The sequence below is a fragment of the Lolium perenne genome, chromosome 3 (genome assembly GCF_019359855.2).
Source record: "Lolium perenne isolate Kyuss_39 chromosome 3, Kyuss_2.0, whole genome shotgun sequence".
NCBI classification, from domain to species: domain Eukaryota; kingdom Viridiplantae; phylum Streptophyta; class Magnoliopsida; order Poales; family Poaceae; genus Lolium; species Lolium perenne.
Window position 1 is genome coordinate 144842885 of NC_067246.2, and position 72089 is coordinate 144914973.

Here is a 72089-nt window from a genome sequence, read left to right on the forward strand (position 1 = left end):
TTACCTACAGAGAATTAGGCCCAGATTCGTGACAGCAAGAAATCTGTTTCTGCGCAGTAATCCAAATCTAGTATGAACCTTACTATCAAAGACTTTACTTGGCACAACAATGCAACAAAACTAAGATAAGGAGAGGTTGCTACAGTAGTAAAAACTTCCAAGACTCAAATATAAAAAAAAAATGCAGTAGTAAAATCATGGGTTGTCTCCCATAAGCGCTTTTCTTTAACGCCTTTCAGCTAGGCGCAGAAAGTGTGTATCAAGTATTATCAAGAGACGAAGCATCAACATCATAATTTGTTCTAATGATAGAATCAAAAGATAACTTCATTCTCTTTCTAGAGAAGTGTTCCATACCTTTCTTGAGAGGAAATTGATATTTAATATTACCTTCCTTCATATCAATAATAACACCAACAGTTCGAAGAAAAGGTCTTCCCAATATAATGGGACAAGATGCATTGCATTCAATATCCAAGACAAAAAAATCAACGGGGACAAGGTTATTGTTAACGGTAGTGCGAACATTATCAACTCTCCCCAAAGGTTTCTTTGTAGAACTATCAGCAAGATTAACATCCAAATAACAATTTTTCAATGGTGGCAAGTCAAGCATATTATAAATTTTCTTAGGCATAACGGAAATACTTGCACCAAGATCACATAAAGCATTACAATCAAAGTCATTGACCTTCATCTTAATGATGGGCTCCCAACCATCCTCTAGCTTCCTAGGAATAGAAGCTTCGCGTTCTAGTTTCTCTTCTCTAGCTTTTATGAGAGCATTTGTAATATGTTTCGTGAAAGCCAAATTTATAGCACTAGCATTAGGACTCTTAGCAAGTTTTTTTAAGAACTTTATAACTTCAGAGATGTGGCAATCATCAAAATCCAAACCATTATAATCTAAAGCAATGGGATCATTGTCCCCAAGGTTGGAAAAAATTTCAGCAGTTTTATCACAGGCAGTTTCAGCAGTTTTAGTAGTTTCAGGCAGTTTTTCACGCTTTGCATTAGAAGTGGAAACATTGCTAACACCAATTCTTTTGCCATTAATAGTAGGAGGTGCAGCAACATGTGGAGCATTAGCATTACTAGTGGTGGTAATAGTCCAAACTTTAGCTATATTATCTTCTTTAGCATTTTCTTCTTTCTCCCACCTAGCACGCAATTCGGCCATCAATCTTATATTCTCATTAATTCTAACTTGGATGGCATTTGCTGTAGTAAAAATCTTATTATTATTATTTTCATTAGGCATAACTTTCGATTTCAAAAGATCAACATCAGCAGCAAGACTATCGACTTTAGAAGCAAGTATATCGATTTTCCCAAGCTTTTCTTCAACAGATTTGTTAAAAGCAGTTTGTGTACTAATAAATTCTTTAAGCATGGATTCAAGTCCAGGGGGTGTGTTCCTATTATTGTTGTAATAATTCCCATAAGAATTACCATAGCCGTTGCCATTATTATAAGGATATGGCCTATAGTTGTTACTAGAATTGTTCCGGTAAGCATTGTTGTTGAAATTATTATTTTTAATGAAGTTCACATCAACATGTTTTTCTTGGGCAACCAATGAAGCTAACAGAACATTATTAGGATCAACATTTGTCCTACCATTCACAAGCATAGACATAATAGCATCAATCTTATCACTCAAGGAAGAGGTTTCTTCGACAGAATTTACCTTCTTACCTTGTGGAGATCTTTCCGTGTGCCATTCAGAGTAATTAATCATCATATTATCAAGAAGCTTTGTTGCATCGCCTAGAGTGATGGACATAAAGGTACCTTCAGCAGCTGAATCCAATAGGTTCCGCGAAGAAAAATTCAGTCCTGCATAAAAGGTTTGGATGATCATCCAAGTAGTCAGTCCATGGGTTGGGCAATTTTTAACCAAAGATTTCATTCTTTCCCATGCTTGTGCAATATGCTAATTATACAATTGTTTAAAATTCATTATGCTACTTCTCAGAGATATAATTTTAGCAGGAGGATAATATCTACCAATAAAAGCATCCTTGCATTTAGTCCATGAATCAATACTATTCTTAGGCAGAGATAGCAACCAATGTTTAGCTCTTCCTCTTAATGAGAAAGGAAACAATTTTAATTTTATAATGTCACCATCTACATCCTTATACTTTTGCATTTCACATAATTCAACAAAATTATTAAGATGGGCAGCAGCATCATCAGAACTAACACCAGAAAATTGCTCTCGCATAACAAGATTTAGTAAAGCAGGTTTAATTTCAAAGAATTCCGCTGTAGTAGCATGTGGAGCAATAGGTGTGCATAAGAAACCATTATTATTTGTGGTTGTGAAGTCACACAACTTAGTATTTTCAGGAGTACCCATTTTAGCAATAGTAAATAAAGCAAACTAGATAAAGTAAATGTAAGTAACTAATTTTTGTGTGTTTTTGATATGGCAAACAAGATAGCAAGTAAAGTAAAACTAGCAACTAATTTTTTTGTGTTTTGTTTTAGTGCAGCAAACAAAGTAGTAAATAAAATAAAGCAAGACAAAAACAAAGTAAAGAGATTGGAGGTGGAGACTCCCTTGCAGCGTGTCTTGATCTCCCCGGCAACGGCGCCAGAAATTTAGCTTGACACGCGTACATCACGCGACCGTTGGGAACCCCAAGTGGAAGGTGTGATGCGTACAGCAGTAAGTTTCCCTCAGTTAGAAACCAAGGTTTATCGAACCAGTAGGAGTCAAGAAGCACGTTGAAGGTTGATGGCGGCGAAGTGTAGTGCGGCGCAACACCAGGGATTCCGGCGCCAATGTGGAACCTGCACAACACAACCAAATTACTTTGCCCCAACGTGACAGTGAGGTTGTCAATCTCACCGGCTTGCTGTAACAAAGGATTAGATGTATAGTGTGGATGATGATTGTTTGCAGAAAACAGTAGAACAAGTATTGCAGTAGATTGTATTCGATTAAAAGAATGGACCGGGGTCCATAGTTCACTAGAGGCGTCTCTCCGATAAGAATAAGCATGTTGGGTGAACAAATTACAGTTGGGCAATTGACAAATAAAGAGGGCATGACCATGCACATACCTGATATGATGAGTATAGTGAGATTTAATTGGGCATTACGACAAAGTACATAGACCGCTATCCAACATGCATCTATGCCTAAAAAGTCCACCTTCAGGTTATCATCCGAACCCCTTCCAGTATTAAGTTGCAAACAACAGACAATTGCATTAAGTATGGTGCGTAATGTAATCAACAACTACATCCTTAGACATATCATCGATGTTTTATCCCTAGTGGCAACAACACATCCACAACCTTAGAACTTTCTGTCACTGTCCCAGATTTAATGGAGGCATGAACCCACTATCGAGCATAAATACTCCCTCTTGGAGTTAAGAGTAAAAACTTGGGCAGAGCCTCTACTAATAATGGAGAGCATGCAAGATCATAAACAACACATAGGTAATAGATTGGTAATCAACATAGCATAGTATTCTCTATTCATCGGATCCCAACAAACACAACATATAGCATTACAGATAGATGATCTTGATCATGTTAGGCAGCTCACAAGATCCAACAATGAAGCACAATTAGGAGAAGACGACCATCTAGCTACTGCTATGGACCCATAGTCCAGGGGTGAACTACTCACTCATCACTCCGGAGGCGACCATGGCGGTGAAGAGTCCTCCGGCAGATGATTCCCCTCTCCGGCAGGGTGCCGGAGGCGATCTCCTGAATCCCCCGAGATGGGATTGGCGGCGGCGGCGTTTCTGGAAGGTTTTCCGTATCGTGGCTCTCGGTACTGGGGGTTTCGCGACGAAGGCTTTAAGTAGGCGGAAGGGCAGGTCAAGAGGCGTCACGGGGGCCCCACACAGCAGGGCCGCGCGGGACCCCTGTAGGCCACGCTGCCCTACTGTGGCGGTGCCCCGTGGCCCCACTTCGTGACTCCTTCGGTCTTCTGGAAGCTTCGTGTGAAAATAGGCCCCTGGGCGTTGATTTCGTCCAATTCCGAGAATATTTCCTTACTAGGATTTCTGAAACCAAAAACAGCAGAAAACAACAACTGGCTCTTCGGCATCTCGTTAATAGGTTAGTGCCGGAAAATGCATAAATATGACATAAAGTATGCATAAAACATGTAGGTATCATCAATAAAGTGGCATGGAACATAAGAAATTATCGATACGTTGGAGACGTATCATACAACCCAAAGGTTTTGTTGATCCTGAAAATGCTGACAAGGTATGCAAACTTCAGCGTTCCATTTATGGACTGAAGCAAGCATCCCGGAGTTGGAACCTACGCTTTGATAGAGTGATCAAAGACTTCGGTTTTATACGGACTCATGGTGAGGCCTGTATTTACAAGAAAGTGAGTGGGAGCTCTGTAGCGTTCCTGATATTATATGTAGATGATATATTATTGATTGGGAATGATATAGAACTATTAAGCAATGTTAAAGGTTATTTGAATAAGTGTTTTTCAATGAAAGACCTTGGTGAAGCAGCAAACATTTTAGGCATCAAGATTTATAGAGATAGATCAAGACGCCTAATAGGCCTTTCACAGAGTACATACCTGGACAAGATTCTAAAGAAGTTTAGAATGGATGAAAGCAAGAAAGGTTTCTTGCCTATGTTGCCAGGTAAGGTCTTGAGTAAGACTCAAGGTCCAGCTACAGCAGATGAAAGAGAGAGGATGAGCAAGATCCCCTATGCTTCGGCAGTAGGCTCTCTCATGTATGCCATGCTGTGTACTAGACCGGATATCGCACATGCTGTTAGTTTGACCAGCAGATATCAAAGTGATCCAGGAATGAAACACTGGACAGCGGTCAAGAATATCCTGAAGTACTTGAAAAGGACTAAGGATATGTTTCTTTGTTATGGCGGTGACCAAGAGCTCGTTGTAACCAGTTACACCGATGCAAGTTGGAACACCGATCCTGATGACTCTAAGTCTCGATGCGGGGTACGTGTTTATATTGAATGGTGCGGCGATAAGTGGAGCGATTCCAAGCGGTGCACGGTGGCGAAATCTTCAACGAATCTGAATATATAGCGGCTTCAGAGGCTTCATCGGAAGCGGTATGGATGAAGAGGTTCATTGTTGAGCTTGGTGTGGTTCCTAGTGCATTGGACCCGTTAGTCATTTATTGTGACAACACGGGTGCCATCGCCAATGCAAAGGAACCAAGGTCACACAAGAAGCTGAAGCATATCAAGCTGCGTTTTCATTCGATTCGCGAGTACATCGAAGATGGTGAAGTAGAGATTTGCAAAGTACACACAGATCTGAATGTTGTAGATCCGTTGACTAAAGCTCTCCCTAGGGCAAAGCATGACCAACACCTGAATGCTATGGGTGTTAGGTACCTTACAATGTAATCTAGATTATTGACTCTAGTGCAAGTGGAAGACTATTGGAGATATGCCCAAGAGACAATAATAAAGTGGTTATTATAATATCTTTGTGTTTATGATAAATGTTTGCATACCATGCTATAATTGTATTAACCGAAACATTGATAAATGTGTGTTATGTAAACAACAAGGAGTCCCTAGTAAGCCTCTTGTATAACTAGCTTGTTGATTAATGGATGATCATGGTTTCGTGATCATGAACATTGGATGTTATTAATAACAAGGTTATGTCATTAGTTGAATGATATAATGGACACACAACCAAATGAGCGTAGCATAAGATCAAGTCATTAAGTTCAATTTGCTATAAGCTTTTGATACATAGTTGTCTTAGTCCTTCGACCATGAGATCATGTAAATCACTTACACCGGAAGGGTACTTTGATTACATCAAACGCCGTTGCGTAAATGGGTGGTTATAAAGATGGGATTAAGTATTTGGAAAGTGTGAGTTGAGGCATATGGATCAATAGTGGGATTTGTCCATCCTGATGACGGATAGATATACTCTGGGCCCTCTCGGTGGAATGTCGTCTGATTAGCTTGCAAGCATATGATTTGATCATAAGAGATGACATACCACAGTACGAGTAAAGAGTACTTGTCAGTAACGAGGTTGAACAAGGTATGGAGATACCGATGATCAAACCTCGGATAAGTAAAATATCGTGTGACAAAGGGAATTGACATCGTATGTAAATGGTTCAATCGATCACTAAGTCATCATTGAATATGTGGGAGCCATTATGGATCTCCAGATCCCGCTATTGGTTATTGCTCGGAGAGGAGTCTCGACCATGTCTGCATAGTTCGCGAACCGTAGGGTGACGCGCTTAAGGTTCGATGTCGCAAAAAGAGTAAGGAGAGACGTTTGCATCATTATGCAGTATTATGGCGTAGATTATAGGAAAAGAGTTCACATCTCACATAATATTTAGTATATATTTAATTAAAAATATTAATCGGGTGACCCGTGGGTAGCCCACGGGCACGTTCTCGTGCCCATACCCTACCCATGACTAATCGGGTCGCCCATGGGTATGGTATGGAGACGAAGTTTGTTCGGAGTCTCGGATGTGATCCAGGATGTCACGAGGAGGTCCGGAATAGTCCGGAGAATAAGATTCATATAAGGGAAGTTGATTTCTGGGTTTCGGAAAAGTTCGGGATTTTTCCGGTGATTGACTAGAAGGTTCTAGAAGGTTCCAGAGGGGTCCATCATGGGGCCCATGACCTAGGAGGCCTAGCATGGGCCGAGGAGATGCTCCCTGGCCTAATGGGCCAGGGGCACATGCCCCCCAAGGCCCAGGCCGGCCAACACCCTAGGGTTTCCCTGGGGGGGATCAACTTGGGGGAGGGGAAATCCCTCTCCCCCCTTTGGCCGCCGCCCCCCTAACCCTAGATGGGAAAGGGGGCCACCTTGGCCGGCTGGCCCCCTATATAAAGAGGGGAGGGGGTGGCCGGCCACCACCCCCCATCATTGCCTCCTCCTCTGGCCGCCTCTCCCTCCACCATACGCTGCTCCGGCTTAGGCGAAGCCCTGCAACTTTTCTTCCTCCACTACCACCACCACGCCGTCGTGCTGCTGGAATTTGGAGGAGATCTACCACACCTCCGCTGCCCGCTGGAACGGGAAAGGAAGGAGTTTCATCGACACCGTACGCGCGACCGAGTACGGAAGTGCTGTCGGATTGCAGCACCGGGGACGATCGTCTACACCAACAACGAGATTAATCTCGTAGGCTTTGGAATCTTCGAGGGTTAGTCTCATCTCCATCTCGTTGCTTTGATCTTGTAGATTAGATCTTGGGTGTTCCATAGATTAGATCTTGGATTTATTCGTCTTTGCGGTAGGAAATTTTTTGTTTTCTATGCTACGAACCCCATCATCGAGCAACCACACCTCAAGGTGAGCCTCTTGTGGCGTTCGGTGGCACTAAGCCACCGCACCTCTCCAACGGAGATTAGCACTCGCAAGAGTGTGAACTTCGGGATAAATCTTCGTCTCCCGCGTGCCTCGGTTATCTCTATACCCGAGCTCTTTACTTATGCACTTTACTTTGTGATAACCATCGTGCTTGAAGTCATATATCTTGCTATCACCTAGTTTCTTATATTGCTTAGCATAAGTTGTTGGTGCACATAGCTGAACCATAGTATATAGGCTTTGGGCTTGACAAAGTAAACGTTAGTTTTATTCCGCATTTGTTAAGCCCATCTCGTAAAAGTTTAAATCACCTATTCACTCCCACACCCCTCTAGGCGACATCTGTGTCCTTTAGCGACGTCTAAGCAAAAAATCATGACTTCACCCCATCAGCGCTCGGGGCCTCGGGTATTTCTTCATCAACAATTTGGCGGCATTCACTTTTGTTCTTTGGTTGTTTCTACTTTGGATCGACTTTTTCGCTGCACTCGACGACTTCATCGACTCAGCTGCACGACCTACTTTCGTCGACTCCGTCATACCCAATAAGCTAAGTGTTTTTTTACGCAAAAGTTGATTATCATTTAATTTTGCCGCACCCGATACTCGGGGGTTGCGCTGTGCGAATTCATTCTACATCTCAGGAAGGCAAAAGAAGAACTGCGCCAAGGAAAAACTACATCAACAAAGAACTCGGTAAAAAAATCTCCAAGGAAGTCGACAAAAATTTCTTTAAGAGAGAACCCGATGAAATTTTCCTCAAGGAGGAACCCGACGAAATTCTCTTCAAGGAGGACCCGATGAAATTTTCCTCAAACAGGAACCCGAACAAATTTTCTTCAAGGAGGACCCGATGAAATTTTCCTCAAGGAGGAACCCGACGAAATATTCTTCAAGGAGGACCCGAAGAAATTTTCTTCAAGGAGGACCCGATGAAATTCTCTTCAAAGAGGAACCCGACAAAATTTCCTTCAAAGAGGAACCTCCCAAAAAACGAGAAAAGAAGAGGTGGAAAAATCTCACGGTCCATTGACTGGTCATTTATTCCGATCGAGAGCACCGACGGTGTATTCAACGATAATATAGAAGAACCCAATACATTTGGCTATCTCATCACGCCCGAGAAAAATATAGAAGAACCCGCAAAATGGATCATTACATCATCCGAACAAGGCGCTAGACAATATATTCTCGGAGCGCGTCTGCCGCGGTAAAAACTCCGAATGCTGTGACTCGTAAAAAGGTCACGAAGGTAAGACCCCAGGATCTGTCATGTGTGGCATGGCATCGCACCCGAATGTGCTTTGCCACTTTATCCACATCAACATATGTAAAGAAAAATCCCGGTGGACGCGTTGTGGACCCGATAATTTTGCTGGAATTCAATTTCGGTAAAGTCCTAAAGCGACACGTTCTGAATTACGACAGTATCCCGAATTCATGTCCGGGGACGCGAGTTTGAAGTAGGTTTATCTAGATTTGCCACTAGAGCAATTAGCTTGTACCTGATCCGTCAGATGTACAATATATTTGATGAAGAAAATAGTGTCTCTTTGGTCTCGAAGAATTTGAAAAGGACAAAGCATGGAAATTTCATTCGATTATGTAAATATATAAAGGTTTGTAGACTCAACTCGACTCTGCGACTCGAGTGGAGCCTACTTTCATCGGGAGCACCTGGATTTCATTAAGTCCTCCAACAGGAGTCGATAAAAAGAGGGGCTGCGCCCAGAAATATAGAAGTTCTTCATCGAGTAGTACAACTTGAGTCTATGCCCAAGTGCAAGCACTTGCCGATAGATTCGGGGCTACTCCCATCGGGAGTGCTGGCCGCGCACCCGATAGAAAAATAACTTCGAGAATCATCGACATCATCTACGCTAGACATGATCTATGACATTGACCTGATATATTTCCGGATTAATGGCCTCACCTTGTATTTCTTCGACTTGGGGGATGATTATGATTGGAGTCTCTACGCAAGTCTTCGACTTTCCTAGACACTCGAGGGCTACTGTCATGGGCGTACCCTTCGGGTACCCATTATTAGTATACCTGGCTCCGCCCAATATGGAGAAGACCTAAGAAGGCAACCCGAAGAAGTAGTCGACTAGAACTCTTGTAAAACCCTAGGCTGGTTGCATATATAAAGCTAGCCAGGGCACCCGAAAGAGAGGGACAACAAATAGACAACATAGCTCCGCCTTCGGGCGACCCTTGTAAAGATACTTGTGATCATATACTAAACTGCTAGCAGCACGTAGGGATCCTCCGCAGAGGGGACCCGGAGCTGGGTATATCGTGTGCCCAATCCCGCTCCCGGAATCTCCATCGTCGCTCTCTCCTGAAACCCAAGTCTACAATACGGAGGCATCGACAAGTTAAACCCTCGTCATCCAGAGAAGTGCAACATTGAAACAACTTACTTGTACAACATACAGACAAGTGCATATCAGATTTCAAAGAAGTGCATGTCAAAAGATTTCTGCTTGGTATAATATAGAAAAGTGTCAATCATAATTATCTACCTAATAATCCCTAAATCATCTGTGCAGACATCACATACAACAACAACAACAACAACAACAACAACAACAACAAAAATCGCTAAATTGCCAATGTAACCTAAATTGATATTAGGAAATGGAGATGATACCTAGCAGGCCGGCGGTAGCACCACACGCCCTAGTGTACGCCAACTTCAGCACCTCGCCCTTCAACGCGGATGGTAGTGGCCCTCCATTGGAGCATCCGCTGTGACCGCGAGTTCCTGGAGGATGGGCGGCGCCCTTCACAAGAGCATACGGAATAGAGGTGGGGGAGGCGGAGAGGAGGCCGGAGGTGGGCGAACGTGAAGACAACAAGCTTGAGACGGCGGCAAGTCTGGGAGGAGAGGGAGGCGGCGGGGACGGTGGGTCGGGGAGTAGAGGCAGGCGGCGGCTCAGGAGATTTCAGTCGACTTGTTACAGCGCGGGCTGGTAACCCTATATGCCGACCATGGCGCCTTTGTCCCCGGCGACATACATACGACTTGTGGGCCTACCCGCGCCTTAGGCCGAATGCATAGCGCCGAGTACCATGGCGTCGTTAACCTCGGATGCAGGCCCGGGTCGTCCACGTAAGAAAATATCACAACACCGAGGTACCTGGAGCCGTGCTATCAAACCACGACGTCGGGCAGTTGGGCGCCATGCTAAAGAGTTAGACCATCGAAATAGTTTCGTCGAATTTCATTTTGTGAATTACTTAACAAAAAGGGTCAATTCTGTCGAAATCACCCCTATTCAGTGTGTTTTGCGTCGCTAAGCAGGTCAATGCTTGAAGGAGCCTCCGATTGGTTCCCCCGCCGCCAGCCACAACCACTTGCTTCCACCTCCCGCAGCCGGTGGCAATGGTGCGGGAGCTTCACCGCACCCTGCTCGAGCCACGGCCACCGCCGCCCCAACCTCCCCTCTAAATCCCCCTATCTTCTCCAGCTCCAGCAAAAGTCTTGTGCTGGTTTGAAAAGCTTGCCCAGATTGCTCTCGTTGTAGAGCCTTTGTCTACCTTTGAGGGGCTGGAGCTGGAGAGAATGTACTGCTGCTTCATTCTTCAGAATCAGTGTGCTACCCTGCTAGAATATCTTCACATTATGGTATGCAGACTAGGTATAACATGATGCTACAGTACATTGTGTACCTATTATTTTCAGCTACCAGGAAAATTCGAACTGGAATCTCTACAGTAAAACTGCTTTTTTCAACTCTCTGAACTTGCAGAATTTCCGGAGTACTACATTTTTCATTCCAGCAATGCTTGCTTATAGGACCCAGCATGGTTTGATTCACTGGTTGCGAGACAATGAACCAAATAAGGCATCTCATACAATTAGTCGACCGCTCATGATCAGAACATCTGCAACATCACACCGGGTAGCAAATGAACCGTGTTTCGCTATTCATCATCACAACATATACAGTATCACATTTCTACACCACTCAACGCAAAGGCAATAGCCTTGAGGCAAGCAAGCTACAGTTTCAACAAGAAAAGAGGTTCTGAAGATGACCCATCCCTGCACTGTGCAGACTTGACTATATAGAACCCCTGGTGAGAGCATAGAGCATGCCAACAGAGCAAACTCTGCAAGGGCATCCTAACCAAGATCCCTTTGTGACTGCTCTTCATACCATGCCAGCCAAACTCTAATTGGAAGCACTTCAAGCAGAAATGCCCAGTCCACAATATCTATTGGCATACCGAAGTGCACAAAGTTCGAGCATACCTGAATCAGTCTTTGTAGGTCGTCACTGCATTGGACAATGGAGTTCCAATGGGAACCCACAATTTGTGGCAGATAAGATCAAATCCGTTTTGATGATGGGCAAGCACAATGTACAGAACAGACTAGTGAAACCATAAGTTTAACTTTCACATACATAAAACTTGAATATAAATTATTCCTACAGAATGAGAGGTTACCTCCCTAAAAGGCTTTCCCCACACAATCAGAGATTGAAGGTCATCACAGAAAACAGACCAAGTTCAATAACCAGCACAGCCAAAAATTCAATCAACTCTAGAGGCAACAGCAGAAAACTACTTCACACCATCAAACAAGTCAACAAAGTACAGTTTGTACAAGATGACAAACAAAGTCACATTACCAATCCAAGAAACCAATGCGTCTTGTGGAAGTTTGGCAACAAAGTTCAACAAAAAGATAAACCAATATGAATGCAGCCAATAACAGTTTACTATGCATAACCAAGTAACTAAAAAATCACAGACATGACTTGTGGATTTAATCCAAACATGAGTCAGTTCCAAAAAGACGGACTGACAATGTTATGCTAACTAGCAAACCAATCAACTCCTTAACCTTGGAACTGAATGTTATCTAATGAACAAGAGAATAGTCAGATTTACAATTCAACCATATCACACGACATTGTACTGCATTACAGAACAGGTGCATATTTGCTACGCTTTGAAACTGAACTACACAACTTATTTCGCAATGCCAAAAACAAACAAATTTATCTCGCCACCAAAGATGGATGAAGGACAATCACCTTGCATGCTAGTAAGGATCATATATGACATCACCAAGTAGAACAGTCATTTCAAACATTGCAATCAAATTGGCCGATAATAATGACAATGGAATAAATAAATTACTCAGATGACAGGATCATATCATTATAGAACAGGACGAAACTCAAACATAATACAAATTCAACAGAACAAAAGATGCTTGAACAGCAACAACATTACATGCTCGTAAGCATCATGTAGGACAACACCCAGTAAAACAACTTATCTTAACCATTTCAGAGCATAGTGCCCCCAAATATGAAAATAGAGTAGATAAATTTCTCAGATGCCAGGATCACATCAACATAAGTATAGAGCAGGACGAATAACTCAAACATAATTCGAATTCAACAGCACTTGATAATATCCATGACGACACGACATAAAACGAAAAGTAGGCACACCAATAAAGGTGCAGGTGTTCTGTTCCAAAATTCTACTTCAATATGACAAGACAGACATAAATTGACAGCTAACGAGAACCTTCTTCTTTTTTCTTCTTCTCCGTACAAGAGTAGAGCGAAGCAGCCTACGCCTTCTGGTTGTAGACGTAGGTGAGGCCGCACTTACCGCAGTAGTGGCGGTCGAAGTGGTTGGCCATGAAGGTGCCAGCGCCGCACTCAGCGTTGGGGCACTCCTTGCGGAGGCGGGTTACCTTGCCGGTGGAGTCGTCAACCTTGTAGAACTGCAGCAGGGCGAGCTTGACCTTCTTGTGCTTGTGCTTTTGCTTCTTGGGCTTGGTGTAGGTCTTCTTCTTGCGCTTCTTGGCGCCTCCGCGCAGACGGAGCACCAGGTGCAGCGTCGACTCCTTCTGGATGTTGTAGTCGGCGAGGGTGCGGCCGTCCTCCAGCTGCTTACCGGCGAAGATGAGGCGCTGCTGGTCCGGGGGAATGCCCTCCTTGTCCTGGATCTTGGCCTTCACGTTGTCGATGGTGTCCGAGGACTCCACCTCCAAGGTGATGGTCTTCCCCGTCAGGGTCTTCACGAAGATCTGCATCTTGGCCGGCGGCCGCGGCAGCGGCGGCCTACCTACCTGGGGCGACGGTGGTGGTTCGCGGCGGCGGCGGGGTGGAGGCGGGTAGGGTTTAGGAGATGGAGAGAGAGATATGATAGTTATATAGGTGTGGTGAGGTGGCTAGCGCCGTTCGATTTCGTTGGGTTTGATCGGATGGGCTGGCTGGGCCTGGGAGTCATTATTGGGCCTTAGAGGCGTTTAAAATTGGGCCGGTTGTAATTAAGTCCCCCAATTCGAGTTTTCCTTGGTGTCCTCTGTTCTCTCTCGTTGCGCCGACGCGTTCCTCCGGTTCCGCCGCCGAGCCGAAGCCAGCGCCAACTACCGCCGCCGCAGCGCCGGCGAGGTATCTTGAGACCACGCTGAGGATGGCTTCGAGCAGTTCCGCCGGAGAAGTGGGCGGTTCAGGTACGGATTTCCAGCCGAATCTGGGGCAGCGTGTAGCGCTTCTCTTCCTTAGAGGGCGATTGAAATCAGTAACAGAGAATAGGCGTCGGCTTGTGAGATTTGTGTGCTTCCTGTCCACCCTTCTTGTTTTGGATCTAGATTGTTGCCACTGCGTATGGCTTTTCGTCTGCAGTTCGAAAGAAACTATTCATTCATGCTGGATTCTCAAGTCCCAGATACTAGCACATTACTGTACATCCCAATTTGGCAATTTCCTACTGCTAATCTTACTTTTAGTACTTGAACTAGGATGCGTATAGAGTAATGGTGGTACGGTTGGGTTGCAGTTTTGCAAAGTCGATATGGAAATTGATTTTTATTATTGAACTGACTGCCCAGTGAGAGGATAGCTTAATATAATCCTAGTAATATCTAGAGCTTTTGAATAATTTGGAGGCGTACAACATTATCTGTTCTCCTCAACCTCCCGTCGCTTCCCCTCTCCGTAGTCTAGCACTATCCCAGCGGGTCAGCCCCTTCCCTCTCCCATGAACTACCAGTAAGGGCATGTACATTGCCAAGCGCTTACAAAGGTGCTTAAAAAGTCAAATCCCGGCCATGCTGAAGCGTCGGTAGCTAGGCCCAAGTTTTTCGTACGATTTTGCCAAGCGCCCGCCTCCATTCCTTGCATCGACGCTGAAAAAAGGGTTGGGATTTCCCTTGTAACTGTAGAAACTGTTGGGATTTATTCCCTAGCGCCTCGTATTAAACGCTGTGTTGTACATGCTCTAAGTCTGCCACCACAGGCGCCATCCCTGACCGCCTCCACCTCCAATACTTCATACCCGTCCACCTCCGAACCATCATTCCCAACCACGGCTGCTGTTGATTACAACCACGTCACGGCTGCTGGCTGCAACCAGATTGGCAACACAGCTGCTTTAGATATCCTCTAATGCTCCTTTGTTTAATTGAGGAGCACTTTAAATGTGTTGATTTTATTTCTGAACAATGATTGTACTTTTGTCATAGTTCAAACCAAATGCGTTTATGGTTATAGGAACTACTCTGAATCTAGCGTACATGCTATTTGAATTCAAAGCATGGTGCAAAGGTTGAATAAAAAAGAAAGTAAAACTTCCGTTAAAATATTCAACATTTCACAAATAGCTAAAGCCATATCAGCAGTTATGTGCTCGAGTAATTCTCATCTTGCTTATGTTAATTCCAGGGTCCAAACTTGTGGTTGGAGATGAAATACTGCCAACTTCTGGAAATGCTAGTAACTCAGAGCAACAGCTTCATGATACTGGTGCGTATTGTTAATTCATCTCCATGCTTGATTGTCTCTTCTCTGAGTTGATTATGCACACATTTATCAGGGTCCGTTCCTTCAGATTCGAGAATAGGAAATTTTTATGTGTATGATTATATGCTTCATAGTCCGATGGAGTTGTTGTCCATGTTGTTTCCTTTTGGTTATATTTGTCTTTTTTTACTTATATTACACAATAAGTACTAACCACTAACCGTTTGGGACTTTTGAATTTTCCTCGTCTTGTACTCCCTTCGTACTTGACATGGACATGGTATCCGACATGCAACTTTGACCATTATTTCTCATATGAATATACTAGCAAAAGTTTATGACTGTCATATTACGAAAACAAATTGATAAAAAATCTGATTGTATTGATTTAACATGACCAAAAAAAAATATATATATATATATAATATGAGGAAAAGCTAGAGAAATTTTCAGCATTCTAGGATGTCATCTATTTTTGGATGGATGCATGGGTGGATCCAGCATCTCTCCAGCCTGGGCTTGCCAGCGGCACTGTATTAAATCCAGTGTTTTTTCATGTCGATTAGAACAAAATTTAGCATCCTAGCACTTCTAATTTGTAGTTTGCTCAGACTTCGAAATTATTGTGTGCCATTAGACAGGTGTAAAATTTTCATAATAATTATTGGATCCTTAATTTGTTATCTGACAAGTAGGGCATGGATAGGAGAACGTCAAAGAGATATTTGTGGAAATACTGTTTGTCTGTGAACATGAACTTCTGTAGGCCACCTGCTTCTCAGAATTATACTTGCGGTATGCTGAATGAAGTTCTCTGCTGCATGGTCCATGTTGAGCTTTTGACAGCATAGTGTAATTAGTGTAATAACATCTCATGCCTGTTTGGTCCTTATGCATAGTTTGTTATTTTTATTCGACAAATGCTTCTGTAGATGTAAGCACATGGCGTGAAGCTTCATTTTTTGGCAGACACAAAATCACGTGTGGAGGATGTTTGGAAGAAAATGAACAGCGGTTTGCCTGTGAAGATGCCCAAACCTGCGATGAATAAACTCAATACAGGAGCAAAAGAAAAGAAAAGTAAGGCGACAAATGTGAGTAATCTTTATGGTATAACCGTGCTGTCAAGCTGATGCTCAAAATGTTTTGTATTATATTACAATTTTCGGTAGCCTTATACTTGATTGTTTTATTTTTTAGCTAATTTTCTTTCTTTGTTTGATTTTTTTTTTTTTGTAGAATTGGATGAGCGTTCTAGGCATTGCACCAAGTAAGGCATCTACAGTAAATCAAGTCCCAAAAAATGGGCAACAACCGACACAGCATGAGACAAGTGAGGATGCCAAAAAGCTTGCGGCAAATGCTCTTGCAGCTGTCAGAGATGCAGCTGCTGCTTCTGGAAAAGGGAAAGTGGAGGTAAAGCCATACTGTCAGCATCATGCCATTATTTTTTATTATTATTGACCAATGTTTATCTAAATATTTGTGCCGGCAGATCGCAAATATGTAGCTTTTTTTTTTCTTACATTGTTGCTTATTACTCTATCTTCATTCTTGTAGAGTAGTTTAAGTACAACTGGCATAAAAGTCTGGAACAGCACAGATAGTTGCGGATAGGGATGACAAACTTTGTATGATTTGTGCATCTGACAAAAAAATCATGTGACATTGCTAATATTATAGTTTGTCTGACCCAACAGATAACTGAGGTAAGGGACTTTGCTGGCAAGGATATTGAGATCAAGAAACTTGTAGATGCCGATTCAAAGGAAGCGGTTGAGAAGGCCAAGGCAGCGGGTGCATCCCCGTCTGCCGTCGACAATATCCTGGAGCAGATAAGGAAGAAACAGAAGCTTAGTGTCCTGGACAAGACGAAGAAAGACTGGGGAGAGTATAAGGTAGAGAACAAGGTGGAGGAGGAGCTGGGCGCTTACAAGAAGAGCTCGAACCAGTACCTTGATAGGCAGTCGTTCTTACAGAGAGCTGATTATAGAGAGTTCGAGCGCGAGAGAGACGCTCGATTGTCATTGATGGCGAAGCGGAAGAGCGAGGGTATGCAGGATGATGATGTGTAGGCTTGGTTAAAATATGCATCATCTTTGCCTTCGGATGTACTTGTAGTGACATTCTTTCGAGATAATGGTACTATGTTGCGCAAAGTGAATGAACAAGACACCTATACATTTGACAAATTCATTGTTTTTTACATGAATCCACAACAGGATCGATCAGGTCCTATCAGAGTTCAGAAGTTTCAGAACAAGTATTTCCGTATACTCCGTAACTGGTTTTGAAAAAAAATTGATACCATGAATTTTTCTGCATGAAGACTTGCAAATATAAATGTGATTAGAACAACAAAAAGAAATTAAGAAGAAGATGAGTCCTCTTTCGATTTTCCTTTTAAACTCGACAATTTGGAAACGATGTGCTGTGATCTGACTCGGACAGTACGATCCGCTACTGAAAGCTCAGCCTGAGCAACGGCAACACAGCACGTCAGCACGCTAGTGTGGAAACGGAAAAGCTTTCCTGTGGTCACCAAAAAAACACAGCAGTTACAGAACCATACATCGAACCAGACACACCGTCACGGGCAAGGAGCGGCCATGGCTACGGGAGCTTCCTGCTACTACCACCCCGCCGCGGCTAGGGGCAACCCCTCCTCGCCATCTCTGGGCCTCAGGCCATCACAGAGCAAGGTGGTCTTCACCAGCGGCGGCGGCGGCGGCAGCAGGTGGTGGATGAGAAGGAGGAGAGGGGAAGGGATGACGAGCCGTGGCAGCATCAGCAGGGCAAGAGCGAGGCCTGCCTTGTTCTCCCCTGTGGCCATGGAGTGGCAGGAGTGCAGGTATCCCTACCTTGCTAGACAGGGATTCGATGTTGCCTTTTGAATTGCTATTACCAATTGGGGGAATTACTTAGCTGGGATTTTAGCTCATGATTGTGTTAGCCTATTGCTGGTGCCTGATTGGATAGGACCTATTCAGTATTTGCTGAGTCGTGGTGTAAGGAGAGGCCAAGTTCACTTCTAAGTGGAGTTATAATCTTTCAACGCTAAATGAATCTAATGTGGATAGGCTACTGGGACATGCTCCTACCTAACCATGCATATAAAGCCTGGCCTCCATTTCAAACAACCTTGATTGCACTCAAGACATCAGCTTGCCCTTCTTTTTGTATGTGATATTCTGAATCATGGTAGTCATTTCAAACAACCTTCATTGCGCTCCATAAGTTGGTGACTGCATTTTTGTGAACTTTCTTGCTCTTCGGGAAAACAAGTACCATCGCACGAGCCAGCTTGCTGAAAGTTCGATTCTTATCTGCAATGCATATTTTCTTTCATCTGCTCTCTCCTCCTTGTGACTGAATGTTGTCTTCATACAGCGCGGAGATCGAAGTTGATGTTCCATGTTCAGTGGCCTATCAATGTTACTCGGAAAGAGAGACTATTCCTCAATGGATGCCATTCATATCAACGGTCCAGGTACTTGTTAAGCTCTTCTTCTAGGGCATTTTTATTTATTTTTATAGTCCCATGCTTGGAGGCCGAATTTTCATACCTTGACTGGATAGGAGTATGCGTTTTACCAATTAATGCAGAGGAATAAACGATGATAGTCTCTCTTTTTCGGACTCATGAATAAAGCATAGAAATAATGCAGAAAACTAGGATAACCAAGCACACATAAGCTTTCGTTCGCAAAACCAAAACAAACAGGTACATCTCATGCTTTTCCAATGATAATCTCTCTTTTTCTGACTCATGAATAAAGCATAGAAATAATGCAGAAAAGTAGGATAACCAAGCACACATAATCTTTCATTCGCAAAACCAAAACAAACAGGTACATCTCATGCTTTTCACAATTCACTTTGTCTGTGACCCGCTTTTGGGGTCATGAACTACTTCCCCATTTTGTTTAACATGGTATGAGCTTACAACCAATAATTTTCCCTCTTAATACTAACCTACATTCCGGTGTAGTCGTGTAGATGAGTGTCATCTACATTCCCTGATTTATATGGATATTCCAGTCTTTTGGATCTTTTTGCTTATTCATGGCTCACACTGACATTTAAACAAGTACACCAAGTAAGCAATACCCTTTCTCATAAGAAGGGAACTTTGCGGTGACATATCTCGAGTAGAGCACTTTTAAGTCATATATATCTGCGTTCCCATTGGTGTGTAGTCGTGTAGAAGCTGCTCTGGCCATATTATGTGGCTTCTACAGATCCCTTTTTGTTTTCCCTCTTCCTATGTATTCATCATCACCCACTAGCATTCACCATATCTAGAACCCTAGTGATGTTAATTATATGTGAATAACTGATATGGCTCTGTTGTGTTGTTTTCCATTCATTAGCTTGGTTTTCTATAAACTGAGCTTTGTTTTTCCGTTTCAGCACACATGACTATGCATATGATAATTTACAGATCCTTGAAGATAAACCAGATCTTTCACGTTGGACCTTGAAGTATGCGATACTCGGTCAGGATGTAGAATTTTCTTGGCTTGCCCGAAACATGACAGTAAGTATATGCTATGACAAAGCTGCTACCATTCTGAGAGTGAATATTCAGTAATAAGAAAATCTTCTGTAACAGCCTACTAAAGATCAAAAGATCCATTGGCGATCTCTTGAAGGTCTTCCTAACAGGTGATTATTCCACAAATCCAAACTTACATACATAAAGAAATATCCTAATTCTGTTATTTCAATTTATAGTGCTTCACCCACTTGGTTAGGTTAAGTACAACAATTTAGTGTTCACTCTATGGAGCAAGCTACCTTTTGATTTATTTGGATAAGCGCAACGAATTTCTCTTATTGCAGGGGTGCTGTCCGATTCTTCCCAAAGAGTCCATCGTCTTGTAGAGTACAGGTGAGCATTCCGCCCTATGAATTTGACAGTTCTTGCTGTAACTGTAATGAGTTTTAGTTCTTCAAAATTTGAGCTTCCATCATCACTGTGTGCAGCTAACAGTGGCCTACGAAGTTCCTGAAATTCTGAACCCAGTAGCATCGGTAAGTCACCCCTATATTTATGTATTTTGCAGTGCTCCTGTGTTTTAAGATTACGTTGTTGCGAACCCGTGAATTGAGTAATCCAATTATGCTTCAGGCACTAAAACCATTTCTAGAAGGGTTACTCTTCAATGGGCTGGAACGTTTCGTGGCTTATGCAAAGCAGCAGTATAGCAAGACCCTTCAGTCTTGACGAGATCTGTACTCAGCAATAAGAATTTCAGTTCCATCCACAATTGATGTAAAATTTGCATATCACTAATTGTGTCGGGTCAAGAACCTGAAGAGAAATACAAGATAGCAAATAAAATGTTGCAAGTTTGATTCTGACTGTCAGTACGTGTCTTGTTTGATGATTAGCCTGGTACTAGCATGTGCAAGTCAAAATGCATATTATCCATGATTTTGACCAGTAGATAAAATCTCAGCAAAAGCTGGTCTTGTATTCATCATTTTGGACCGGAATGCTTATTGTAACCCTGATGCTGGACAGTTCCGCAGAAGCAAATGCAGTAGTGGAGGATTGACAGAGGAGTAAACGACATAACCAAATGTACATCTACAGACTGCAGAAAAGACCAAAAAGATTGCATGCCTCTTCAGTCTATCACACAATTGCCCACAATTTGACCAGAAACGCATCCAGTACTAGTTTATGGACACTCACTGACTCACACACCGATGTAGCTGCAAGATATTATTGGAAACAGATGTAGGTCCTAAGCAGACAAAATTCATTGGCATGTTCCCAGCAAGAAAAAAAAAAATCAGTGGCAGTGGAATCGTTGCACCGGCAATTGTCAATTTACAGTATTCGTTGACAAGGCAAAATGACAAGTAGCCTTTTTGTTCCCAATACATCCAAAATTATTAGAAAACTTTGGAACTTGCAGGGGCAGGCAATTTGGACGATTTATAATACAAAAAGGAAAAAAAAATCATATGTGGATGGCCTTGGAGAAGGTTTGCAAGCAAGCCTCCTTGAGAGCTTCGCTCACAGTGGGATGGGCATGGCATGTTCGGGCAACATCTTCGCTCGATGCTCCATACTGCATGGCAAGGACAGCTTCGTGGATGATTTCTCCAGCGTTCTGCGCCATTATGTGCACACCAAGAATCTTGTCAGTTTCTTTATCAGCCACGACCTTAACCAACCCCTCAGCATCATCAATAGCCTTTGCACGGCTGTTTGCCAACAGGGGGAATTTGCCAACCCGGTAGGCAATTCCTGAGGCCTTCACCTGCTCCTCTGTCTTCCCAACAGATGCAACCTCTGGGTGTGTGTACACCACACCAGGCACTAAATCATAGTCAACGTGGCCTTCCTTGCCAGCAAGGAACTCAACACATGCCACACCATCCTCTTCAGCTTTGTGGGCAAGCATGGGCCCAGGGATGGCATCACCAATTGCATACACTCCATTCACATTGGTCTTGAAGCGCTTATCAACAAGGATCCTGCCAGCCTTGTCTGTCTCAACCCCAAGAGCCTCCAACCCAAGGCCAGAAGTATATGGGTTTCTCCCAGCAGAGACAAGAACAATATCTGCTTCGAGGATGCTCTGCTCACCTCCAGCTGCAGGCTCAAGTGTTAGCTTTACACCATCTCCACTGGTATCAACTCCAACTACCTTTGTCTTGAGCATAAACTTCATTTTCTGCTTCTCCAACATGCGTTGGAACTGCTTCCGAATTTCACCATCCATTGACGGGACTATGTCTGGCGCAAATTCAACAACAGTGACCTGTGATCCAAGACGGTTCCAGACTGAACCCATTTCCAGGCCAATGTAACCAGCTCCAATAACAACCATTTTCTTCGGGATACCTGACAAGGACAGGGCACCAGTAGATGAGACAATCTTCTTCTCATCAATTGTGATTCCAGGGAGTGATTTGACGTCCGATCCAGTGGCAATGATTATGTTTTTCCCTTTGATAACAGTGCTACCACCATCAACCAAATCAACCGATACTTCTGAGGGGGAAGCCAGTTTCCCGAAGCCTTTCACATAGGTCACTTTGTTCTTCTTAAAGAGGCCTTCGATTCCTTTTGTTAATCCTGCCACAGCCTTGTCTTTCTGCGCCATCATAGCAGGAAGATCCACTTCCAGATTAGAGACTTTTACGCCATGGTGTGCAAAGGAAGTCCTTGCTTCATGGTACATATGAGAAGAGTGCAACAGAGCCTGGATAACAGAAGCACAGAAAGAAGTTAGACATGTTCCCAGTAAAAACACATCTGCAAGGATATATCACTGAAGTGAATAATTCTCTAGTTGCATTAGATCACATAACAGAGTTACATCAACATGCTTTAGATCCTAGATACAGATGCTCATCTTATACTAAGAGTCGTAAGCTACAGCATAACCTTATGTTCAAGCTATACCAGGGATATGCCTGTGAGGAAAGATGTTTATTGCAAAAAGAAGTTTAGCTTGTATATCCAAACATAGAGCATGCCTCTGTATGATCCAATAGAATCATATATTGTAGCTACAGGAAGAGTTGAAATGTAGATGCTTAGCTCCCACATAGAAGATGAGACTTATTGCTTTAAAATTAACAGTATTATGGTCAACTGGTGGAGAAAAAACTGCAGTAAGTCCTTTGCTCATTTTACCATCATTGTTACCAAGAACTACATCCATTTAACCTCAGTAGTGAATGCATAATTTATAGGAGAACAATGCATAATATTACATATATGATAAATGAAGGATCAAGACATGATGCTCTGAATAAACTACAAAAGGAAGAAAAAAAAATACAAGTAGCACAACTCATGGGATATTGTCACATAACATCACAGAGAGCAATCAAGAATAGAGTATCCAAGGAAAATATTTTTAATTATTAACTGGAAATTACCATGAGCCAAGCAGAAAAATATAGCACGACAATGACACTTGATTTCAAACAAACTACAGTCCAACAAAAGTACAAGTCTCAAAATGTTGCCAAGCAGTTTTTTTTTTTGTTTTTTTACAGCAAATTCTTCCAACAAGACGAATTCACACACATTGAAAACTAATAATGTACTCAATATAGAAACTAAATATATGATGCTGGTCATAAATCTCGCTTTCTTCAGAAATATAACAAACCACTATATCCCATAGATAAATAAATAGCAACAAAGCAAACAAAAAAAAATTACTCAGATGATGCTTAAAAGTTGGCATAATACTGGGCACTAAATTAAAGGTTTGCTGTCCACGCAAATGATAGCCAACCAAATCTCTAGGTGGAAGAAATTTTACAAACGGTTCGTATAACTGGTATTCCGTGTAATTTAAAATTGGGCAACAAAGACAATGCAGAGGACCTCTAATCCTTCTGGCTAACCGTGCCAACAAGAATTCAATAAACAGCCTGAAAAACCGCAACCCAAACCCTGACTGCATGGTCCAAAATGCTATACGGAAGATCAGCCTAGCCGCTGCAAGCGAGGCCGGAGTTCCATGAAACACAATCGCGCGCATCGCGTGAAGAAAAGAAACAACACACGGACCAAACCGAGAAGAACCTATAATATGAAAGCCGTAACAGATCTAACGCTCGGCGTAATGGCGCCGCGAACGGAAGGAATCGAGAGGGCGCGTCACCTTGGAGGGGATGCACCCGACGTTGAGGCAGGTCCCGCCGAGGGTGCCCCGCTTCTCGATGCAGGTGGTCTTGAGCCCCAGCTGCGCCGCCTTGATCGCCGCCACGTACCCTCCGGGCCCGCCGCCAACCACCACGACGTCGCTCTCCTCCCCCGCCGCCGCGGCCGCCGCGTACGCCCTCCCCGCGGACAGCGCCGCCGCCCCGGGGGCGTGCGGGCGCCGCAGCACGGCCTCCGCCGCCCTCCGCCTCGCCAGGATCGCCAGCGCCATGTCTCCTCCCGCTTCGCTTCGGCGTTCACAGAAGAGGAGAGATTGGGAGGGAGAGAAGAGACGGGGGCAGGGCAAATGGGAAGCGCCTATTGCGGCTGCGTGTGGGACCCGACCAGAGATAGGGCGCCCCCTCGCTGGGTCGCTCCTGGCCCTACGATGCCACCAAAACATGCTTCCAGCTAACCTAATCAAACCTAGAGCTAACCTAATCATATTTTTCTCTGCGGGAGAATAATAAGAATGTGTTCTACGACTTTACGAAACCTCGACTTGAAAATACCTTATATTTTATGGTTAACAAAAATGATAAAATCTGACAGAATTTGGAGGTTTAAAATTTCGCATTGTTCACTACTTTACATTCAAAAAAATAAAAATTATGCAGCCAAAAATACTGGGTATTTCAATATTTTTCTTTTTAGTGGAGTTCATTATTTCCTACATCTAGATTTTCTCCTTTAAACTTTTTGAAACGTTAAAACGCTGTTTTTGAACCGTTCAAAAAAGGGGCCCGTGTAGCTCAGGATCCAAACATCGGTGCTCCCTCCGTCTTAATAAAAAAATATGTTACTTGTAGTGATATTTATCTAAAAATATTATCATTTTGCTTTTGGAAGACATATTTACTCACTATATCATAGAATAAAACCAGTCTTTCTGTAAAACTAACATCTCCTCCTCGATATCATTTGTCATTTGTTGTGAAAGGCGATATCCTACCTTTAAGAGTCTCTTCATATGTAGAGACTCTTAAAGATAGATAGTTATAGTTCTTCCAAATCTAGAGAGAGATTTAAACTTTTAGTCGTGTGTAGTTAAGAAAAAAAAGACATGATGCGCTAAACTCAAATATTAATAGAAATTTAGAGCTAAACATGATCACCGAATAAATTTTGTTAACACGATAACTACTAATCTTGCAAGATTGGCCTTGACTTTTGATTAAAAAACCGGATTATCTGGTTTTAAACCTTCGTATTATCCTAATTAAATTTTGGATTTTCCATATCCACATGATATTTGATATACTGTATCCGGAGCACCACTTCAAAATCGGATATTCTTATCCACCGGATTATTTAAAATCGGATATGGATACCTTAAAATGGATCTAGTGCCGGTTTCGGTGCGATTGTGCGAAAATTATCCTATCTTTTTACACCCCTACATGCAACCGTCACTACCTAATACAAAATCATTGCAGGCCGTTGGTGGATCAAAAACTTTGGTTGCATAGAAGTTTCCTTTTGCTTGTACTCTCTCCGTCTTATTACGAAAGTTGTTTAAGATTTATCTAAATTTAAATGTGTCTAAACACTAAATAGCATCTAGATACATCCATGTTTTGATAAATTTTAGACATATTTTATGAGGTGGAGGAAATATAACATCCTAGTTTACCTTGCTTCTTTTCGGTTCCAACCGGTGTTTGATGCACCAATCTTTTGTAAGTGTATGTTGCAGTCAAAAAGCTTTTGCAACAAAACCTCTGACGCAAAAAGCGTGATGTTTGCAGGCACGCAGGTTATATTGTGAGCAATGAAAGGCGCAATATTCGTTAATAGGAGGCAACCATTCTATCGATAACGAGGTGTATGTGATGACTTCGTCAATGAAAACTTGTCAAATTATTTCTTGAATTTAGTCTCTCAAAGGTGTTCATAAGGTAGGGTGTGCGTGCGTCGGTGCATGCATTCATAGAGGTGAGCATGTGTACGATTTATAAGCGTCGTACTTTCGGGGAAAAAAAGATGGGTGTAGGTTTGATCTAAAAACAAAGTATTATGAATTAAAATAGTACACCTTGGGTAGATCATTGAGTACCTCTAGATTAGTTTTTATTTTTACAGTTTTAAACGTGTACATGATTTTTGGCATCAGACGACTAAACTTGATTCTCAGTCAAGTGATGCCATCCCACAATTTTGTAGTATGAATATTTTTTGTTGTGTGCATATATTTTTGGCACAAAATGAACCATTTTTAAGTTACAACTCACTTGCAATTTAAAAATCTCAGTTATAACCTAAATCCACTCGTGACTCATACAATGCAACTTTGGACTTGATTAAGCGCTAAGTTAATTCTCAGCAAGCTCGGGTACCCAGAAATCCCGACTGCTATGTCATTTACTCGAGAGAAATTGTTCTCTATCGGACGTGGCAGGAACGTATGTCCTAGCCTTTTCTGCCGTTGAACTGGGGACGAGAGTGAAGTTGCTGGCTCACAGTTAACACCCAATCCTGCATAGGATATGCCACTGCTTGCCAGTCCTTGTAGACCACTGGGATCCTGGGGAGATTCTGCCCTCAGAAGTCACTTTTGCTATCTGTACTTCTCTTTCAGGACCACTAAAATCCACAATATGCTTCTCATTCAATCTTCTATTTCAAGCATAACTGGGAAAAGATGGAAAACTGGATCCAATTTGCAACACAAGTTCATCTTTAAATGACATCAATATGCATGGATCAACGTTTTCTTCTGTGAAACTGAAACCATTGATCAGAACAAATGAATGATGAACACCTAATATGTTACAACTTACAACTATTACAGCAGAGCCCGAACAAACATAAAATTCGTGGTAATAAATTGTACAACAACAAGACTAATCTATCACATACTTGGTAGTCCTGATGCATCAGTTATTGACAGCATACTGGTTGAGATTCCATCTGAAGCTTCTCCCACAGGCACATCATAAGCCTCGGGGTCTGATAGTGGGCAAGGACATAATCAGTATCACATCCTTCGTTGTAGAAGCGCTCATCGTTTGCATAGTTCACTTTCTGACCGCTGTCTTCGTATTGCTGGATCCATATGCCCATAGCCACATCTTCGAGTTTGAATAGCTGAGGAGGCAACAAGATCAATCAAGAGCTACGTCAATGCGTAGAGAGATTATACAGAAGAAGTTTGCGAGTGTATTGCGAGTTCTTTTCAACCTGAAGTATTCGTTCTTCATGACCTCGAACGACAAATTTTGCAATGTCCCTTGATATTACATATCCGGGACCATGAGCCCATGGCGGGTATATTTCGACAGGCCATTCCTGTGTTTCTCAAGGGTAAGAAAAGCAGCCTACATGAATGAAGCATCCGTGCATGTAATCGGAAACATCCAGTACCTTTGGACTGATAAACCATTTGCTATCCTTGTTTCTGTGTGGTGAAGACTGGTAAGAAATAAGACCATACAAAAGCCCATGGGGGTCCCTCTTCTTCAGGCTAGAGATGACCTCATCAATCCTAACAAAAGCATCATCATCTGTTTTCATGATGTACTTTGCAGGCATAATTTTAGTCTGTAAATTGAGAGCAGAATATAAGTTTATGTCAGCAGGATGTACATATATTGCTATAGGCTATAGCCCATATTTTGTATTAGAAAAGGCACTACATCAATGGAGAATAACATACTCCCTCCGATCCATAATAAGTGTCGTGGTTTCATTTTAATTTTAACTAAAACCACAACACTTATTACAGATCGGAGGGAGTATATAGCAAGCAAACCATGACAAAAGAAACTTAAATAGCACGGGGCAATGCTTTGTGCCTCAACTTTCTCAGCTTCATACTTTCAGTCTCAAGCTTTGCCAATATATGTAATGACAAAACAGAAGGTGCTTACAAGTTAATAGTTTGACTATGACTTTCATAGCTTTACATAGCTATGCTACAACTATGGTTCAATCTAAAATAACACAATTTGAAGACAAAATATCTTGCAATAATATTTTAATCTAGTCATGATATAGTGCACTTCTTGTGTGACACTTATTCCAGCATCACAATTGGACTTACTCAACAGACCTAACGAATGAAGCTTATTGCCAGATGAGCCGAGGAATCTACGAAATGCATGTATACGGAAAATGGAAAATACACTGTGTACAAACAAATGCAACATAGTATAATATAAGTAAAATGAGGAGCAACAAAGTATTAAATCACTAATTTAATGTTTTTAACAACCTGCTCCTTAGTCATACAGCACTGAGAATTGATACACTGATATTGCATATCCGCTCTAAGATTACATTATTCAAGAGAACAGAGAAGCATTCCACCAACTTTTCTTCATCTGAATCATTCTCAAGTCGGACAACCCAGAGCAGGCAAGGTGACAAAACAAAGTGGCACAGCGTCAGAATGACAGGCCAATCATTATGTTGTAATCATGTTAAAAACACTCTCTTGCTTTCAAGATACTACAAAGCACTGTTTATGACTATAACTTGACATTCTACTTATGGTCTACAGAGATCAAGGAAAACATAGCTCTTATAAGCTGCAAAACTAAAAGAGAATACATACCCCAAACATGCAAATTGCAATGGTCTTTAGAGTGATCAAAGTATAGTAGTCAACAAATGGCATAAGCTGGATATCACCATACAGCTGAGCTTCTCTCCATAGTTCCATATTGACTTGCTCATTCTTATGCTGCATTTTAGGCAGAAGATTTGATGATCACATTGGATGAAGCTAGAATAATGCACATCTAAATAAATGAATATGGAAAGCAAATTAGACATAAGTCTCAGGTTCTATGTAAGGAGAGAAGAGTTGCATTTAAAAGAAATGAATGTGTGAGCTCCAATCATTCAATCGAAGTACTAAACAATCTTAAAACTTGCAAACTATTGTTGCAAAGCACAAAAATATAAATAATATGGCAATATTGATGAAAGAGAATGCTGCAACTATGCACATTAGCATTTGTCATGCACCTAAATGGGCTCACATATCTGGGTACTAGATTATAGTGAATACTGGAGCAGCTTATTTGTTATGGATGAAATATGCAGCTTAAAAAGACCTGCTCCTTCAATTTATCCTTGATATGTTATTCTTTGCAGAAATGTCACCTTGGTAATCAAGGAAAACAAAGGAAAAAATGATAGCTATAGTGTCAGAACATAGCTGGATGTAGTTCTCTTTTGGCATTTTAAATTTTATCTGTAACTACTGAACAAGAGGCTGCTTTGAGTATTAAGGCTATATAAGCCTACTCAGAATGTATGAGGGAGGAAACAATGGAATTTTGGACTTGACTCAACATAGGAAGTGGTAAAATATAAATTTCCTGATTTTCCCATCAGTGTTAGTACAATAAAAAGTCGTTATTCTAATAAGATGCACAAGGGTCTATTTGCATCTTAGGCCCAAAATGTTCCTATAACAGATTGATGGCAAAAATCCTACATTGTCCTATCCTCTTCCCCTTCCTTTCAACTTTCTTTCTGATAGTAATTTTTTTTTTTTTGCAAAGATAGTAATCAGCTTTGAAGTAACTATGTAAGTAACTATGTGACAACCCATCTGTCGAAGCGCGTGGATGTAGTAACAAAATGTCCCTCAATCCAAAAAAAAAACAAAAAATAGGAAGTTAACAACACACTGTGATGTTGTTTCATATAATATTTATATGATGAAGAAACATGGCCAGTCTCTGCCAGAATGGTGCCCTCTTGAATGGAGTTTAGGTTCATGTCCTACTATGTAGAAGCTAGTCTGTGAAGATATAACTACCGCTGTAAGAAACTGGAAAAGTAATTAGGATAGCAAAGATGCAAGAAATGGCTAAGTGGAACTCAATCCAATAAGCAGTCACAACTGAACAGAAATATTGATGTGAAAGAAAGAACATGAAACGTTGTAACTGCACTCAAGGCGAATGAAGTAAGCTTATTGATATGAAAGAAACAACATGAAACATTGTAACTGCACTCAAGGCGAATGAAGTAAGCTTACAAGGCCAGTGAAAAACCGCACAGCTACTTCGCCTGAGCGGACAGACTCATATTGCATCCATGTTCGCCTCATAGCCATCCGGCGCTTGAAGTTGTTTCCAGTAGAGAAAACGCCAACAAGAAGAAAAATCCGCTTCTTTGGAAGAGGTGGGGCCTTTAGAAGCTCAACACTTGCCATGTCTACATCTTCTGAAACTGGCAATCCATTAGCCAAGATTGATAGGAGCTCCAAATCCCCAGAGACCTTGACTTCTGCTACTGACCATGGCTCCAACCTCTATCAAAAACCTAGCAGCTTTCATAATTATCCAATACTCACAAACATTTATGATTACAGTCGTAGCACTTAGTGCAAGCTCACCTCTCTGTATGTAAACGATGTCTCGTGCCTCCCATTTACTGTCATATGGAACCCTTCAGCACCAGCCCATAGTGTTGCTGTAAAAGGCTCTCCTTCGACAATTGAGAAGCTACCACTGAAATGTGCACGTCCTTTTGGTCTCTTCTCATCTTCAGGCTGGTTCAAAGTAACATTCTGTGTGGTATTATTACTCCCCTGGATGACATTTGTACCCACTTGCTGATTGCAACGAACAAGGCCATCGACCGGACTGCTTGCAGCAAAATAAATTTTGTTTTATCATAACCACCAGAAACTTTAAGAACAAGAGATTGTAATTCAAATACTTATATACAAATCGTTTTTGACAATAATACACATCTGAGTCATAAAAGACGCTGAAACAAAACTAGAATGTAAATTAGGCATCAAATGATTACTGCACCTTTTGGTCATCATTGATAACCATTGCAACTACTCAATAGCACATCAAACTCTAAGGGGAATTAACAATTTATTTTCACAGAAATTCTCAGATCTAGAAATACTCGGTCTATATTGTCAAAGATTTGTCCATCCATTTAGAGGCTGGCAGCAGAATACTGTGACCTACTGGCTGTTCACATGACAGTCAACTACCATTAAAGGCTGCCCCTGATAAATTTGCTGAGGACAGAACGTGGTATGTAATCGATCTACTATGCAAAGGATGCAATGGAACCAAATCGTTAGTTGCTCAAATTGCTAGCATACTAATTTACTGTTTATTATCATGATCTACATAATGTCAACTTAGTGATCCTAAATGTAGTTATCCTATAAAACTAAGAAGATCATCCCCACTAACTTTATTTCTCTCAACATGCAAGCTATACACCTCAGCAAGCCTCTAATTGGTCCACGTCATTACTCCTTTTAAGCCATGTCATCAGTAAACCATGTCATTAGCTAGAAAAAACCAAGACTAGCTGGCCGGCCGATTGACATGAACGTTTGGTTTCTCCACCAAATTATTTCTATTGGTAACAGAAATCCCCACTAGCTAATAGCCTAACAAGGGTGCTGGTGTTTATTATATACACCACCATTCATATTCTCACCCCCACTAGCTAACATAATTGCTATTTTTCTGATCTCACAATGAGCCACTTCATCAGAATTGTTGTAGCCCATTGGATTCGGTAGCCTGGTATGTCAACAGCATAGGTTTTAAGACGTCCGCCTTAGGACGCTTAAGTGACGCTTAGACGATAGAGCACCCCCCAGCGCCTCTCAACAGTCATTTGATCAGGACATGGAGAGTCTGTCCACCACGCAACATGCAATGTTAGTAGGTTTTAAATCCCATCACATTTAACTGGACCATGTTTAACTTTAATACTATCAAGAGTTTTCTTTTGTGCCCACTAACTTATTTCTCATCTCTCGTGCCACATCACCTTTTTCTTCTGGCACAGTCTGCTATTCATCGCCAGCTAGTTAATTTGTGTACACAATGAGTATTCCACGTTATCTCCTTAAGGTACTCATTAGCCGCCTCAAATCCATTTGATTTATATTAACGCACTTGTCCACTCCTCTCCCACAGGTTCATTATTAATTATCCCGTTTCCTTTGAGAGATTCCACCTTTGGTCTCCATCCCATCTCTGAGTATATATCAAGACGTACGCCTCCTCCTCATTCCCTGCAGGCGGTGTACACCAGCCACAAGCAGTGGCCGGCAGCTGACATTTGTCTGCGGCGGCAGCAATCCGTGGACAATTAGATCGCATACATGTGCGGGAGATTCAAGGCACTGCCCACTAATCTTTGATCTTCGTCGTTATAGAATTTGGATCTGATCTGTGGTTGTTATCATTATTTCTTTTTTGCATGTTGGATGATCAGCGTGACATTAGACAAGGTGTGGACATGTTGTCTTGAGGACATGGCTGATTATCGGAGCTTTCAATGAGAATAATTAGCCGGGCAAGGTGCAGACTTTGTTATTCGTAAGATTAATTTCTCCTTCTCTGCCGTTTGTTGGTTTCTTCAACCTTTCCCTGACTCTATCAATGTATTTCCTTTCTCATTCTCTTCTAGGTACTAGAGATTTGGTCTGCTGGCGTGATATTCATTTGATCGACACTGCATTGGTTTTAAGCCTCACGGTTGTTCACAACCTATAAACCCAAATTTTTTGCTGGACAAGATGTTTCTTGACAATATAGACTTTTTTTTTCAGTCAGTGTTCTAAGTAAGTTTTTACAAGCTACAGGGGTGCGTCCAAAATGTAACTGTGTAAGAGAAACTCAGCATTGATGCGTTTGGCAGAGCTGGAGTCATCTTCAGAGTTTAGGTCATACTGTCAAGAACGTACCTAACTACTTGATACCTTTAGATTGGAAATGGAAGTATATATTGATATAATTGCACCATACAATATAGACCATATTAGCCATATCAAACACGACTTTGTTAAAGTTTGTGTGTTTCAGCATTTCTCCACACAAAACAGTATCGTTTATCGTTTCAATTCTCGTGACAGTATAAGAGAGGCCATGCAGATATTAGACGCCATCAACAAACAAACAAACAGCTTGATAATATATAACAGGTTTCAAGGGTTGTAAGTTGCAGATGACAAAAAGTATCACCTCAGTTGCCAACTGGTATTGCTGCCAATGTCACCAAGCGGCGGGCACCGCTCCCACCCACCCCACCCGCCCTCAGGCGTCCAAGAACTCTGCTTCACCACCATCCCAGCAGCCCCCAGGCTGACATTGAAGCACGCCACCACCTCGCCGCCTCCTCCCACCATCTCCACCCGGAACCCGGCCGCTCCTTGCTTGGGCACCCCCACCACCGTCACCGCGGCGCCCTCCGTGAGTCCGCACGGGATCTTGACCCCACGAGTGCGCAGATCCCCATCCACGGAGGCCCGGCAGTTCGCGTCGAGCGCCTCTGGATTGCTGCGAGTTGCTGCTGCCGCTGCCGCCACCGCAACGGCGACGGTGAGGTTGCGCCAGGCGTGGGCGGCCTCGAGTACCCCCGCGGCAGTGCCGGGGATCGCATCAGAGCGTGAAAGGATGGGACGGAGGAGGCGCCAGGAGAGGTGTGAGGTGGAGTTGGTGGGGGGTGGGTAAAGACCCGAGAGACCCGGGACGGAGGGGAGGATGTAGGCGATTGGGCCGGCGGCGGTGGTGGCGGGATGGTGGGTGGCCAAGGGAGACGGCGAGAGGAGGAAGAGCAGAGCGGCGAGCGAGATGATGAAGATCACGCCGGAACACTTCCTCATCGGAGTTTGGACCCAGTAGTCCACCAGGTCAGGGGAGACAGACCTCAAGACTATAGAGAATTTGAGCTCGCCTCGGCACTAGTAGTGGACCGTGGACGAAAGAGGTTTTACCAATTACCATGAACCCACATTTCATAAAAAAAAATCTCGCAAAAACGAAAGAAATTTCATAAATATTCCTGCTACGGCAACTCAAGTTTATTTTTTTCTAACACACGTAAACAGAAGGAACACAAAAAATCATTTATGTAGAAAAGATAGACAACAGTAGTTTAGTCAAGAACATACGGTACGGCAGCACCCCTCCCACACCCCTCCCAAACCCTAACGCGCCTCCCACCGCTACCGCTGGTGGCGCCACCGGGCAAAGCCCACGGGGTGTGGCGGCGCCCTTTCCTCGTTGTCGCGCTGGGGACGGCGGCCAAGTTTCCTCACCGGTCATGGATGGTGGTTGATGATCCACAAGTATAGGGCATCGCAACAGTTTTCGAGGGAAGTAAAACCCAAATTTATTGATTCGACACAAGGGAAGCCAAAGAATATTTATAAGTTTTAACAGATGAATTGTCAATTCACCTGCACCTGAAAATAGACTTGCTCGCAACAGTTTATCAGTAGTAACAGTTTTATAGCAGTGATACTATTGAAGTAACAGCAGTAGCGAAATAAAAACATTAGTACCGACGATTGCAGTAGACAGCAGGATTAAAATACTGTAGACATAGGGATAGATGAACGGGCGTTGCATGAATGGGAGAGTCCATATAATAGCAAGATATAGGCATTGCAGATAATAATGATATAAGCATCCTACCATAATATAACCATAGGCGTGTGTTCATATTTAGTCGTGCGTGCTCGCAATGAGAAACTTGCACGACATCTTTTATCCTACTAGTCCGTTGCAGCGGGGCCTCAAGGGAAACTACTGTAAGGTACTCCTTTTAATAGAGTACCGGAGCAAAGCATTAATACTCCGTGAGCACACGTGCTCCTCACATCATAGCCATCCTCTCCGGTTATCCCAATTATTGTCACTTTGGGGTCTCGGGTTCCGGATAACAATATGTGTATACAACTTGCAGATATGATCAAAAACAATAATTGTCATCATGATTCAATAACATGTTCATATATGAGATCATGACACTCGGGCCCAAAGTGACAAGCATTAAGCATAGCAAGTTGCAATAATGTCAAAAATACTAACAACGGATACTAGCACTATGCACATAACAATTTTATAGCTATTACATGACCATTATCATCCAATCCCTACCATCCCCTACAACCTACAGCGGGGAATTACTCACACATGAATGGGGGAATCATGGGTGGTTGATGGAGCGGCATCGGTGATGGTGATGGTGATGATCTCCTCCAAATCCCCTTCCCGACAGGGTGCCAGAACGGAGTTTCTGGTCCCCGGATTGGGGTTTCTGGTGGCGGCGGAGCACCGGAACTCTTTCTGGAAAAACGTCGAACCACCCTCGGTTTTCAGGTCAGGGGCTTCTTATAGTGTGAAGGAGAGGTCTAGGGGGTGGCCGAGGCGGCCAGACCACCCCTAGGCACGGCCAAGGCTTGGCCCACGCCTAGGGTAGGTGTGGGCCCCTCGTGGCCCGCCTCCGTCTCGTCTTCTGGCTCCGTGAGTCTTCAGGTGAAATATGAGTTTTTTATATTTTCCGGGAATTTTTCTGAAAGTTGGATTTCTGCAAAAAAAACGAGACACCAGAACAATTCTGCTGAAAACAGCGTTAGTCCGCGTTAGTTGTATTCACAGCACACAAGATAGAGGGCAAACAACAGCAAAAGTGTTTGGGAAAGTAGATACGTTTTGGACGTATCAAATCCCCCCAAGCTTAGCTTATTGCTTGTCCTCAACCAATTTAGTGATAACTGAGTGCGATAAAAGAAACGTTCACGAACCTATTTGCTTCATATGATGTATATATTCTCGCTACATGATCAAATGCTCAGGAAATTTCATAATAAGAAGCATGCAACTAAGGATACTCAATAGTTATGCAAATCATGAAAGGATACCAACAATAGTAGTGTTGAAGGCAATAGTAGTGTTGAAAATATATTTTGAGAAGTACAACTCATGTCAACAGTAGTGATAAATAATATGGCTCATGCATAAAACTTCCTATAAGTTTGTTTGCCTCATGCATAATATACTAATAGTGCTCACACCTTGTCCTAATTAGCTTGGATTTTCATGGATTTTTATCACATACATATGTTTCAACCAAATGTCACAAGGGGTACCTCCTTGCCTCCTGTACAAAGGTCCTAGGAGACAAATCTCATTTGATTTCTCAATTTTGATGAATATCAACTTTTTGGACATCCATACCGGGAAAACAAGGACAACAGATATTTGGACTTTTGTCCAGCTGAAACTTCCACCATGTGAACATGACTTTAGTTGGCGGTCCAATGTTCCTCTATAACAATATGCATACTCCAATCTTTTCAACTCATGGTAAATCTCCATTACTTCAAACAAGATGAGCATGCATAGTAATTCACATGATATTCAACAAGGACATATTGATGGTGTTCCCCATGACTATGGTTATCACACAACAAGCAACTTATAAGAACTAATAATGCATAAGTAACATAATTCTTACCATAATAGTTTTCTAGACTACTTTCCCATGAGCTATAAATTACACAAAACAAGTGATTTTTTTCAAGGTTTAAAGGTAGCACACAAGCAACTCACTTTGGAGTAGCATCGAAATACCACATATAGGTATGTATGGTGGACACAATTGGCACTTTGGCTCTTAGTAGTTGGATGCACGAGTAGAGATCAATGCAAGCGAAGGCTAACAATAGGCTAGGAAGCGACAATCAAGAAAGCAATAGCTGTCATAATCATGCTTGTGATGGATAATTAATGGAAGCATAAAAGTAATACAAGAACTCCGAGGCAAGATAAATCATCGAGGCTTAAATGAATTTTTTTAGTATTATGTATGCTTGAGCATGTGTCAAGTCGATTCAAATAAAGCATTCAGAGGAGGATACCACAATGCCATACCGTTATATGAATAGAGCAATGCAAGCAAACTCTATCTAACATGTTACCTACTATTAGTAAATTGGAACTAATCATGAGAGAGCATAAACAGCTGAGCATCATTAAGTAGAATACACCTTACACAAACAAATTAAGCATGTCCACATAAATGAGTATATGTACAAAAATGAAAACAAATAGAGTTCATACAGCCTCTCACCACAACTCGAATTGTCGTGACCATCATTATTGCTCTCCACTTGTGTGGCTTGAGTAATATGAAATGATAACCAAGCTACAATGAAGTCACGGAAGACCGTTGAACCCCGCAGAACCTTACAAAACCAAAGAGGAAGAACGCACATTTTTGGGTATTCAATTTTTAATCAACACACAAAGCAAAATCTTTTTGGATTTTCGCATAGCAAATCATAATGAGAAGATGAAGCAAACTAAGAAGCAAATGAAGGTAAACAACAGAAATATTTTTGGTCTTTTTGTGTTTTCGAAAGTAGAAACAAAAGCAAGAACAAAAAAAGAAATAAAACTAACATAAACACGCAAATGCAACTAGTGGCAGAAATCTGCTAACCCAGAACAGCAGGCAAAGATTGATTTTTATGAAAATGTTTTGTAGCTCATCTCGAAAAGTGCTCAATTAGCGAAAGTTAGATAATAACCTGGGGCATATGTTCAAAATTCCATTTTGGCTATTTATACGAATTTTTATGGTGATAGCACAGAATCTATTTTTAGACAACAACTCCCTAAATTCTTACCTCCTTCCTATTAGAGGCTATCCTTGGTATAAAAACGATATAAATAAGCTAAGGAGAGGTTATTACATTAGTAACAACTTCCAAGATTCAAATAAAGAGAAATTACAGAAATAAATTAACAAGAACTAAAAGAAAGTGAAACATGGATATACAAAGTTCCGACGGAATATGATATGTAGATGAGCGAGATGTCGGTATACCTCCCGCCAAGCTTAGGATTTTGGCCTAAGTGGAGATCAACCCCATGGTGAGTAGTAGCTTCGGGATGGTGGGTCACTCATCCCTAGCATGATCATACCCCGACCCTCGTGAGGAAGAAGAAGCTAAAGGCCCATAGTCATAGTCAGGTTGCTGATATGGAAACCCAGCAGTGTTAGAGGGTTGGACAAAGTTATCTTCCGCCACCCCTCCAGCGTCCTGTACATGTCGCCCCTGCTCCTCTATGTATGTGTCAAGCTCTTTTTCCGTGAGTGACCATCCTTCCCTGGCATCAAGGTTAAGCAAAAGGGGCGCATGCAAATTGACTAGACGATCGGTCTTAGTTACCCACCGAGATAATGATTTTCTCTTGAAAAAAGTAATTTCATAAGGTAGGTAGCCAATGTTAGCTTGGTAAGAAACAAGTTGATATTGAATCATTGAATTAAGATCAAGCCTCTCTAATGGAAATTGAAAGTCCAAAGCATGTGGAACTAGACCGTGAAAGGCTAATAAACGAGAGGCAATGAGGCCTCCACAAACTCCCCCTTTCTCACGATTAATAGTAAGACGGGAGGCTATCAAAGCATCCAGATTATATTCTCTATCTTGTTTCAAGGCAGCAGCTAGGAAGGCTAAGTCATGAGAGGATAATTTACTCACAACCTTTCTAGCTAGAACGCACTTAGTATAAAATAAGCAAAATACTGAATAGAGGGAAGTTGAATGCTTCGGATTTTACCATCCTCCTCTGAGAATCTCCTCCCATGACAAATTTCTTGTAGAGTTCCAGCAATGGTTTGGGTCGCTCCTTGATTTTTGTGCATGATCCCCATTGTGGCACTCTGATAGCTGCACATAAATCATCGAGAGGCAAATCGACAGTTATATTATATATTTTGTAATGAACCATGGGGTTAGGAAATTTCCAACTAAATATGAAGTCCTGCACCACATACATAGTTAGCTTAACATGTTGGTATGATTCACCATCAACAAAACTTTCCAACCCTGCATTGGGAACCGAAGTCCAGAAATCCTGCAGAATTACTGCAGCACTCATGAATTCCACACATGGATAAAGAGAAGGAAAAACTCCTTCCTCCCAGTGAACCTTCATGACTTCATTCAACTCCAATTCATGTTGATTGTGTTGGTATGCATTGCCTTCCATCTCTGATTTTTTTAACATACCTCATAAAAATGATTTTAAGACACACAAATGAAGGAGAACGCTATGGAGACTTATAAGAGGACTAAACATGCATCAAAACAACTTATCCCATCGTAATACAACCATGATAGCTCACTTAACATGTCATCTGCAGTAGAAAAATATTCAAGATATACTCCACCAATCAAAATTCTATTTGGATAATCGAAGGAGTCACATACCAGAGAGCAAATGCTTCAAATTTCAGCAAGAAATATGGGCTGAGGAAGGAGATCAAAAATTTGCGATGAAGAGCATCAAGAACATGGGTTTGAGCAATGGTGGGGTGTTTTTTCGGGATAGAGAAGAGAATGGAAGAGGAGGGAGCAAGTGGAGGGCCAGGGGCCCACACCTGCCCTTGGCGCGGCCAAGGGGGCAGCTGCGCCACCACATGGTGTGGTTGGCTGGTGGGTCCCCCTGCGCTGCCCCAGGTGCCTCTCTGGCCCTTTTCATGCGTAAAAATTTTCTACATATTTTTTGCAAATTTTCGAGAAACTTTATTTTTGGGAAAATTTCAAAATTTGAATAATGATTCTATCGCAGGAAAACAATTATGGAATGATGAAAAACCAAATCAAAACCAAATCTACAACAACTCAAAGACATTCTAATATAAAGTCAATCAATAGTACATAGGTGAAAACATAGTTTCATTCATTCAAAATTACTTTGTTAACAAGGTTGATCAAGTCTTGTTATCAAAACAATTTTATATGAATCAAAACTTTGCATTTCACAATATGATTATGTTACCACAAACTTGATAGGCATAGTCCCAATCATGACAATATCATTCTCTTTCTTTGGCTTGGGCAAAGGAAAATGAAATTTCCCAATTTGGATGGTATCAACATTAATAATTGAGCTTAGACCATAGTTCCCATCAATCTTCTTGGGAAAATAAACCATATGCTCTTTCTCATCATCATTGAATGTTACTTTTCCTTGGTTGCAATCAATAACAGCCCCTGCAGTGTTAAGAAAATGTCTCCCAAGAATAATAGACATATTATCATCTTCAGGCATTTCTAGCACAACAAAGTCAGTTAATATCATACAATGATGAGCAACTTGAACAGGAACATCCTCACATATACCAACAGGAATAGTAGTAGACTTATTAGCCATTTGCAAGGATATATCAGTTGGTATTAATTTTTCTAGATCAAGTCTTCTATAGAGGGAAAAATGCATAACACTCACTGCTGCTCTCAAATCACATAAAGCAGTTCTAACATAATTATTTTTGATGGAGCATGGAATAGTGGGTATACCTAGATCTCTAAGCTTCTTTGGAACCTTACCATTAAAAGAGTAATTAGCAAGCATAGTGGAGATTTCCTCATTTAGAATCTTCCTTTTATTAGAGACAATATATTTCATATACTTTGAATAAGGAGGCAATTTAATAGCATCAGTCAAAGGGATTTGCAAAAACAAAGGTTTCATCCATTCACATAACTTATTATAATGTTCTTCCTCCTTTGATTTATGTTTTTTATCAGGAAAAGGCATTGGTTTTTGCACCCAAGGTTCTCTCTCACTACCATGTTTAGTAGCAATGAAATCTTCCTTAATGTATTTTGTATTCTTAGTATGCTTTTCAGTTTCTTCTTAAATTTCTTCTTTATCGGAAGCATCATTTTTTATCATTACCACTTTCAGTTTCAACATCAGAAATAGATACACTATTAGGATCCTTAGCAGGTTTAGAGGATTCTACAACAGTTTTATGTTTCCTCTTCTTTTTCTTAGACTTAGTCCTAGTATCATTAACTTGTTGAGAGTCTTGTTCAATTCTCTTTGGATGTCCTTCTGGATATAGAGGATCCTGAGTAGAAACACCACTTCTTAAGCATGTTTTTCCCTAGAAGCATTGACTAGCAAATCTTTTTGCACTTTAGTAAGCTGATAAATTTGAGTTTGAACCATATGGAAATGTTTAACAAGCATTTTAACATCATTAGAGGTTCTTTCCACAATATCATGCAGATTATTGATAGCTCTAGAATTTTCCATTAGGTGATGTTCCACTCTCTTATTAAAATTATCTTGTTTAACAATATAATTATCAAATTCATCTAAGCATTGATCAGGAGGTTTGGAGTAGGGAATATCTCTATTATCAAAGCGTTGGAGAGAGTGTACCTCTGTTGACGCGTAAAGCACACGCCCGTTGGGAACCCCAAGAGGAAGGTGTGATGCGTACAGCAGCAAGCTGAAACTGAAACCTGCGATGTCTAATCCAACTCGGCACCTAACCAGCTTGTTAGTCCCTCAGTAAGAAACCAAGGTTTATCGAACCAGTAGGAGTCAAGGAGCACGTGAAGGTTGTTGGTGACGGAGTGTAGTGCGGCGCAACACCAGGGAGTCCGACGCCAACGTGGAACCTGCACAACACAATCCAAATACTTTGCCCCAACTTAACAGTGAGGTTGTCAATCTCACCGACTTGCTGTAAAAAAGGATTAAATGTATGGTGTGGAAAATGATGTTTGTATGCGAAGAACAGTAAAGAACAATGTTTGCAGTAGATTGTATTCAGATGTAAAAGAATGGACCGGGGTCCACAGTTCACTAGTGGTGTCTCTCCAATAAGAAATAGCATGTTGGGTGAACAAATTACAGTTGGGCAATTGACAAATAAAGAGGGCATAACAATGCACATACATATCATGATGAGTAGTATGAGATTTAATCGGGCATTACGACAAAGTACATAGACCGCTATCCAGCATGCATCTATGCCTAAAAAGTCCACCTTCGGGTTAGCATCCGCACCCCTTCCAGTATTAAGTTGCAAACAACAGACAATTGCATTAAGTATGGTGCGTAATGTAATCAACACAAATATCCTTAGACAAAGCATTGATGTTTTATCCCTAGTATCAACAGAACATCCACAACCTTAGAACTTTCTGTCACTGTCCCAGATTCAGTGGAGGTATGAACCCACTATCGAGCATAAATACTCCCTCTTGGAGTTACAAGTATCAACTTGGTCAGAGCCTATACTAGCAACGGAGAGCATGCAAGATCATAAGCAACACATATATGATAGATTGATAATCAACTTGACATAATATTCCATATTCATCGGATCCCAACAAACACAACATGTAGCATTACAAATAGATGATCTTGATCATGATAGGCAGCTCACAAGATCGAACATGATAGCACATGAGGAGAAGACAACCATCTAGCTACTGCTATGGACCCATAGTCCAGGGGTGAACTACTCACACATCAATCCGGAGGCGATCATGGTGATGAAGAGTCCTCCGGGAGATGATTCCCCTCTCCGGCAGGGTGCCGGAGGCGATCTCCTGAATCCCCGAGATGGGATTGGCGGCGGCGGCATCTCTGGAAGGTTTTCCGTATCGTGGCTCTCGGTAAAAGGGTTTTCGCGACGGAGGGAATAAATAGGTGGAAGGGCAGCGTCGGTGGAGGCACGAGGGCCCCACACCATAGGGCGGCGTGGCCCCCACCCAGGCCGCGCGGCCCTGTGGTCTGGGCGCCTCGTCGCCCCACTTCGTACCCCCTTCGGTTTTCTGGAAGCTCCGTGGAAAAATAAGACCCTGGGCGTTGATTTCGTGCAATTCCGAGAATATTTCCTTTGTAGGATATCTGAAACCAAAAACAGCAGAAAATAGCAACTGGCTCTTCGGCATCTTGTCAATAGGTTAGTGCCGGAAAATGCATAATAATGACATAAAGTGTGTATAAAACATGTGAGTATCATCATAAAAGTAGCATGGAACATAAGAAATTATAGATACGTTTGAGACGTATCAAGCATCCCCAAGCTTAGTTCCTACTCGCCCTCGAGTAGGTAAACGATAACAAGGATAATTTCTGAAGTGACATGCTATCATAATCTTCATCAATACTATTGTAAAGCATATGAGATGAATGAAGTGATTCGAAGCAATGGTAAAGACAATGATTAAACAACTGAATCATATAGCAAAGACTTTTCATGAATAGTACTTTCAACACAAGCATCAATAAGACTTGCATAGGAGTTAACTCATAAAGCAATAAATTCTTAGTAGAAAGTTTTGAAGGAACACAAAGGAAGATATAAGTTTCAGCAGTTGCTTTCAACTTCAACATGTTTATCTCATGGATAATTGTCAACACAAAGTAATATGATGAATGCAAATAAGCAAGTATGTAGGAATCAATGCACACAGTTGACACAAGTGTTTGCTTCTAAGACAGAAAGAAGTAGGTAAACTGACTCAACATAAAAGTAAAAGAATGGCCCTTCGCAGAGGGAAGCATGGATTGCTATATTTGTGCTAGAGCTTTTATTTTGAAAACATAGAAACAATTTTGTCAACGGTAGTAATAATTCATATGTGTTATGTATAAGATATCCTATAAGTTGCAAGCCTCATGCATAGTATACCAATAGTGCCCGCACCTTGTCCTAATTAGCTTGGATTTACATGGATTATCATTGCATAACATATGTTTCAACCAAGTGTCACAAAGGGGTACCTCTATGCCGCCTGTACAAAGGTCTAAGGAGAAAGTTCGCATTGGATTTCTCGCTTTTGATTATTCTCAACTTAGACATCCATACCGGGACAACATAGAAAACAGATAATGGACTCCTCTTTAATGCATAAGCATTCAACAACAGATAATATTCTCATAAGAGATTGAGGATTGTTGTCCAAACTGAAACTTCCACCATGGATCATGGCTTTAGTTGGCGGCCCAATGTTCTTCTCTAACAATATGCATACTCAAACCATTTGATCTTGATAAATCACCCTTACTTCAGACAAGACGAACATGCATAGCAACTCACATGATATTCAACAAAGGTGTAGTTGATGGTGTCCCCAGGAACATGGTTACCGCTCAACAAGCAACTTATAAGAAATAAGATACATAAGCGACATATTCTTCATCACAATAGTTTTTAAGCTATTTTTCCCATGAGCTATATATTGCAAAGACAAAGGAATGGAATTTTAAAGGTAGCACTCAAGCAATTTACTTTGGAATGGCAGAGAAATACCATGTAGTAGGTAGGTATGGTGGACACAAATGGCATAGTTTTTGGCTCAAGGATTTGGATGCACGAGAAGTATTCCCTCTCAATACAAGGCTTAGGGTAGCAAGGTTGTTTGAAGCAAACACAAGTATGAACCGGCACAACAAAAATTACATAAGAACATATTGCAAGCATTATAAGACTCTACACTGTCTTCCTTGTTGTTCAAACCCTCACCAGAAAATATCTAGACTTTAGAGAGACCAATCATGCAAACCAAATTTCAACAAGCTCTACGGTATTTCTTCATTAATAGGTGCAAAGTACATGATGCAAGAGCTTAAACATGATCTATTTGAGCACAACAATTGGCAAGTATCAAATTATTCAAGACATTATACCAATTACCACATGAAGCATTTTCTGTTTCCAACCAAATAACAATGAATGAAGCAGTTTCAACCTTCGCCATGAACATTAAGAGTAAAGCTAAGAACACATGTGTTCATATGCAACTGCGGAGCGTGTCTCTCTCACACACAAAGAATGCTAGGATCCGATTTTATTCAAACAAAAACAAAAATAAAAACATACAGACGCTCCAAGTAAAGCACATAAGATGTGATGGAATAAAAATATAGTTTCACTAGAGGTGACCTGATAAGTTGTCGATGAAGAAGGGGATGCCTTGGGCATCCCCAAGCTTAGATGCTTGAGTCTTCTTGAAATATGCAGGGATGAACCACGGGGGCATCCCCAAGCTTAGAGTTTTCACTCTTCTTGATCCTATTGTATCATCCTCCTCTCTTGATCCTTAAAAACTTCCTCCACACCAAACTCAAAACAAACTCATTAGAGGGCTAGTGCATAATCAAAAATTCACATATTCAGAGGTGACATAATCATTCTTAACACTTCTGGACATTGCACAAAGCTACTGAAAGTTAATGGAACAAAGAAATCCATCAAACATAGCAAAACAGGCAATGCGAAATAAAAGGCAGAATCTGTCAAAACAGAACAGTCCGTAAAGACGAATTTTTATGGGGCACTTAACTTGCTCAGATGAAAATTCTCAAATTGAATAAAAGTTGAGTACATATCTAAGGATCACGCACGTAAATTGGCAGAATTTTCGGAGTTACCTACAGAAGGGGCGGCTTAATTTCGTGATAGTAAGAAATATGTTTATGCGCAGTAATCCAAATCTAGTATCATCTTTACTATTAAAGACTTTACTTGGCACAACAATGCGATAAAATAAAGATAAGGAGAGGTTGCTACAGTAGTAACAACTTCCAAAACTCAAATATAAAACAAAAGTGCAGAATTAAAATAATGGGTTGTCTCCCATAAGCGCTTTTCTTTAACGCCTTTCAGCTAGGCGCAGAAAGTGTGAATCAAGTATTATCAAGAGATGAAGCATCAACATTCTTACTAGGGGCGTTGTGCCTTCCCTTCTTACTCTTATTCTTACTCTTTGGTTTAGGGAATATATGACCGCATCCGGGCGTAGAGGCAAAATTTAGAGTGCCTTTCCCCACATCTATGATTGCTCCCACGAGTTTCAGCAGGGATCTTCCAAGTGTGATTTGTCCTATCCCTACACATCCAACAACGAGATAATCAGTGGATACCATCCTTCCAAGAAAGGTTGTGAACACACCTTCAGCTATTCCCTTAGGAATTATAACAGAGTTATCAGTAAGAGTTATTCCTTCTCCTCCTTCAGTAAGTTCCCAAAGTGTCAAAGATTCATAAATATTTTTAGGCATAAGGCAAAACTCATACATAATATCACAACGAGCATGAAAAGTTTCACCACAAATAGCAACTTTAATGGTAGGCACCCACATTGAAGGTTCAAAGCTTAATGGAACATAATCATAATATTCGCGAATCTGGTTGTACCCTTCTTTTAAACATGATATATTTGTTTCGAGAGTGTTTAATCTATTATGAATGCTAGCAAGAAATGAATCAAAATTATTAGCGGAGCTAGATGATGTAACCAATTTTTTATCGCATTAAAAGCTTGATCCTCATCACAATGAAGGAAATGTCCTCCCACTACAGCATCTAAGGCATATCTATAGTGAAGAATAAGCCCAAAATAAAAGTTACTAAGAAGCAAACTTAGAGTCATTTTAGGTTCAGTTTTACTATAAGAATCAAAAATTCTAGACCAGGCTTCTTTAAAACTCTCCTCACCCTCTTGTTTAAAAGTAAAGATCGATTCCTCAGGTGACAGAGTAACAGCTACGGGACTAGTCATGATAACAAAATAAGGTAAATGCAAGTAACTAAATTTTTTTTGTGTTTTTAATATAGAGAACGCAAACAAGACAGTAAATAAAGTAAATGCAAGTAACTAATTTTTTTGTATTTTGATATAAGAAAGCAAACAAAGCAGTAAATAAAATAAAGTAAAGCAAGACAAAAACAAAGTAAAGAGATTGGAAGTGGGAGACTCCCCTTGCAGCGTGTCTTGATCTCCCTGGCAACGGCGCCAGAAAAAGAGCTTGTTGACGCGTAAAACACACGCCCGTTGGGAACCCCAAGAGGAAGGTGTGATGCGTACAGCAGCAAGTTTTCCCTCAGTAAGAAATCAAAGTTTATCAAACCAGTAGGAGTCAAGGAGCACGTGAAGGTTGTTGGTGACGGAGTGTAGTGCGGCGCAACATCAGGGATTCCGGCACCAACGTGGAACCTGCACAACACAATCCAAATACTTTGCCCCAACTTAACAGTGAGGTTGTCAATATCACCGGCTTGCTGTAAACAAAGGATTAAATGTATGGTGTGGAAAATGATGTTTGTATGCGAAGAACAGTAAAGAACAATGTTTGCAGTAGATTGTATTCAGATGTAAAAGAATGGACCGGGGTCCACAGTTCACTAGTGGTGTCTCTCCAATAAGAAATAGCATGTTAGGTGAACAAATTACAGTTGGGAAATTGACAAATAAAGAGGGCATAACAATGCACATACATACCATGATGAGTAGTGTGAGATTTAATCGGGCATTACGACAAAGTACATAGACCGCTATCCAGCATGCATCTATGCCTAAAAAGTCCACCTTCGGGTTAGCATCAGCACCCCTTCCAGTATTAAGTTGCAAACAACAGACAATTGCATTAAGTATGGTGCGTAATGTAATCAACACAAATATCCTTAGACAAAGCATTGATGTTTTATCCCTAGTAGCAACAGCACATCCACAACCTTAGAACTTTATGTCACTGTCCCAGATTCGATGGAGGCATGAACCCACTATCGAGCATAAATACTCTCTCTTTGAGTTACAAGTATCAACTTGGCCAGAGCCTCTACTAGCAACGGAGAGCATGCAAGATCATAAACAACACATATATGATAGATTGATAATCAACTTGACATAGTATTCCATATTCATCGGATCCCAACAAACACAACATGTAGCATTACAAATAGATGATCTTGATCATGATAGGCAGCTCACAAGATCGAACATGATAGCACATGAGGAGAAGACAACCATCTAGCTACTGCTATGGACCCATAGTCCAGGGGTGAACTACTCACACATCAATCCGAAGGCGATCATGGTGATGAAGAGTCCTCTGGGAGATGATTCCCCTCTCCGGCAGGGTGCCGGAGGCGATCTCCTGAATCCCCTGAGATGGGATTGGCGGCGGCGGCGTCTCTGGAAGGTTTTCCGTATCGTGGCTCTCGGTAAAAGGGTTTTCGCGATGGAGGGAATAAATAGGCAGAAGGGCAGCGTCGGTGGAGGCACGAGGGCCCCACACCATAGGGCGGGGCGGGCCCCACCCAGGCCACACGGCCCTGTGGTCTGGGCGCCTCGTCGCCCCACTTCGTATCCCCTTCAGTCTTTTGGAAGCTCCATGGAAAATTAAGACCTTGGGCGTTGATTTCGTCCAATTCCGAGAATATTTCCTTTGTAGGATTTCTGAAACCAAAAACAGCAGAAAACAACAACTGGCTCTTCGGCATCTTGTCAATAGGTTAGTGCCGGAAAATGCATAATAATGACATAAAGTGTGTATAAAACATGTGAGTATCATCATAAAAGTAGCATGGAACATAAGAAATTATAGATACGTTTGAGACGTATCAACCTCAATAGTGGAAGAGCGAGGGATTGGCTTACATGATTCTTCTATAGGTGGTAGATTCTTCACATCTTCAGATTTAATACCCTTCTCCTTAAGAGATTTCTTGGCTTCCCTCATCACTTCATCATTTAATTCAATCATTCCCCTTTTATTCCGCGTTGGTATTGGCTCCGATGTAGTCCAATCATCATAATTCTTGCTTATTTTAGCTAATAATTCCTCAGCTTTAGACACGGTTCTTTTCCTGAAAACACAACCAACACAACTATCCAGGTATGTCCTAGATTCAACGGTTAGTCCATTATAAAATATATCGAGGAGTTCATTTTTAGCTAATGGATGTTTAGGTAGTGCTCTAATTAAAACAAAATCTTGCCCAAGATTCAGGCAATTTATCTCCTTCTATCTGCACAAAGTCAAAGATTTTCTCAAAGCAGCATGTTGAACACTAGCAGGGAAATATTTCTGAAAGAAAGCATTAACCAAACCAATAGGACTATCAATAGATCCAGGAGATAAAATATCATACCAAATTTTAGCTGCTCCTTTAAGAGAGAAAGGAAAAAATTTAGTGACAAAGTAAGTGCGTATCTTAATATCATCGGAGAATAAATTACTCAAAGTAGAGAGTTCATTCATATGTTTCATAGAACTTTCATTTTTAGTACCACAGAAAGGTTCTTTCTCAACAACAAATATGTAAGATAAATCCAGAGAGAAATCATAATCCTTATCTCTAATATTTATGGGAGATGTGGCAAACTTACCATTAGGAGACAAAATATATCTAGCAGCTCGTCTTGCAAGAAGACTTTTCATAGCACTTGCATCTCTAGTAGCATGACATTCTTCAATGAAGTCATCATCAAGTTCAATATAAGTTTCATCAAGATCATCACTAGGATTCCCCCTAGCTTGAGGTGAACTAACATGTGTAATAGTATTTTCAACATTTTCAATTTGTTTAGCTCTAGCAATTGTAGTATCTAGGAAAGGACCTGACGAACCACTCTTATCAAGCACAGCAGAAGCATCATCAAAATCATCAAGAGAATTATCAGATTCAGCAGAAGTAGCAGCATGTGGTGGAGTAAGAAGCTTACTCATAACAGATGGAGAATCAAGAGCAAGATAGGTGTTCAGAGTTGTACCTCTTCTTGTAGTGGATGGCAATATAGGGAACTGTGATTCAGGAGATTTCCCCATAATGAATAAATTGTAGCGAACAATATCACCTTGAAGTGGGCTTGTAAATAAAGCTATGCTCCCCGACAACGGCGCCAGAAAATAGTCTTGATGACCCACAAGTATAGGGGATCGCAACAGTCTTCGAGGGAAGTAAAACCCAAATTTATTGATTCGACACAAGGGGAGCCAAATAATACTTATAAACTTTAACAAATGAGTTGTCAATTCACCTACACCTGAAAATAGACTAACTCGCAACAGTTTATTAGTAGTAACAATTGTATGGCAGTGGTAGTACTGAAGTAACAGAAGTAGCGAAATAAAAACAGCAATAGCGATGATTGCAGTAGACATCAGGATTAAAATACTGTAGGCACAGGGATGGATGAACGAGCGTTGCATGAATGAGAAAGTCCATATAATAGCAAGATATGGGCATTGCAAGTAATAATTATATAAGCATCCTAGCATAATATAACCATAGGCGTGTGTTCATATTTAGTCGTACGTGCTCGCAATGAGAAACTTGCATGACATCTTTTGTCCTACCAGCCCGTTGGAGCGGGGCCTCAAGGCAAACTACGGGTAATTAAGGTAATCCTTTTAATAGAGTACCGGAGCAAAGCATTAACACTCCGTGAACACACGTGATCCTCACATCATAGCCATCTCCTCCGGTTATCCCAATTATTGTCACTTTGGGGCCTCGGGTTCCGGATAACAATATGTGTACACAACTTGCAGATATGTGATACGTCTCAAACGTATCTATAATTTCTTATGTTCCATGCTAGTTTTATGACAATACTCACATGTTTTATATACACTTTATATCATTTTTAAGCATTTACCAGCACTAACCTATTAACAAGATGCCGAAGCGCCAGTTCCTGTTTTCTGCTATTTTTGGTTTCAGAAATCCTACACAGGAAATATTCTCGGAATTGGACGAAACAAAAGCCCACGGTCTTATTTTCCACTGAGTCTTCCAGAACACCGAAGAGGAGACGAAGAGGGGCCACGAGGCGGCCACACCATAGGGGGCGCGGCCCCACCCCTGGCCGCGCCGCCATATGGGGTGGGCCCCTCGGGCGTCCCCCAACGCTGCCTCTTCGCCTATATATTATCCCAGATGCAAAAACCCTAGTACCATCAGTCATATTCCACGAAGAATTCCGCAGCGCCGCCGCCATCGATGACAAGTTTCGGGGGACAGAATCTCTGTTCCGGCACGCCATCGGGACGGGGAATTGCCCCCGGAGTCATCTCCATCTACACCACCGCCATCTTCATCGCCGTTGCTGACTCACATGATGAGGAGGGAGTAGTTCTCCCCCGAGGCTGAGGGCTCTACCGGTAGCTATGTGGTTCATCTCTCTCTCCCATGGTGTGATCTTTATGTGATCATGAGCTTTGTAATCTAGTTGAATATGTAGATGTTGCTCTTGTCTATTATGCACTCTAGAGGTTACTTTAGTATGAACTCCGGAGTTACTCTCCATGGTGTGATGGTGACAGTGTGCGCATCGTGTGTGATTCCTTTATGACGTTGTGGAGCTTGTTTACTCCGGCTTGAGGTGCGCTTTTGCAGCCCTACACAATGAATGGTGTTTGTTATCCAACAAGAGAGTGTTTGAGAGTAGCATTTATTTATTCAGTTATGTGATCATTGTTGAGAGTGTGCACTAGTGAAAGTATGATCCCTAGGCCTTGTTTCTAAGCATTGAAACACCGTTTCCCACAAGTTCTGCTACATGTTCGCTTGCTGCCATTTTTATTTCAGATTGCAATTACGACTTATAATCATCCATATTACTTGTATTTCACTATGTCTTTGCCGAACTAGTGCACCTATACATCTGACAAGTGTATTAGGTGTGTTGGGGACACAAGAGACTTCGTGTATCTTAATTGCAGGGTTGCTTGAGAGGGATATCTTTGACCTCTACCTCCCTGAGTTCGATAAACCTTGGGTGATTCACTTAAGGGAAACTTGCTGCTGTTCTACAAACCTCTGCTCTTGGAGGCCCAACACTGTCTACAGGAATAGAAGCGTGCGTAGACATCAAGCTATTTTCTGGCGCCGTTGCCTAGGAGGTAAGGTAAAAGGTATTCACATCCTCCGACTACTAAGCTATTTCCTAGCATTGTTGCCGGTGTGTGAGTGCTCGAAGCTATTTCCTTTAGATTCTGCAATTATATCTTTTTGTTTCTTGTTTTTATTTCACTAGTTAGACTTAATGGAAAACAACAAAAATATTAGAGATATTTATAGTATTTATCTTGAGTTAGGACATGAGGTGTTTGAAGAGAAAATTAAAAAACCTATGGAACTTTATATGCATGCTAATGGCAATGTTATTAGTATGAATGCTTTGAACACCATTGATGATAATGCTATGGAAAATTCTAAGCTTGGGGAAGCTGGTTTTGATGAGCATGATATTTTTAGTCCCCCAAGCATGGAGGAGAAAATTTACTTTGATGATACTTTACCTCCTATATAAGATGATTACAATGATGACTATCATATTTTCAGTCCACCTACTATTGAGGAGAAAATTAATTACGATTACAATATGCCTCCTATATATGATGATTATGGTGATGAGAATAATAATGATAGCTATTTTATTGAATTTGCTCCCACTACAATTAATGGTAATGACTATGCTTATGTGGAGAGTAATAATTTTATGCATGTAGCTCATGATAAGAATCTTTCATGTGATAGTTATATTGTTGAGTTTGTTCATGATGGTACTGAAAATCTTTATGAGAGACGACAATATGGTTGTAGGGGTTTTCATGTTACTAAAACACCTCTCTTTTCGCTGAAAATCTTGAAGTTGCGCTTGTCTTGTTTTCCTATGCTTATTGCATTATGCTTACATGACTTGTTTATTTACAAGATTCCTTTTCATAGGAAGTGGGTTAGACTTAAAAGTGTTTCTTATTTGCTTTTGATGCTCTCTTTTGCTTCAACTCTTATTTCTTGCGAGAGCATCATTAAAACTACTGAGCCCATCTTAATGGCTATAAAGAAAGCACTTTTGGGGAGATAACCCATGTTTTTATTTTGCTACTGTTTTGTTGTGTCTTGGAAGTTGTTACTACTGCAGCAACCTCTCCTTATCATGGTTATTTCGTTGTTGTGCCAAGTAAAGTCTTTGATAGAAGGTTGATACTAGATTTGGATTTCTGCGCAGAAACAGATTTTTAGCTATCACGAATTTGAGTTGTTCCCTATGTAGGAGAATCTAAAAATTCTGTAAAAATTCATGAGTAATCCTCAGATATGTACGCAACTTTCATTCAATTTGAGCTTCTTCATCTGAGCATGTTAAGTGCCTCAAAAAAATCGTCTTTACGGACTGTTCTGTTTTGATAGATTCTGCCTTTTATTTCACATTGCCTCTTTTACTGTGTTTGAGTGGATTTCTTTGCTCCACTAAATTTCAGTAGCCTTGGGTAATGTCCAGAAGTGTTGGGAATGATTTTTTCCTTGCTGAACATGTGAATTTTTGATTATGCACTAACGCTCTAATGAGATTGTTTTGAGTCTGGTGTGAAGGAAGTTTTCAAGGATCAAGAGAGGAGGATAATATAATATGATCAAGAAGAGTGAAAAGTCTAAGCTTGGGGATGCCCCCGTGGTTCATCCCTGCAGATTTCAAGAAGACTCAAGCATCTAAGCTTGGGGATGCTCAAGGCATCCCCTTCTTCATCAACAACTTATCAGGTCACCTCTAGTGAAACTATATTTTTATTCGGTCACATCTTATGTGCTGTACTTGGAGCGTCTGTGTGCTTTTATTTTTGTTTTGTTATTTTCATTCTCTGAATAAATCGGATCCTAGCATGCTTGTGTGGGAGAGAGACACGCTCCACTTTTTCATTTGAACACTTATGTTCTTAGTTTAACTTTTAATGTTCATGGCGAAAGTTGAAAGCTACTGCATTTATTGCTATTTGGTTGGAAACAGAAAATGCTTCATGTGGTAATTGGTATATTGTCTTGAATAATTTGATACTTGGCAATTGTTTTGAGCTCTCAAGTAGATCATGTTTAAACTCTTGCATCATGTGGTTTAAACCTATTAGTGGAGAACTACCGTAGAGCTTGTTGAAATTTGGTTTGCATGATTGGTCTCTCTAAAGTCTAGATATTTTCTGGTAAAAGTTTTTGAGCAACAAGGAAGACAGTGTAGAGTCTTATAATGCTTGCAATATGTTCTTATGTAAGTTTTGCTGTACCGGTTTATACTTATGTTTGCTTCAAACAACCTTACTAGCCAAAGCCTTGTACTGAGAGGGAATGCTTCTCGTGCATCCAAATCCTTGAGCCAATACATGTGCTATTTGTGTCCACCATAACTACCTATTATGTGGTATTTTCTGCCTTTCCAAGTAAATACTTCATGTGCTACCTTTAAACAATTCAAAACTTTATTACTCCTTATTTGTGTCAATGTTTTATAGCTCATGAGGAAGTATGTGGTGTTTTATCTTTCAATCTTGTTGGGCAGACTTTTACCAATGGACTAGTGGCACATCCGCTTATCCAATAATTTTGCAAAAAGAGCTGGCAACGGGGTTCCCAGCTCCAATTAATTAACTTTCATTAATAATTCTCTTCACATGTTTTGCCCTGATTCATCAGTAAGCAACTTAATTTTGCAATAGACACTCCTCCATGGTATGTGAAATTTTGGAAGGCACCCGAGGATTCGGTTATCCATGGCTTGTGAAAGCAAAAGGTTGGGAGGAGTGTCATCCATAAATAAAACTAAAGTACATGTGTAAACAAAAGAGAAGAGGGATGATCTACCTTGCTGGTAGAGATAACGTCCTTCATGGGAGCCACTCTTTGAAAGTCTGTTTGACGAGGGGGTTGGAGTGCCCACTACCATTCGTTGACAACAACAAACACCTCTCAAAACTATACTTTTATGCTCTCTATATGATTTCAAAACTTGAAAAGCTCTAGCACATGATTTAATCCCTGCTCTTTTACTTTATGTTGAGTCAGTTTACCTACTTCTTTCTATCTTAGAAGCAAACACTTGTGTCAACTGTGTGCATTGATTCTTACATGCTTGCTTATTGCACTCATCATATTACTTTGTGTTGACAATTATCCATGAGATATACATGTTGAAAGTTGAAAGCAATAGCTGAAACTTAAATCTTCCTTTGTGTTGCTTCAAAACCTTCTATTAAGAATCTATTGCTTTATGAGTTAACTCTTATGCAAGACTTTTTTATGCTTGTCTTGAAAGTACTATTCATGAAAAGTCTTTGCGATATGATTCAGTTGTTTAGTCATTATCTATTTGTTAGTAAACTATAGACCATTGCTTTGAGTCACTTCATTCATCTCATATGCTTTACAATAGTATTGATCAAGATCATGTTGGTAGCATGTCACTTCAGAAATTATTCTTTTTATCGTTTACCTACTCGAGGGCGAGTAGGAACTAAGCTTGGGGATGCTTGATACGTCTCAAACGTATCTATAATTTCTTATGTTCCATGCTAGTTTTATGACAATACTCACATGTTTTATATACACTTCATATCATTTTTATGCATTTTCCGGCACTAACCGATTAACAAGATGCCGAAGCGCCAGTTCCTGTTTTCTGCTGCTTTTGGTTTCAGAAATCCTACACAGGAAATATTCTCGGAATTGGATGAAACAAAAGCCCACGGTCTTATTTTCCACGGAGTCTTCCAGAACACCGAAGAGGAGACGAAGAAGGCCCACGAGGCGGCCACACCATAGGGGGCGCGGCCCCACCCCTGGCCGCGCCGCCATATGGGGTGGGCCCCTCGGGCGTCCCCCGATGCTGCCTCTTCGCCTATATATTCTCCCAGATGCGAAAACCCTAGTACCATCAGTCATATTCCACGAAGAGTTCCGCAGCGCCGCCGCCATCGACGACAAGTTTCGGGGGACAGAATCTCTGTTCCGGCACGCCGCCGGGACGGGGAATTGCCCCCAGAGTCATCTCCATCGACACCACCGCCATCTTCATCGCCGCTGCTGACTCCCATGATGAGGAGGGAGTAGTTCTCCCCCGAGGCTGAGGGCTCTACCGGTAGCTGTGTGGTTCATCTCTCTCTCCCATGGTGTGATCTTTATGTGATCATGAGCTTTGTAATCTAGTTGAATATGTAGATGTTGCTCTTGTCTATTATGCACTCTAGAGATTACTTTAATATGAACTCCGGAATTACTCTCCACGGTGTGATGGTGACAGTGTGCGCATCGTGTGTGATTCCTTTATGACGTTGTGGAGCTTGTTTACTTCGGCTTGAGGTGTGCTTTTGCAGCCCTACACAATGAATGGTGTTTGTTATCCAACAAGAGAGTGTTTGAGAGTAGCATTTATTTATTCAGTTATGTGATCATTGTTGAGAGTGTCCACTAGTGAAAGTATGATCCCTAGGCCTTGTTTCTAAGCATTGAAACACCGTTTCCCACAAGTTTTGCTACATGTTTGCTTGCTGCCATTTTTATTTAAGATTGCAATTACTACTTATAATCATCCATATTACTTGTATTTCACTATCTCTTCGCCGAACTAGTGCACCTATACATCTGACAAGTGTATTAGGTGTGTTGGGGACACAAGAGACTTCTTATATCTTAATTGCAGGGTTGCTTGAGAGGGATATCTTTGACCTCTACCTCCCTGAGTTCGATAAACCTTGGGTGATTCACTTAAGGGAAACTTGCTGCTGTTCTACAAACCTCTACTCTTGGAGGCCCAACACTGTCTACAGGAATAGAAGCGTGCGTAGACATCAATATGATCAAAAACAACAATTATCATCATGATTCAATAATATGTTCAAATCTAAGATCATGGCACTTGGGCCCAAAGTGACAAGCATTAAGCATAGCAAGTTGCAACAATGTCAAAAATACTAACACATGGATGGGGGAATCATGGATGGTTGATGGAGAGGCGTCGGTGATGGTGATGATCTCCTCCAAATCCCTGTCCCGGCAGGGTGCCAGAACAAAGTTTCTGGTCCCCAGATTGGGGTTTCTAGTGGCGGTGGAGCAGCGGAACTCTTTCTGGACAGACGTCGAACCCCCCTCAGTTTTCAGGTCAGGGGCTTCTTATAGTGACAAGGAGAGCTCGAGGGGGTGGCCGAGGTGGCCAAACCACCCCTAGGCGCGGCCAAGTCCTGGCCAATTCCTAGGGTAGGTGTGGGCCCCTCGTGGCCCGCTCTATCTCGTCTTCTAGCTCCGTGAGTCTTCAGGTGAAATATGAGTTTTTCTATATTTTTCGGGATTTTTCCTGAAAGTTGGATTTCTGCACAAAAACGAGACACCGGAGCAATTCTACAGAAAACAACGTTAGTCTGTGTTAGTTATACGTCTCCAACGTATCGATAATTTCTTATGTTTCATGCTTGTTTTATGACAATACCTACATGTTTTGTTCACACTTTATGATGATTTTATGCGTTTTCCGGAACTAACCTATTGACGAGATGCCGAAGTGCCAGTTCATGTTTTCTGCTGTTTTTGGTTTCAGAAATCCTAGTAAGGAAATATTCTCGGAATTGGACGAAATCAACGCCCAGCATCTTAAAATTCCACGAAGCTTCCAGAACACCCGAGAGGGACCAGAGGAGGGCCACAGGGGGCCCACACTGGTGGCTGGCGCGGCCAAGAGGGGGGCCGCGCCCCCCTATTGTGTGGCGGCTCTGTAACCCTTCCGACTCCGCCTCTTCGCCTATAAGAAGCCCCCTGACCTAAATCTTCGATACGAATAAGCCACGGTACGAGAATCCTTCCAGAGCCGCCGCCATCGCGAAGCCAAGATCTGGGGGACAGGAGTCTCTGTTCCGGCACGCCGCCGGGACGGGGAAGTGCCCCCGGAAGGCATTTCCATCGACACCACCGCCATCTCCATCACCGCTGCTGTCTCCCATGAGGAGGGAGTAGTTCTCCATCGAGGCTAAGGGCTGTACCGGTAGCTATGTGGTTCATCTCTCTCCCATGTACTTCAATACAATGATCTCATGAGCTGCCTTACATGATTGAGATTCATATGAGCTTTGTATCACTATTAATCTATGTGCTACTCTAGTGATGTTATTAAAGTACTCTATTCCTCCTCCATGATGTAATGGTGACAGTGTGTGCATCATGTAGTACTTGGCGTAGTTTATGATTGTGATCTCTTGTAGATTATGAAGTTAACTATTACTATGATGTTATTGATGTGATCTATTCCTCCTTTCATAGTCTGTCGGTGACGGTGTGCATGCTATGTTAGTACTTGGTATAATTGTGTTGGTCTATCATGCACTCTAAGGTTATTTAAATATGAACATCGAATGTTTTGGAGCTTGTTAACTCCGGCATTGAGGTGCTCTTGTAGCCCTACACAATTAGTGGTGTTCATCATCCAACAAGAGAGTGTAGAGTGGTTTTATTATGTGATCAATGTTGAGAGTGTCCACTAGTGAAAGTATGATCCCTAGGCCTTGTTTCCGAATAGAAAAGCTACACCATAAAGATTCCTATCTCCCACGTCAACTGCACGTCAGCAAGCATTTTCTGGCGCCGTTGTCACTGTTTGTTTAGTGTTCCACTGCATGTTTACTCGCTGCCATATTTTATTCAGATCGCTATTACCACTCATATTCATCCATATCATTTGCATCTCACTATCTCTTCGCCGAACTAGTGCACCTATACACCTGACAAGTGTATTGGGTGTGTTGGGGACACAAGAGACTTCTTGCATTGTGATCTCAGGGTTGCTTGAGAGGGATATCTTTGTCCTCTTCCTCCCTGAGTTCGATAAACCTTGGGTGATCCACTTAAGGGAAAACTTGATGTTGTTCTACAAACCTCTGCTCTTGGGGGCCCAACACTGTCTAGAGGAAAAGAAGCGTGCGTAGACATCAAGCTATTTTCTGGCGCCGTTGCCAGGGAGGAAAGGTAAAAGGCACTCACACTCCGGTCCCAGGTAACTAAGTTATTTGCTGGTGCCGTTGTGCGTGCTCGAAGCTATTTCCTTTAGATCCTGCAATTGCATCTTTTTGTTTCTTGTTTTTATTTCACTAGTTAGGCATAATGGAAAGCAACATGGAGCTTTTTAATCTATTTCCTGAGTTAAGACATGGATTGTTTGCTGCGAAAATTAAAAAACTCATGGAACATATTAGTATGAACGCTTTGAACACCATTGTTGCTAATGGTATGGAGAATTCAAAGCTTGGGGAAGCTGGTTTTGATGAGCATGATATTTTTAGTCCCCCAAGCATTGAGGAGAAAATTTTCTTTGATGATACTTTGCCTCCTATTTATGATGATTATAATGATAGTGGTCTTTTGGTGCCGCCTACTATGGAGAGTAAATTTTATTATGATTATACTATGCCTCCTACACTTGATGAGAATAATAATGATAGCTACTTTGTTGAATTTGCTCCCACTATTACTAATAAAATTGATTATGCTTATGTGGAGAGTAATAATTTTATGCATGAGACTCATGATAAGAATGCTTTATGTGATAGTTATATTGTTGAGTTTGCTCATGATGCTACTGAAAATCTTTATGAGAGAGGAAAATATGGTTGTAGGAATTTTCATGTTACTAAAACACCTCTCTTTTTGCTGAAAATCTTGAAGCTGCACTTGTTTTATCTTTCTATGCTTGTTGCATTATGCTTCATGAATTTGTTTATTTACAAGATTCCTTTTCATAGGAAGTGGGTTAGGCTTAAATTTGTTTTGAATTTGCTTCTTGATGCTCTCTTTTGCTTCAACTATTATTTCTTGCGAGTGCATCGTTAAAATTATTGAGCCCATCTTAATGGCTATAAAGAAAGCACTTCTTGGGAGATAACCCATGTGTTTATTTTACTACAGCAATTTTGTTTTATATTTGAGTCTTGGAATTTGTTACTACTGTAGCAACCTCTCCTTATCTTTATTTTATTGCATTGTTGTGCCAAGTAAAGTCTTTGATAGCAAGGTTGATACTTGATTTGGATTACTGCACAGAAATAGATTTCTGTCTGTCACGAATTTGGGCAGTGTTCTCTGTAGGTAACTCAGAAAAATCTGCCAATTTACGTGCATGATCCTCAGATATGTACGCAACTTTCATTCAATTTGAGCATTTTCATCTGAGCAAGTCTGGTGTACCTAAAAAATTCATCTTTACGGATTGTTCTGTTTTGACAGATTCTGCCTTTTATTTCGCATTGCCTCTTTTGCTGTGTTGGATGGATTTCTTTTTTCCATTAACTTCCAGTAGCTTTGTGCAATGTCCAGAAGTGTTAAGAATGATTGTGTCACCTCTGAACATGTGAATTTTTATTATGCACTAACCCTCTAATGAGTTAGTTTTGAGTTTGGTGTGGAGGAAGTTTTCAAGGGTCAAGAGAGGAGGATGATACAATATGATCAAGGAGAGTGAAAGCTCTAAGCTTGGGGATGCCCCCGTGGTTCATCCCTGCATATTTTAAGAAGACTCAAGCGTCTAAGCTTGGGGATGCCCAAGGCATCCCCTTCTTCATCGACAACATTATCAGGTTCCTCTAGTGAAACTATATTTTTATTCCATCACATCTTATGTGCTTTACTTGGAGCGTCTGTTTGTTTTTATTTTTGTTTTGTTTGAATAAGTTCATCCTTGTGTGGGAGAGAGACACGCTCCGCTGGTTCATATGAACACATGTGTTCTTACCTTTTAATGTTCATGGCGAAGGTTGAAACTGCTTCGTTCATTGTTATATGGTTGGAAACAGAAAATGCTACATGTGGTAATTGGTAGAATGTCTTGAATAATTTGATACTTGGCAATTGTTGTGCTCATAAGGATCATGTTTAAGCTCTTGCATCATATACTTTGCACCTATTAGTGAAGAAATACATAGAGCTTGCTAAAATTTGGTTTGCATGATTGGTCTCTCTAAGGTCTAGATATTTTCTAGTAAGGGTTTGAACAAAAAGGAAGACGGTGTAGAGTTTTATAATGCTTGCAATATGTTTTTATGTGAGTTTTGCTGTACCGGTTCATACTTGTGTTTGCTTCAAATAACCTTGCTAGCCTAAGCCTTGTATTGAGAGGGATTACTTCTCGTGCATCCAAATCCTTGAGCCAAAAACTATGCCATTTGTGTCCACCATACCTACCTACTACATGATATTTCTCCGCCATTCCAAAGTAAATTGCTTGAGTGCTATCTTTGAACACTTCAAAATTTATTACCCCTTATTTGTTTCAATGTTTTATAGCTCATGAGGAAGTATGTGGTGTTTATCTTTCAATCTTGTTGGGCAACTTTCACCAATGGACTAGTGGTTTCATCCGCTTATCCAATAATTTTGCAAAAAGAGCTGGCAATGGGATTCCCAGTCCCAAATCAATTAACCTTCATAAATTTACAAATAGACACTCCTCCATGGTATGTGATTGTTGGACGGCACCCGAGGATTCGGTTAGCCATGGCTTGAGAAGCAAAGGTGGGGAGAAGTGTCATCTAAATAAAACTAAAATAAAAAGGCACTCCTTCATGGTATGAGATTGTTGGCAGGCACCCGAGGATTCGGTTAGCCATGGTTTGTGAAAGCAAAGGTTGGAAGGAGTGCCACCCAAAAATAAAAATGTTTCATGGGAGCCGCTCTTTGAAGGTTTGTCTGGCAAGGGGGTTAGAGTGCCCACTACCATTCGTTGACAACAACAAACACCTCTCAAAACTTTACTTTTATGCTCTCTCTATGTTTTCAAAATAGAAGCTCTAGCACAAATATATCAATCCATGCTTCCCTCTTCTAAGGGCCTTTCTTCTATTTTTATGTTGAGTCAGTTTACCTACTTCCTTCCATCTTAGAAGCAAACACTTGTGTCAACTGTGCATTGATTCTTACATGCTTGCTTATTGCACTTATTATTTTACTTTATGTTGACAATTATCCATGAGATATACATGTTACAAGTTGAAAGCAACTGCTGAAACTTAAATCTTCGTTTGTGTTGCTTTAATGCCTTTATTTACAATCTATTGCTTTATGAGTTAACTCTTATGCAAGACTTATTGATGCTTGTCTTGAAAGTACTATTCATGAAAAGTCTTCGCTATATGATTCAATTGTTTAACCATTGTCTTTACCATTTCTTTGGATCGCTGCATTCATTACATATGCTTACAAATAGTATTGATCAAGATTATGATGGCATGTCACTTCAGAAATTATCTTTGTTATTGTTTACCTACTCGGGACGAGTAGGAACTAAGCTTGGGGATGCTGATACGTCTCCAACGTATCGATAATTTCTTATGTTCCATGCTTGTTTTATGACAATACCTACATGTTTTGTTCACACTTTATGATGATTTTATGCGTTTTCCGGAACTAACCTATTGACGAGATGCCGAAGTGCCAGTTCCTGTTTTCTGCTGTTTTTGGTTTCAGAAATCCTAGTAAGGAAATATTCTCGGAATTGGACGAAATTTACGCCCAGCATCTTCAAATTCCACGAAGCTTCCAGAACACCCGAGAGGGACCAGAGGAGGGCCACAGGGGGCCCACACAGGTGGCTGGCGCGGCCAAGAGGGGGGCCACGCCCCCCTATTGCGTGGCGGCTCCGTAACCCTTCCGACTCCGCCTCTTCGCCTATAAGAAGCCCCTGACCTAAATCTTCGATACGAATAAGCCACGGTACGAGAAACCTTCCAGAGCCGCCGCCATCGCGAAGCCAAGATCTGGGGGACAGGAGTCTCTGTTCCGGCACGCCGCCGGGATGGGGAAGTGCCCCCGGAAGGCATCTCCATCGACACCACCGCCATCTCCATCACCGCTGTTGTCTCCCATGAGGAGGGAGTAGTTCTACATCGAGGCTAAGGGCTGTACCGGTAGCTATGTGGTTCATCTCTGAAAGGATCGTATGCCGCACCTAGAGGGGGGGGGGGTGAATAGGTGCTAACCAATTTTTAGTTCTTTTTCAATTTAGGCTTGACACAAAAGGTAAATTCTCTAGATATGCAACTAAGTGAATTTACCTATATGACAAGGCTAACAACTAGGCAAGATATATCTAAGCAATATAGAGATAGAATAGGATAGAGGTAACCGAGAGTGGAGCACGCGATGACACGGAGATGATTCCCGTAGTTCCCTTCCTTTGCAAGAAGGTACGTCTACGTTTGGAGGAGTGTGGTTGCTACGAAAGCCAAACCAACAGCCACGAAGGCTTCACTCAGATCTCCGGTGAGCAACGCCACGAAGGCCTAGCCCACTTCCACTAAGGGATTTCCTCGAGGCGGAAACCGGGCCTTTACAAGGTTCTTGGGGCACACATCCACAACCAAATTGGAGGCTCCCAAATCTGTTACAACACAACAATCAACAACAATACATCAACACAAATCAACTAGGGAACCAAATAGGAACACTAGCATGAGATCCCTCAAACAAGAGAGGGGGAAATGAAGAACACTTCGGTGAGGATGTAGATCGGTGTCTTCTCCTTCGAATCTCCAAAGATCAAGAGCTTTGGTTGGGGGAGGAAGGAGATCTTGCAAATCTTGAGTTTCTTGAGGTGGCTCTAATGGAGGTGGCTTGGCAGATTTCTTGTGTAATGATTGAGCAAGCAACCAAGGTAGAAGAAGGGGGGTATTTATACCTCCCCTCAAAATTGAGTCGTTGCAGCTTCCGGGGGGCCGGATATTCCGGCCTAAGTAAGGGCCGGATAATCCGCCCCCCGGATAATCCGGCCCACGGAACAAAACAGTGACATTATCCGGCCAAATGTCCGGCCCTATGCCAGAGAAGCTTTTCTTCCAGTCCTTAGCCAAAAACGGGGGGGGGGGGGGATATTTCCAAAATATCCGGCCCGGATATTCCGGCCCTGGTACAATACCGGGACAATATCCGGGCAAATGTCCGGCCCTATGCCAGAGAAGCTTTTCCTCGAAGACTTAGCCAAAAACAGGGGGCCGGATATTTCAACAATATCTGGCCCGGATTATCCGGCCTGGCCAACTTTTTCTGATTTCTTTTGACAGACGATCAAATCCAACACACATGAATAAATAACTATGTAATCCCTGTACCACTTAAACAAACATTAGTGTATCACATATATTGACATCAAACACACAAAACATAATGTGAGAGATGTTCTTTCAATCTCCCCCTTTTTGGTGTTTGATGACAATATACGGATTTGCAAGGGAATCACTATAGAGACAAGCATGATGGCAAAACATAGAGGCACTCCCCCTACATGTGTGCATATAAGTAATTTGCATTTGAATACAAATACACAACACATAGGAGTATGGTGCCTCAACACAAGAGATATCCAACATGAGCTCTAACAATAGACATTGACACATATGAAGTTGAGATAGGATGCAAGAAATCATACCCATGTGTAGATATATAATGCGGAGATATAGCATCACACATAATGTAATATCCTTGATCTCAACAAATAGAAATCCGAAAACCATAACAATGTCTCACTCCACATAGCACATAGTTTTGAACGGCACACAAACAAACCAAATAGTTCAAATAAGAGGGAACACAAGCAATATAAGAATGATAAACGCATATGCTTGTGCCCAAACCATGCAAATCCCCGAGAATCCTAATAGAACACTTCTCCCCCTTTGGCATCGAGACGCCAAAAAAGGGGACAAGCGCGATGCTACACGTCCCATGGGAATCACTCGGAGGCATAATCATCATCGGACTCTTGCGCCTCTTCTTCTTCTTCTTCTTCTTCTTCTTCTTCATCAGTGTCAGGTGCATCCGGAGAACGACGAGATGTGTTGGACCTTTGAAGGCAATCATCAAGATCACTCCAAGGAACCTGTGCAGAGTGCCATCCACTGTAACCCTGGTGAGCTGGAGGCTGAGGCGGGGGACCTTGATCACCACTGAGCTTGTGTAGAATAACCGCCTGAGTATGCTTAATCTCAGAACGCTCTCGGCTAGCTGCATAGTTCTCCTTATGGATCTCAATGTTCATGCAAAGGATGTGACGCTGAAACCAACTAAGCCGGGTCACTTGCTTCCTCATAGCCGGGACATCAGGGTGACGAGCAGGAGCAAAACCACTAGAACGAGCAGCACCCATGAAAGTGTCAGGTGCAGGTACAGCTGAAGAGACTGGCTTAAGCTTGTAGGCCTTCTTGACATGGTGCTTCACAAGAGGATACCCACTCAAATCTTCACCACTCACAGCCACAGAGTTGTTGATGAGAAGCTGAATGTAAGGTGCATAGGGTATGGTGGTCCGGGAGACCATGGCATCATGGATCTCATGGAAGATAAAGTCCATGATATCAAGAGTGAAGTCCCGATCCTCATTAGGCTCACGAGCACACTTATAGCTGAGGTGCATAAGGTCCACAAGGGCTCCCCGGAGAGCGTCATTGTTACCACCACTTGGGCAAATGGTTGCCCGAAAGAACCGGAGCAACTGACTGTATATGGAAAGCAGCCCCTTAGTAAAACCAACTTTTCCCGCTGCAGTATAGAGATGCACAAGAGCATTCTTATCTGTCTGGTGTGGTCCATGAAGGCGACGACCCTCATCAACAGGAACTCCAAGAATACCAGCAAATCGACGCAGAGTGGCACTGCAGTGAGTGGAGCCAGTCATCCATTCCATAGTGCGTTCCTCATCTTTCTTGATTGCCAAAGTGGCAAAGAATTGCTTCACCAAATCTGGGCTATAGTCACATTGAATCTTCATGATATCATGCAAGCCCAGCCTTCCAGCTACCCAGATTGCATCTTCAAAGTGATTGTTGACTGCCAGAATGTCCACATCGATAGCTTGCATGGGTCTCAGATTCTTCATGGGCTCATAGACATCCTTGTAGATGAACTCCTGCTCCATGCACCAGAATCTCCTGTCCTCTATCTCTTCATCCCTTGGAACATCTTCATACCAGTTCTTCATGCGGATAGCGGAATAAGAGACTGGGTCCATGGCCTTGTAGTTCTCCCTCACTTCCTTGTTCTTCCGCCTTGAAGTGACGGACTTGCGAGGTGCATTGGGTGCATACTCGTCACTAGATCGATCATGCCTTGAGCGTCTCCGACCACCCCGAGAAGCACTACCTGTGAGAAGCAAAGACGGGTAGCAAAGAGAAGGTAATGCTCATAAGTCATGTAGGATACAGTAATATACTCGAGAAACATGCTATAAGTCGGTACAAATCTAGACATGATAGATTGAAGCAAAAACTGCAGCGGCGATGAAGCTCCAGGCCGGATAATCCGGGGTCCCCAGGGGGCGGATAATCCGGCCGGGCCGGATAATCCGGCCAGCGCGGGGGCCGGATAATCCGGCCCTGCGAAAGTTGCAGTTTTCCAATCAAAAGCTTGTCTAAGACTAGATCGGCCTCATAGCATGCAAGAGGAGTACACTACACGTGATTTGGAACAACTAGACACCAATTCCACCAAGAAAATAGCACATATAAAACACAACATCTAGGGTTAGAGATTGTGAATCATACCCACATCCATTGTGGAAACCGCTTGGAGGAGAAGGTAGCTAGGGAGGAGATGCACCCGATCCACCCAAGAACTCCGAGAGGGGGCGGACGGAGCATCTCCGGCGAGGAGGAGGAGGTCCGGCGATCTTGAGAGGAGAAAGAGGAGAGAGAGATGCGTGGGGGGTGGTGTGAACCGTTTGCCCCCCCGCGGCCTCGACCTCAACCCTTTCAAGATCTGCCCAGGCCGGATAATCCTGCCCTAGCTTAGGGCGGATAATCCGGCCGGCCCGGATTTTTCGGTTTCTCCTGGGCCCGGATTATCCGGGGTTCTGGAAAATTCCAGAATCACCGGGAATCCGGCCCATCTTTCGTTGGTTATTTGCATGACCCATATGTGATACAATAATGTATCACGTCACATATAAGGTGCAAATTTACCAATAAGATGGAGCAACCAAGATCATCCGACCGAAAACACCTCAAACTCCAAGTTTTTACCAAACATGACAAATGAGCAAGATGGAAATGGCTTATAGGAGAGAGTAGGCTTAGGTTTTAGAAGATACAAACTGTTAATGGTACATGATCACTCAAGTTTGCAAGATATGAGCAAATAAGGCCAAACTAGAGTGATTTCCCATAAGAACATGGAGATGTCAATAAAATCCAATGAAAATCCAAACAACTCCAACTCTTCACGAAGAAGAGTGTGGTGGCCTAGGCCACCATATATGAGTGTTGTGGCATGGCACTGCGAAGATATATCTTGGGTCCAAGCCACTACTCATCATTTAAGCTCACATATCAACATATGATATAACGAGAATGAAATCTTTAATGTTGGCATTATGGGGGGAGGGATAGCTCAATTATTTAAACCGCACTCCCCCTATTTCCATGCCCACATCTAAACCAAATAAAGTTTTGGGACGAAGGTGTGTTTGCAAGATGGTCAAGCTATACTCCTTGAATCGATGATATTTAGCTCATTCCTCAAATAAGTGAACCTTGCTTCATCAAGAGGCTTCGTGAATATATCGACAAGTTGATCTTTGGTAGGAACATAGATGAGCTCAATATCACCACGGGCAACATGATCCCTAATGAAATGATTCCGGATCTCAATATGCTTCGGTCTTGAATGTTGCACCGGATTATAGGCAATCTTGATAGCACTTTCATTGTCACATAATAGAGGCACTTTGTCACAAATGACACCGTATTCCTTTAAAGTTTGCCTCATCCATAACAATTGAGTGCATCCACTTGCGGCGGCAACATATTCGGCTTCGGCGGTGGAGAGAGATATACAATTTTGCTTCTTAGATGACCAACACACCAAGGACCTACCAAGAAATTGGCAAGCCCCGGAGGTTGATTTCCTATCATCCTTGTCTCCCGCCCAATCCGCATCGGTGTACCCATTGAGAATAAAACTTGAGCCTTTGGGGTACCAAATACCATATCTTGGGGTATCAACCAAATATCGAAAGATTCTCTTGAGAGCTATCATGTGGCTCTCCTTAGGAGAAGCTTGATACCTTGCACACACACCAACACTCAACACTATGTCCGGTCTAGATGCACAAAGGTAAAGCAAGGATCCAATCATGGAGCGATATACCTTTTGATCCACCTCTTTACCATTGGGATCAAGTGCAAGATGACATTTGGTAACCATAGGAGTAGCAACACCTTTCATCTCGGTCATCTTGAACCTCTTGAGCCCATGTCTTGGACATATTTTGCTTGGTTGATGAAGGTTCCTCCTCTCAATTGCTTGATCTCAAAACCAAGGAAGAACTTCATCTCTCCCATCATAGACATCTCAAACCTATCGGTCATAAGCTTTGAGAATTCATCATTGAAAGCTTTGTTAGTAGAGCCAAAGATAATATCATCAACATATAATTGGCAAACGAAAAGCTCCCCATTGACCCACTTAGTAAAAAGAGTGGGATCGATTAGCCCAACATCAAACCCACGGTCTACCAATAATTCTTTAAGGTGCTCATACCAAGCTCTAGGATCTTGTTTGAGACCATAAAGAGCTTTATCGAGCTTGTAGACATGGTTAGGGAAGTTGAGATCCTCGAACCCCGGGGGTTGCTTAACATAAACCTCTTCATGAATAGGACCATTAAGAAATGCACTTTTCACATCCATTTGTTGTAACTTAAAGTTATGATGCGATGCATAAGCAAGAAGGATACGGATGGACTCAAGACGAGCCACGGGAGCATAGGTTTCTCCAAAGTCAATTCCCTCAACTTGAGAGAACCCTTGAGCCACCAATCTTGCCTTGTTCCTCACAACATTCCCAAACTCAACTTGCTTGTTCTTGAATATCCATTTAGTGCCAATAACATTGCGGCACCCCTTTGGCTTCTCTACTAAAGTCCACACTTTGTTGCGCTTGAAGTTGTTGAGTTCTTCGTGCATAGCTTCCAACCAATCCGAATCTTCAAGGGCTTCAAATACTTTCTTGGGTTCCACTAAGGAGATATAAGCATGATGGTTGCTAAAATTAGCCAATTGCCTTCTTGTGGAAACCTTTGCCCTTATATCACCAAGAACCTTATCATGAGTGTGATCACGAAGCTCAAGGTTCCTTTCTCTTCTTGCTAGACGACAGGCCTCGATCTCCTCCTTGGTTCTTCTTGGCCTTGGAGGTATCACTTGATCAACTTGATCTTTTGGGTCCCCGTCTTGACCTTCAACTTGAGCAACTACAATCTCTTGTGGGTGCTCAACATCATGTGCTTGATCTTGGACATCATTTGGTGCGGAGCAAATATCAAATGGATACTCGTCGGAACCATCATGAATACTTGGTTGATCATGACCTTGATCTTGTCCTTGATCTTGTCCTTGATCTTGTCCTTGATCTTGCACACTAGAGGGAGGGTTTTGTTCTTGTTCTTGGGTTGGTGCATCATTTGCTTCACTTGATGGGGTTTGTTGATGTTGAGAAGATGAGGGCTCCACCGTGGTAGAGCATAGTCCTTCCCGAGACGCCACACCGTGTCCCTCAATGGGGCGGAAAAATCCCACACCCATTCTTACTATGGCATCTTGAGGTATTTCATCACCTGCACAAACATCAACTTGCCCCATTTGGGAGCCATCATTTTCTTCGAACTTCACACTACAAGATTCAATGATAATCCCGGAGGATACATCAAAGATTCTATAAGTGTGAGATTCGGCACCGTAACCAACAAATATACCCTCCAAAGCTTTAGGAGAAAATTTAGACAAACGAACCCCTTTGATTTTGTAGAAACACTTACACCCGAACACCTTGAAGTATGAGATATTAGGCTTGTTCCCGGTGAGTATTTCATATGGAGTCTTGTTCAAGCCCTTGCGGAGATAGAGCCGGTTGGAGGAGTGACAAGCGGTGGAGATGGCTTCGGCCCAAAAGTTATAGCGGGATTTATACTCCGCCATCATAGACCTTGCCATGTCCATAAGAGTCCGATTCTTCCTCTCCGCAACACCATTTTGTTGAGGGGTGTAAGCAGCGGAATATTGATGACGAATCCCCTCATCACTAAGAAAATCATTGAGTGTGTAGTTCTTGAACTCGGAGCCGTTGTCACTTCTTATTGCCATAATGAGGAGGTTGTGTTGGCATTGCACCTCGGTAGCAAAGTCAATAAATATTTGTTGAGTCTCATCTTTCGTCTTGAGAAAGTAGACCCAAGTGTATCTTGAGTAGTCATCGACAATCACCAAGCAATGTTTCTTCGCACCAAGACTTGCATGAGTAACGGGACCAAAGAGATCCACATGAAGGAGCTCCAAGATCCTCTTGGAAGAGATGATGGTCTTGCTTGGATGCGGAGAGTCATGCATTTTGCCTTCAACACAAGCCCTACAAACACGATCTTTGGCAAAAGACACATTTTCCATTAGTCCCACAATATGGTTCCCCTTGTGAAGACTTTGCAAAGTTCTCATGTTGATATGGGCTAGGCGGCGATGCCACAACCAACCCACGTCCGCCTTTCCGAATAGGCACATCGCACTTGACGTGGTAGTCCCCGAAAAGTCCACCACATACAAGTTGTGTTCGCGATACCCAACGAATGCGACTTTTAGAGTCTTGCTCCACAAGAGGACCACAATATCATTATCAATAAAGACGGCGAAACCCATCTTGCCAAGGGCGGAAACGGAAAGCAAATTGTAACCAAGGGTTTTGACAAGCATGACATCCACAAGAGTAATGTTGTGTGCAACCACAACCTTGCCAAAACCCAATACCTCGGATGTAGAATTATCGCCAAAGGAGACGGTGATATCATTTATGTTAGGCCTCAACTCCTTGACGAGGTTCTTGCCGCCGGTCATATGACTTGTACATCCACTATCAAGTACCCATTTTGAACCTCCGGCGGCATAGTCCTACATGAGATCAATTCTTGGATTTAGGTACCCATTTTTCAATGGGTCCTCTTTTGTTAGCAACAAGGGTCTTTGGAACCCAAATAGACCAAGCAACATAACCATCATATGGACCAACATATTTAGCATAAACATCACCATAATAATCTTTAAAGAGAACATAGTGAGGGTTATCTATTCCCGCACCATCATCATTAATGGTGTTGCCCTTTCGGGGTTCACCATTAGCTTTCTCATGTGCGGGCTTGGTCTTTTTCTTGTTTGCCTTTTTTGCCTTGGTATTAAAACCAAGTCCCTCCTTCCCATTGTTTGACCTTTGCTTACTCAAAAGATCATTCAAGGAAAGTTTACTTTGGGGAGAGGAGGTCCTAGCAAGTTCATCTTTCAACCTAGCATTTTCCTCAATTATATTTGCATGATCACATGAAGGAGTAGAGGTACTAGGTATGTCATATGAAGCAAGCCTAATTTGAAGTTGCTCATAAGACTCGGAGAGGAGAGAGTATTCACTCTTCAAGGCTTTGTGAGCCTTGTCTAGTTCATCTAGATCCTTCACAAGTTTCTCATGATCAACACCAAATTTGGCCTTTTCCTTTATAAGCACTTTAGTCTTAGCTCTAGCAAGATCTCTAGCTTTAGTGAGCTTGTTAATTTTATCTTGAGGCTCTTCAAGAGTCTCTAGCCTCTCCTCAAGAGAAGCTATAGTTTCTTAACTTTCCTCAAGAGCATTTTTAAGGGCATGGATTTCAAGAGAGTCTTCTCTCTCTATTTGACCCTTTTTATCAAGCATATCACTTTGTTGAGCTATACGAACCATGAGGCTTGAAACATGCTTCTTAGTGTTACCTTGTAGGTTACTAATGAACTCATCAAACTCTAGCATCTCTTGTTTCACTTTTAGACTAGCGGGGTCAACCCCTAGATCATTAGCAATGTTAGGCATAGAGGGGTTAGGAGATGATACCTCGAAAGATTTAGCCATAAGGCAACTTTCTTCCTCCACATGAATGACCTCATTGGGGGATTCACTTGGTGATGAAGAGTTAGTGGAGAGGGAGGCAAGAGCGACCAATCCATTAGAGGTTGCATCTTCTTCATCATCAACATCATCATCTCCGGAGGTATACTCTTCTTGAGTTGATAGCACAATAGGTGTGTCCAAGGAGGACCTTGCCATGAAGCAATGTGCATTATTGATATGAGGGTTCTCATTGGGAGATTCAAAGAGAGATGAAGAGGGTGTGTTGGTGGTGACGATGGCGGCCAATTCCTTTGAGCTTTCTTCATCTTCATCACCACTAGAACTTTCAACTTCATCGGAAGAATATTCTTCCCTTGTTACTAGCACAACTCTTGAGGGCCTCTTGCCCGTCTTGGTCTTGTTGTTGTAGAACTTCTTGTTGAGGGGCTTTGAATATTTGCCCTTTGAGTCTTTGCTCTTGTCCTTGGGAATGAGCCTCCATTATGAAGCTCTCTATTCTCATAGGGGCATTCGGCAATGAAGTGGCGCTTGTCATCACAATTGTAGCATGATCTTGTCTTTGGACCAAAGCTAGTGAACCCACTTTTGTTGTTCCTCTTGATGTTGTCTTCCTTGGCCTTGGAGGGATCAACCCAAAAGGATTTTGCATGGAAGGCCATGTGATCATGGTAGTGGCATTGCAAATCTTCCGGATAGGTCATACTCCAAGATGCCCTATAAGATTCTTGAGGAATCACTTCTTCAACGGAGTTGACCACCAAGGCAAGGTTGGAACCTTTTACCATCCCAAGAGCACGATTGCGAGAATCATGAGAGGTTTCCTCAAGCACCTTGAGAGCTTGCATCTCGTGCACGACTTGTTGAGAGGTGAGAGAGGAATAGCATTCCCTTCCCACAAGAGTCTTGACATTAATGGGTACAAATGGCATCATGCATTCAATGTACTTCTCCTTGATCCAAGAATCATTGATGTGGGTGGCACCAATAAGCCGGAAGGCATCGGCAACGGTGAGAAGTCTTCCATACATGTCTTCATGATCTTCATCCGGTAGCCTCATGAACCCTTCGGCTTTATTCTTGAGAGCATTATACTTGTTCCTCCTTGTGCTCTCACTTCCAATGCAACTAGCGGTCAAACCATCCAAAGCTTCCTTGGCGGTGGTGTAGTTCCGGACACGATGCAATTCCTTTGTCCCCACACTAGT

At 41.9% G+C, this 72089-nt stretch overlaps 5 protein-coding genes across 6 annotated transcripts; 2 read left to right on the top strand and 3 right to left on the bottom strand.

Moving 5' to 3' along the window:
- Positions 1–12755: 12755 nt before the first annotated feature.
- Positions 12756–13530, bottom strand: LOC127327051 (ubiquitin-ribosomal protein eS31y fusion protein). Its single transcript, XM_051353835.2, has one exon. It carries the CDS (start codon positions 13424–13426, stop codon positions 12959–12961), a length of 468 nt encoding a protein of 155 aa, XP_051209795.1. The 5' UTR covers positions 13427–13530; the 3' UTR covers positions 12756–12958.
- Positions 13531–13681: 151 nt separating this feature from the next.
- LOC127327050 (uncharacterized) lies at positions 13682–17329 on the top strand. Of its 2 annotated transcripts, XM_051353832.2 has the most exons (5): positions 13682–13849; positions 15060–15140; positions 16107–16231; positions 16377–16553; positions 16838–17329. In XM_051353832.2, exons 1-5 carry the CDS (start codon positions 13810–13812, stop codon positions 17210–17212), a joined length of 798 nt encoding a protein of 265 aa, XP_051209792.1. In that variant the 5' UTR covers positions 13682–13809; the 3' UTR covers positions 17213–17329. The 2 variants fall into 2 exon arrangements, with proteins under 2 accessions (XP_051209792.1, XP_051209793.1); XM_051353833.2 differs by lacking the exon at positions 13682–13849 and having other exon boundaries at positions 16070–16231.
- Positions 17330–17676: 347 nt separating this feature from the next.
- LOC127326973 (uncharacterized) lies at positions 17677–20510 on the top strand. Its single transcript, XM_051353760.2, has 7 exons — positions 17677–17988; positions 18528–18627; positions 19582–19677; positions 19753–19805; positions 19983–20031; positions 20127–20174; positions 20272–20510. The coding sequence occupies exons 1-7, from the start codon at positions 17747–17749 to the stop codon at positions 20365–20367; spliced, it is 684 nt and encodes a 227-aa protein (XP_051209720.1). The 5' UTR covers positions 17677–17746; the 3' UTR covers positions 20368–20510.
- A 421-nt stretch (positions 20511–20931) lies between these two features.
- Positions 20932–24128, bottom strand: LOC127326972 (dihydrolipoyl dehydrogenase 1, mitochondrial). Its single transcript, XM_051353758.2, has 2 exons — positions 23786–24128; positions 20932–22363 (listed from the first exon to the last, which is right to left on the bottom strand). Exons 1-2 carry the CDS (start codon positions 24053–24055, stop codon positions 21113–21115), a joined length of 1521 nt encoding a protein of 506 aa, XP_051209718.1. The 5' UTR covers positions 24056–24128; the 3' UTR covers positions 20932–21112.
- A 2371-nt stretch (positions 24129–26499) lies between these two features.
- LOC127327096 (hydroxyproline O-galactosyltransferase GALT3) lies at positions 26500–33500 on the bottom strand. The gene is made up of 7 exons (XM_051353877.2): positions 32796–33500; positions 30179–30428; positions 29819–30094; positions 28379–28507; positions 27187–27363; positions 27004–27111; positions 26500–26910 (listed from the first exon to the last, which is right to left on the bottom strand). Exons 1-7 carry the CDS (start codon positions 33434–33436, stop codon positions 26704–26706), a joined length of 1788 nt encoding a protein of 595 aa, XP_051209837.1. The 5' UTR covers positions 33437–33500; the 3' UTR covers positions 26500–26703.
- Positions 33501–72089: the final 38589 nt, after the last annotated feature.

Bases quoted from the DNA above. Each gene is read 5' to 3' on its own strand.
- LOC127327051 (XM_051353835.2), bottom strand. From the start codon at position 13,426: ATGCAGATCTTCGTGAAGACCCTGACGGGGAAGACCATCACCTTGGAG.
- LOC127327050 (XM_051353832.2), top strand. From the start codon at position 13,810: ATGGCTTCGAGCAGTTCCGCCGGAGAAGTGGGCGGTTCAG. The intron at 15,141-16,106 runs GTGCGTATTGTT...ATTTTTTGGCAG, and splicing joins GCAACAGCTTCATGATACTG to ACACAAAATCACGTGTGGAG. The intron at 16,232-16,376 runs GTGAGTAATCTT...TTTTTTTTGTAG, and splicing joins AGAAAAGTAAGGCGACAAAT to AATTGGATGAGCGTTCTAGG.
- LOC127326973 (XM_051353760.2), top strand. From the start codon at position 17,747: ATGGCTACGGGAGCTTCCTGCTACTACCACCCCGCCGCGGCTAGGGGC. The intron at 17,989-18,527 runs GTATCCCTACCT...GTCTTCATACAG, and splicing joins ATGGAGTGGCAGGAGTGCAG to CGCGGAGATCGAAGTTGATG. The intron at 19,678-19,752 runs GTAAGTATATGC...CTTCTGTAACAG, and splicing joins GGCTTGCCCGAAACATGACA to CCTACTAAAGATCAAAAGAT.
- LOC127326972 (XM_051353758.2), bottom strand. From the start codon at position 24,055: ATGGCGCTGGCGATCCTGGCGAGGCGGAGGGCGGCGGAGGCCGTGCTG. The intron at 22,364-23,785 runs GTGACGCGCCCT...TCTGTTATCCAG, and splicing joins TCGGGTGCATCCCCTCCAAG to GCTCTGTTGCACTCTTCTCA.
- LOC127327096 (XM_051353877.2), bottom strand. From the start codon at position 33,436: ATGAGGAAGTGTTCCGGCGTGATCTTCATCATCTCGCTCGCCGCTCTG. The intron at 30,095-30,178 runs GTGAGCTTGCAC...GGTTTTTGATAG, and splicing joins CATCGTTTACATACAGAGAG to AGGTTGGAGCCATGGTCAGT. The intron at 26,911-27,003 runs GTTGAAAAGAAC...TTGCCTCCTCAG, and splicing joins ATGAAGAACGAATACTTCAG to CTATTCAAACTCGAAGATGT.